This window comes from Pinus tabuliformis, chromosome 9 (genome assembly GCF_031772625.1).
Source record: "Pinus tabuliformis cultivar Carrire ecotype Pingquan chromosome 9, CPIR1, whole genome shotgun sequence".
Classification (NCBI taxonomy): Eukaryota; Viridiplantae; Streptophyta; class Pinopsida; order Pinales; family Pinaceae; genus Pinus; species Pinus tabuliformis.
The window spans coordinates 396,411,466-396,483,554 of NC_142307.1; positions in this window are offsets into that span (position 1 = coordinate 396,411,466).

Below are 72,089 nucleotides of genomic sequence, written 5' to 3' on the forward strand. Positions count from 1 at the left end.
TCATGCATTCCTTAAACAAATTCAGACATTATATCACAGGCTATCAAACCTTTGTGCACACTGATCATGCTACCATTAGATATTTAATGAACAAACCATATGTGAATGCTCACATTATTAGATGTTTTCTTTTGCTACAGCAGTTTGATTTCACCATCATTGATAAGCCTTGTAAAGAAAATGTTGTTGTTGACTTTTTGTCTAGAGTAAATTTGCCTGCAGGTGAAGAAGGAATGGTGGATGACCAAATGTCGAATGAACACCTGTTTTCTATCTCAGTACTCTCTCCATGGTTTTCTGATATAACAAACTACTTGTTTTCAGCACAGTTTCCACCACATCTGTCCTCAAAAGAGAAGAGCAAGATAGTGAGGAAAAGTGCCCCTTTCACCTGGATTGGGAGCAATCTCTTCAAACTTGGCCCAGATTAGATCTTGAGAATATGTGTCAGGGAGGAGGAAGTCTTTGACATCCTCCTGACTTGTCATGATGGGCATTGTGGAGGTCAATGTATAGGAAAAAGAACTACCTTCAAGATACTGCAAGCAGGCTACTACTGGCCCACTCTTGATCAAGATGTGAGGAGATATACCAGCCAGTGTTATCGATGTCAGAGGATGGGGAAACCTACTCCAAAGGATGAAATGCCCATGCAACCTCAAGTGACCTTTGAGCCATTTGAGAAGTAGGGCATGGACTTTGTGGGTCCTATCAGCCCTTCTTCAAAGCAAAAGCAATACGTCATTGTGTGCATCGATTACCTGACAAATTGGGCAGAGACAAAAGCAATCAAAGCAGCGATAAAGGAAAAAGTAGCTGAATTTTTGAGAGAGAACATATTCTATAAGTTCGGGTATCCAAGAGAATTGGTCACAGATTAAGGTAGTCAATTTACTTCCAATTTGATTGAAGACCTGATCACACATCATAGAATCAAGCACAGAACTTCCACCCCTTACCATCCACAAGCCAATGAGTAGGTGGAGGTCACTAACAGAGCATTGGAAGGGATCCTGACAAAGGTAGCGAGTAGCAGCAGAAAATACTGGGCTAACAGATTAGTTGAGGCCACTTGGGCCTACAACACAACATGGAAGACCACTACAAGGTTCACACCCTATGATGTGGTCTATGGGAAGAAGGATTTACTGTCAAAATAATTTGAATTCAATACCCTGAGCATGGCAGCCTAGTTGGACCTAGACCTCAACCATGCACAGAAAGAAAGATTACTCCAGCTCAATGGATTGGATGAACATAGAATGCATGCCCTTCTCCATACAGAGGTATTTCAGATTCAAAGAAAGACATGGAATGACAAAAACATCAAGGAGAAGAAATTCCAAGAGGGAGATTGGGCACTACTCTATGGTTCAAGATACAAAGATTTCAAGGGCATGCTAAGGACAAGATGGCTGGGACCCTACATTGTGGAGAAATGCAATGACAATGGTTCAGTTTTGATCAGAACCATTGATAACAAAGCCATCCCCATGCTTGTCAATGGACACCGCTTGAAAGTCTACAAGAAACCCCTCTCCAAGCGAGATTTCATTGAAGGTTTGAATAAAACAGTGATGGTAGTGGAGCATGTCTTAGCCTCCACTTCACCCACTCACTGAAGAAAAAGAAAAAACAATAAAAAAATAAGGACTCAAATGGAAACCTCCATGAGGCGCTTGAGTCCCATCATCGGGTTGAAAACCTCCCCTAAGGCGGCCCAGTGATGTTAAAAAAAAAAGAGAAGAAAGAAAATAAGATCTCTGGGTGAAAACCTCCCTTGGAGGCGCCTAGGATAGGCAACTAGGGTGAAAACCTCCCTGAGGCGCCCTGGTTGTTTTCAAAAAAATAAAAAAAGAAGGAAAAAGAAAAAGAAAAAGAAAAAGAAAAATGAATTTCCAGTCGCATTACAGGTTTGCAGGAGGACTACAGGAAGCAGTAGAAGGTGCAAAGGGAGCTCTGAAATCAATACCAGCACCTATCCTACCTTCCCACACCTTTCTCCATCATTCTTGGCTTCTTTTCACCTCACTATGCTTCTTTTCCAGAAACTGTGTTTTCTACGGGAGGCTTTGTGTTTTCAATAGGAGGCTCCTGTAGGAATTACAGAGAGCCAGAAATGAATATAAAATGCAGTTTGAGGGGCAGGGAAGCTTCATAAAAGATCTATAAACCCTACTTCAGTCTTCAAACCTCATTGCCATAACTTCTAAACCTGAATCACATCCCAAACATCATTCTTCTTCCTACCCAAGAAAAAACAAAAGAAAAAACAGTTTTTTAGAAAAAAGAAAAAAAACAAAAAAATAAGAGAGGAAACAACACTATCCACCTCACCTGAAGCCTACCTATTACCTCTTCATCACTATTTTCATTTTTGGCATCATCCTCACAGCTCCAAGCATAAAAAATACCTGAGGTTTCAAAGGGAGAAGCAGCTACAGGAGCTCCTGTAGGAATTCCTGTAGCAGCTGATCCCATTAAAATCTAGCCGCAACAACAAAAGGGTGCAAATATGAAGGTTGAAGTAGACACCTGAAGATCAGATCCAGCCAAAGAGGAACTTGCACAAAGCACAACCACACATCAGCAAGCAGACAAGCATACATAAAAAAGAAATAAAGGCATGTAGCAAAGGGAGAGATCCATAACACCTCACAGCAAATGCATTCGGATCTCAGGTAAGTAACTAACCTGCTCCTTTGTTTGAATTTGTATAATTAGAAGGCATGCAACAACAACAAGATGTTTGAGGTTGAATGAGGGAAAGGTGGCATGTTAACTTGGCCACCTTCATCTAGTTGACTTCACTCATCCGAAGATATCAGCCACACATGCGCACAATCAACTCAAGAGAGATGTCAAGGACAGGTAGTGGAGGCGGTGTGAACTCCGATGCAATCATAAGGGATGATTATGAGGAAAGGGCCATGATGGCAAGGCAGGTGGGGACCAACAGTCCAAATATGGCCAACGTACACTTGGCCAGCTCACCCTCCATCACCAAAAATATCCATAAAAAGCATTAAGTACTCCTCCCCGAGCACTCTCACCACCTTTTCCTTCATTCTCTCCTCGAAAATTTGCTCCTGCAATCTCCTCGTGCCCCCATAGCCTCGTAACCATCATTCTCCATTGATATCTCCCATATTCCTGCTCTCAGTGTTTTCTACAGGAGCACTTACAAGTTCTACAGGAGAACCTACAAGAATTGTACAGGAGGGCCAATAGTCTTCTACAAGAAGGCTAGTGAGTTGTTTTGAAGGGAGAAAACACGGGTTTTAGCACAATTCTTGGGTTGAGGAGGTAGGTTCTATGCATACCCCCATTTAATATCAAAATGTGCAAGAAGTGGTTTAATTTTGAGGAGGAAATAAAGCCCTTAGGTGGAGGAAATACATAACATAATTTCTGCTTATTTTTTAAAAGAAAAACACTGTCTCCCTGTTTCTCTGTTTTTCTTCAAAAGTTGTTGTCTCCTTCTCCACAATTGGATTCCCAAAGAAGCATAAACAAAATGATAGGAGGTTTTATGAGGAAGGATCCCACCAACTCCTCCAGGCTCCATGCACATCCCCAAGTAGTGGACATATTCACAAGAGCCAATTGGATGAATGTTTTTGAGAAATTTCAAGGGTTTGATGAGGAAATTGCTCAAGAATTTTCCCACTCTTTGGTCCCTCACACCAGAAGAAATGCCACTGTCACCTTTAGAGGTCTTTCCATGGAGATAACCACTGATTTTATCAGTAGGGCCACTACCCTTACTCCTGGATTGCCTTGGAGTAAGGATGAAAAACCAATTGTCTAGACTACTAAGAAAAACTTCTTCCAAAACAATGAAACCCTTGTAGAGGAAAAAAATGGCATTAGAAGGGCTAGCATACCATATCCTTGGGATGAGGTCAACTACCAAATAATCAAATATATTTCCTGTGAGGGGAGGTACAACATTGTCTATGGTTACCATTTTAGAATCCTTCATGAATTAAGATATGGCATGGACACTCTAGCCCCTTAGAAGCTCAGCATCCCCTACTTCCTCCTGCAGTCTCTCATTGACTCTAGCATTAAAGTTCAAGCAGGGAATTCAGAGTAGCTCGCTCACCATGGGTTAATCAAAATTTTAGTGGAAGAAGCCCTCCATACATTTACACTCCCTATAGCATGGGAAATATTCCGAAACATGACAGCAAAAGATGACATAAAAGCCATAACCTATGATATCAGTCCCACTGGCAGTGAGGAGGAAGAGTAGTAAGGGGGAGAAGGTGAGGCAACTGGTGACTTAGCAAAACAAAAAGGTAAGGAGGAAGAAACTAAGATAGAGGAGGAGAAAGCTGAAGAAACAAAGCAAACATAGACAGAAAGAGAAACAGAAGGAGGAGAAAAAGGGGCAGAAAAGACAGAAGTGTTCCCTGAGACTCTAGAAAGAGAGGAAACAACTACTCTCACTACCCTAAGCACACCAATTAAGCCAAAACAAAAGAGGAAGAGGCAGAACTCAATGTATTTTAGGGCTAGGAAGAGCACAAGAATCAAAACAGGGAAACCCCAACCTTCTTCTAAAGTGCCAATTATTATTGAAGATTCACCCTTTGCCCAAGGAAAAGAATCCCCTTCCAAGGCACCTATCACTTATGAAATTGGGATTCCTAGATCACCCACATGGAAAGAAAAAGTAGAACTACAAGACTAAAAAACAATCCTACAAGAGGCACAGAATGTTCTATAGGAGACCCTGTTGAAACTATAGGAGACCCAAAAACTTGAGAAAAGGGTAGAAGAACAACCATAGCGAAAGGAGGAAGAAACAAAGGCATAAGAACCTGATCCCCAGCCTAGTCTTGGCTCCTACTACAGTCTTCTTGAGGGGGGAAGAATAATTCCACAAAAAATTGTAATTCCACTATTCTTTGAATTGGAGAAAGAAAGAATAAGGTCCCATAGGTGGATGCAAATAGCCAAATCCAAAGGAGTTGAGGATATTAGCCATATGGAGAGCAAACTCAGAGAAATGGGCAAAGAGTTAAGTGCTGTCAGACACATGGAAGCAATCACAAGAAGTCACCTTGAAACTGAAAATGAATTGCTAAGAAGACAACTGCAAGAGAAAGAGACCCAACTGGCATGCATGGTGAGCTGGTCCATGGAGGCATTGCAATGTAGGACACCAGCAAAATCCTATGGCCTGTATCTCAAGGACCAATGGATGCAATTTCAGATAAAGGCTTTGGCACAAAGAGGCACAATTCCTTTCGAAGATTATAGGCAGTTTATGGTCCTGTGTGACCAAAGAACATCAGAAGATAAGGAAAAGATGGCAGATTTCTTTCTGCATAACATGACCCTCACATACATGAATGTGTGGGACCCTAATTCTAGGCTAGGGGACCTACAACTAATGGCCATGGACTCATGGATGAACCATGAAGAGTTAAGGGCAACAGAAATACAAAGGTTGATGATAAAGGAACAAAATGAGCCCTTAATGATCAGAGCTGAGCCATCAAACCCCATGGCACTCATCAGCACACATAACCTGCTTGCCAATAATCCTCAGATTTCCCCTAGATATATCAATGATCAGGCATAAGCCATTGCACATTTTGAGGATATGGAAAGGTTACTTGGGGATGACTGTGTGCATGCATGTATGAGGAGATGGAACACCTTACCACACAGTCTACAGATCAGGGAATATCATTTGCCAATGAGGATAAATGAGGCATTAGGGAGAGTGCCAATGTACAAGCGCTCCATGAAGAGGCCAAAGGTCAATTGGATTGGCCTCAAATTGAGTCCCCCATTGTTGCTAGGCATGCCGGAAGGTAGAAGAGAAGAAGAAGAGCAAGAGCAGTGGGAAGAAATAGACAGGAAGGCAAGATTCTATGACAAGGAAGAGGAGACCACATCAGAGGCATGGGATGCTAGGGAGGCCACCAGGGGCATAAAAGATGAGGAGATGGACTAAGTTGCTCAGGGGATGAGCAACACTTTCAGTAGCGGGGTGATGATGAGCCTCATAAATGGGTAATTATATGGGCTCATTTTACCTCCTAACCTAGTCAAATCAACCATTCTCTTAGCTTATTGTATGATTTTCTAATTATATTTATGCTTACAGAGTGAGTTGAGTTAGTTATGATGCCATGTGGTCTAATATGTGTTTAATGCAGATTATTGATGAATTTTGTGGTCAAAGTCAAGGATCCAGTGGACAAAGGAGAGGACTTATAGGAGGGATTCCCCCTCATTTATTACTCCTCACTTCGAATTCCCCTTCATTCAACTCAGAGTACAAGTAGCCAAGTCATGCATTAGCAGGCAACCAAGCAAGTGGAGGATAACGGATGACTATCTCGAGTTTTGGAAGCCAAGCCTCCCTGATTTTAAGGAAGTTGTTGTTAGCTTCATTTGTATAAGTAGAGAGGCCTAGGGCCTCACTAGGGTCAGATTTTTTTTGGATTTTTTCTGCAATATTGCTTATGTAAACTCTGCTCAACTTCGAGCTTATTATCTTAACAGTTCATGTAATCTTGTTATTGTTTTGAGAATAAATATGGAATCCTTTTTGAATTAGCACTGAGTACCTCAGAGGGCTGAAGCTCTTGGATTAGGGCCCAATCCAAGAAACCAAGCTCCTCTTTACTTTTATTTGTATGTTTCATTTCAGTTTGTAGAATAGGTTGCTGTTAGATGTATTTCTTTTATGGTTAAGAATAGGTTTCTTTTGATGATTCAGTAGTTTGCGTCCATTTGTGCTTTCTATAGTAGGTTAATCAGTGATAAAAACAAGATTCAAAAGGCTAGAAACAGTGCCTTGGCCTCTCTTCCTCCCTTTGGGACCATGATTTGAGGCAAAGACCCTCTTGCTGCCCCAAAAACACAGATTTTCCTCATTCATAGGATCTCTAGTGTTTGCAGCTTCTTAGTTGGTTCATAGTCTAGTTTAGCTTTGCTTCATAACTTCTTCATCATGCTCATTTCCTTATTTTCAACATTCTTCTTTCATGCTTTATTTTCCTACAATGGTTATCAACATTTCCTTTCATAGATCATAGTTTACTTGATGCAAAAACTCTGTTTTTTTAGATACACTTATTTCCTTGCTTGCTTAATCTCATTGGTTGACTGTCAGTTGTTTATGCAGCAGATATCTTCTAGCATTAGGATATAATTTCAGCCATTCCATTCTCCATTTGATCCTTGCCCTACAGGTCACCCAAGGCTCCCCTCAATTCTGCCTTAGTTTCCTGCATTTTCCATAGAATTCCTTCCTCTCTCCTTGAACAAATCCAATCATATTTCTCTCTCATAATGATTCTTGGTAGACCCTAGGCACCCTAACACCTCATTCCAACCTTCATCCACCTCTTCCGACCACTCTCACACCTTCAAAACTATGAAAACTGCTCTCGGCCTCCTCCTATAGGCCTCCTGTAGAACAGTGTTTTTCCTCCTGTACATTTCCTGTGTCCTCTTGTAGTTTTTCCTGTAGGCTTTATTTTGAAGGTTGAGTGTGGGAAAAGCCTCCAGAAAGCCACCTGAGACCTCCTAGGATCCATCCACACCATCCTACATCCTCTCAAGTTCCAAAACCGCCCTACATCGCCACCTATTCACTGCCACATTCACAAACAAATAAATTACATTCATGACACATTCACATAAAAATACATAAAAATCCAAAAAGATGTTTTTTTCTCATTTACTTCCAAAAATAGCTTAGGTAGATGTTGTTCACTTCTTTGAGTAGGTAATGGCATTCTTTTCATGGTTTTCATAGTGCTTTTTGCAAAAGTAGGATTAGCGGTTAACTAGGATTTCCTTGGTTTGCTTTACATTTCAGTCTTCCTTTCTGCAAGTAGAATATCATTAGTAGAGTAATCTCTTTTTTTCCTTTCATCACATATAGAGCTTCTTCTGGAATCCATAGAAGTTGGCTTGAACTCCTAGTGATCTTGCGCCAGCTGACCAAGTGACAACCTGCAGTAAGAACTAGTACTTGTGCATATAGCACCGTCGCTTCCAAGTTTGTTACGAACTACCGGGTTGATAAGAGTAAAGTAGGCAGCCCAGGAGTTGCAGCATTATTGCTGCAATACTGGCGCTCACCAGGAACCTGAGAAGATAGAGTTTGAGTTGAAGGAGGAAGAATCATACTCTACAAAAGAACAAAAATCAGAAGAGGAAGCATCTCACTCTCCAATTTTGAGGAGATTAGTTCAAGAGAGAAGGAAGCTAGAGTGGTATACTCCATCTAATTTCTGTTCAAAATTTTCTTTATCTATTACTGATGATGATCCCAAAACTGTCAAGGAGGCAATGGATTCAAAGGATGAAAAACTATGGAAGGAGGCCATGGTTGAAGAAATGACATCTTTGGACAAAAATGAGGCTTGGGATTTGGTGGAGTTGCCAGCTGGAAGGAAACCCATTGGAAACAAATAGATGTTTAAAAAGAATATGAGTTCAAAAGGCAAGGTGGAGAAATATAAAGCTCTATTGGTAGTAAAAAGTTATTTCCAAGTGTTGGGAATTGATTTTGGTGATATATTTTCTCTTGTTGCTAAGTTAGATTCTATTAGATTACTTTTATGTGTTGCATCTAATTTTGATTTTGAGGTAGAACAGATGGATGTGAAGAGAACATTTCTTCATGGGGATCTAGAAGAAGAGATCTATATGAATCAACTAGAAGGATTTTCAGTGAGGGGTAAGAACGAACTAGTTTGCAGGTTGAAAAAGTATTTGTATGGGTTAAATTAGTCACCAAGGATGTGGTATCAAAAATTTGATACATATATAGGGACTTGGCTTCACAAGGAGAGAAACATATCACTGTATGTATTTTAAATTAATCAATGACCATGTTATTTATTTTTTTCTTGTATGTGGATGATATGTTGTTGATTGGAAAGGACGATGAAATTGTCCAAGATTTGAAGACCCAATTGTCCTCCAAATTCGACATGAAGGATCTTGGTGTTGCAAACTGTATTTTGGGCATGGAAATTAAACAAGATTGGGTAAAGAGGAATCTTTGGTTAAACTAGAGGAAGTATGTCGAGGAAATATACTAGAGATTTAATATGTAGGATAGTAAACCGGTCAAGGTTCATATTCCTGTAGGTGTAAAGTTATCTATTGAACAATGTCCCAAGGCACAAGAAGAGGAAGAGGACATGTCCCGTGTTTCATATGTGAGTGCAATTGGTAGCTTGATGTATGAAATGGTTTGCACCAGACCAAAATTTTTACATGCAGTGGGAGCATTGAACAGGTTTATGTCAAAACCAAGGAAGTAAAAATGGACAGGAGCGAAGAAGGTTTTCAGGTATTTGCATGACACTAGTGATTATGGTATGTGCTACCCTGACCATGATTGCACATAGTTTCGGACATTTGTAGCTTTTTGATTTAGATTGGGTAGGAGATCTAGATCATAGAAGATCTACAAGTGGGTATGTGTTTAACCTATTTGGAGGAGCAATCAATTGGATGAGCAAGAGACAGTATACAATGGCACTTCCAACTACAAAGGGTGAATACATGGTAGCCACTCATGCAAGCAAGGAAGTAGTTTGGTTGCAAAGATTGTGTTCAAGTATGGGTTTGGTACAACGAGCTATAAGGATAGATTTTGATAGACAAAGTGCAATTTTCTTGAAAAAATATCCTTCTTATCATTTGAAGACCAAGCAAATTGTCATTTAGTATCATTTTGTGAGGGATATGGTTGAAGAAAAAAATGTGTTGCTAGTAAAGGTGGACACTTTGAAGAATGTTGCAGAAGCATTGACAAAGTCAGTGAGCAATGAGGAGTTTTCTTAGTGTAGAGAAACAATGGGAATTACAACCCTGGACCAATGACTAAGATTTCTTGCGACCCCCTGTGAGAAAAGAAAAAATCAAGTGGGAGAATGTTGGGTGTGTGTTATATTCTTTCCACACGTCATGGGGTTCGGGGCAACACCCCAATTTTTATTCTATTTCATGCATACCCAATAATAGTTGGGAAGACCCAAGGATGGGGTGTAGACCCAAATATGGTGGGCATACCTACCCATGGTTTTTTGCATGAGGTTTGCACATGGTTTTTGGCATGATGGTTTTCTTCCCACGGTATTTTGTAGATCTGATTAAGGGAACTATGATTATGTTCTAGTCTAGGGTTAATTGATTGGGGGTTTATGAATGCTTCAACATGTATATATATGTATTGTAACATTGAAAGGAATACAATGAAAAATAAATATGAGCTATTCCCAATTTTTTTGGGATTCAAGGGAAAATCTCTGTGTATGTTTTTTTTATGTTTTTGCCGTTGTATGCTTTTTTGTTTTAATAATTCGTTTGCAGGTAACTTTTGTGCAAGGTCAAAACCTATATATTATTATTATAGATTCACATTAAAATGTGGATTGCCTGATTCTATCAGAAATTAGATGCTACATAATTTCAAATTATTTGGTGATGCTAATGATACAAAAAATCCATTAATTAATTAAGCATTGCTTCAAATATTTTGGGCAACATTGTTAACACAAGAATCATAGATATTATGAAAATAGATTCTGATCAGTATTCAAAGACACTACAAATTATATTAATTCTCAACTTTTCCAACTCGGGCTCAACTATGGGATGACATAATCCAACAAAGAGGTTTTAAAAATAGTTTTAAGTCTTATGAGAAAGCGTTAGTGTAATTGTTGTTCCAAAATTTGAAAATTTTAAATATTTATTGTATTAAGCGATATAAAATAGAAGTATAAGTTAACACTCATTTCAATGTTTTGTTGGCCCTTTTAATGGGTTGTAAAGAGCTTCATGTTTCATATTAAAAGTAGAACTCACTGTGTTAACATAAGTTTCTATTTACAATTTGCCTATGGTGCGTGTAACGTGAAAAAAAGAAGAAAAAAAAGCTCAAAGGTTAATATTTTAATCTTAAAAGAGACATTTGAATCAAAATTTCTAAATAATTAGTTTATTCCCATCGCTGAGAAGAGGAGAACACAATTCCCAAGAAAATTAATTGGGCGAAAGTTTTTAAATAATTAGTTTATTCCCATCGCTGAGAAGAGGAGAACACAATTCACAAGAAAAGTAATTGGGCACATTCACCTTTTCGTTAAGGAGTAGTCTAACTAGGTGGAGGAATTGCTCAGATTCTGTTCCTGCCCAGAAAAAATTCCAGCTCCAGAAATCAACAATTCCACCACCTTCAACATTAATTCATTTGTATCACCTGATAGATTCAAGATTCTAGTAGATTCAATGTTGCATCTCGCCACTCTGATGTAGCTGTCTGAGTTAATGGAGGGAGGGAGTTGGTGCGTGTTCCTCCTTTTCGAATTTGGACAAAACTGCGTGCAGAAATTCCATCCCATTGCTCTTTAATTCACCAAGCTCCTTATCACCAGGTGACATCATGTCAAGCGATAGGAAACATGCTCTACATGAGGCTCGAGCTCACCAGGAATAGGCTCTACATCTCACCATCCCATTGCTCTGCATCCTATAATTTCTGTGGATTTAAAACCGAAGCAGAACCAGGTACCAATTCATCTTTACATTTAGCCTACCAATTCATCTTCAACCCATCATTGGCTGCTATGACAGTCAACATTTTTTGCTGATAATGACATCTTTTCTAAAGTGACCTTCAGAACATGGAATGTTTTTTTTTTCATGTCAAATATTCTTCATCAACCAAACCTGCTCCAAATTTCTTCCCATAATTTTTTCCCTGGCCATAATTTGAATACATTAGAAACAATTGTCTCCAGAAAATTCAACCTTATCATAAAAAGATGACAACATGAATTTCACAATGTAGACAAAGATGTGTATGCATCTCGGTGCTGAAGTGATCTATGAGAAAACAAACACTTGTAGCAGCTCCAAACCCTCTGCATGAAAAGTACCCCATATTTGACAGATAATTGCATAGGCGAACAAAATTCAAATGATGCAAGTGTATATATTGTCCTCAAAATAGGTGGTAAAAGAAAATTCATTGCATATTTTCATATTTTATAATATGAGAATTGTGAAAGCGTATCCAATGTTGTGTCCAAGATATCTAAAACCATCTGCCTAGAAAGTTTTCTTGCAAATCAGTTAACCCTCATACAAATCCTTTAGTGATTCCAACCTCATTCGAACTCAATACCTTTAAAGCTGCCAACAATAATGTTGTGAGTAGCTAGCATGCCACAGGCCATGGTAAGGACCCCATTTACAAGTTTGAAATGTTCCTACTTAATGTCTAAGTATCTCAAAGAGGTTATGTTTCCCAAACTCTAGGGGTGGACAAATTGTCTCCCACCATAGCCACAAAGTCATTCAATGAACCTAGAATTTATATCAGTTTCCTGGGCAATGTTGTAGTGGTTGTACTGGGAAATACACATAAGCTCATTTGTAATGGAGAAAATAAGATTCATGGGACCAAAAAGAAAGGGATTAAGCTGGCTTCCTAGCTTTTTCTTTGGAGAATAAGGCCACCAAGCATGCTCTGAAACATGGGGAGAGAAATGGAACAAGATATACATTAGAATATTACAATCATGAGAAGGAAGAGGATTCAATTCAATGGACCTTGAGTGCATATGTTGGAAATACAACTACCTAAGGCCTGTAAACAACTGCAAAATATGTTGATAGCCTTCGTCGGAAGAATATGTGATGGCAGTGAGATTACTGTCTATGAGTGAAAGAAATAGGGAAATCAGGATTAGAAGCTTCAACCTGTTCATTCAAACTGTGTAGAGTGGCTAGCTTAAGTGAACATTAAATAAAAAACTGTTGTAATGGAAATGAAAATTTAGATACCACTTTAAAGCATCATTTCCATAGCTATCAGCAAGTCGAATGCTATTAATTTAACATTTATGTGATGGCAGTGAGATTATTGTCTATGAGTGAGAGAAACAGGGCAATCAGGAATGGAAGCTTCAACCTGTTCATTCAAAAATTACAATTGGCTTGATGGGACCATAGAGCAAGAGATGAAGCTGGCTTTCTAGCTTTTTCCCAAAGTACGGCCACCAAGCATGCTATGAAACATTAGAAGGAATGGAACCAAATATATGTTTGCAGATTACTTTGCTTTGGAAAGTAAGGCCACCAAGCATGCTCTGAAACACGAGAAGGAATGGAATCAGATATATGTTTGCAGATTACAATCAAGACAAGGTAGACGTGTCAACTCTATGGATCTTGAGTGTAGTAGTTGGAAATAGGTATAAATTCTTAGGGCTTGTGAACACTTGCAAAAACTATTGATGGCCAGGTAGGAGGAATATGATATGGTAGCAAGCTTACTATCTCTCTATGAAAGTGATCAGATTTTGATCCAGGACTTCAATGATAGCTCAAATTTCAAAGTGTGTCAAACCTAAAAAAATGGATAGATCTCGTCTTCCTAATTCCGGCACCATGAACGGTTCGAAAAAACGACACCGTATGAAGGAGCTATCGCATTTTGAAAAATGTCCAGTAAACTGCAATTTTTGATTTGTGGAAAAATTAAAAAAGAATATTTTGAGGAATATTCCTTAGAATATTCCCTAGAATATTCTCCAAAATATTCGCTGGAATATTCCTTCTAGAGGGACCAATCAGGATCTGACACGTGGCAAGCCTAGAGGTCGCCACGTGGCCCTGGAATGGTCATGTAAAATTATGTTGGGGTCTGCGGGGATCGAACCCGTGACCTGCGACGAGCTTGCCCATCATGCTACCGTCTCCACTACAGGTGGTTCTTAACCAACTATGGTCACTGTTTATATTTATGTTTAAATGGTCAGAGGTTTGGGCATTAGGACCACCAACGGTCTTACCCGCCAGCAGTCCCCATAACTTCGATCACATATCTGCGGTTAGTGCTAGCAGTTACGGTTAACTACCAACTCGCCAGCATAAAACTTATCCGCCAATAAAACATGATCACATGCAAATTTTCTGCCAGCAGTCATGGTCAGTTAGCCTGGTGGGGACCTCCAAAATTGGTGGAATTTCCCAATTTTAACTGTAGTTTACTCTAGTTAGCCAGTTTTGGTGGAGGATTCCTAGGAGAGGCTGAGTAAATGCATTGAAGATGTAATTTTCGACCTAAGAGGGTGAAAGAGGAGTCTACCTAGACTAATTTTGGCTTTCTGAAGCCATTGAAATAGTCTAGAGAAGCTGAAGAAGCCATATTCAAGGAGATTTTCATCCACAGAGATCTTGGAGCTCAGGGCCACCAGAGGTTGGAGGCTGTTGCAGGAGCTACCAATATCCATTCTCAACATACAATCAGTTTTTCTTGACTGTAATGAACCTTCTGAATACAATGAAGGTTTTTTTAGAAGCATTTGGAGACTTCTAAAGGCCGAGATGCTGAAGGGAAGTTTCAAGCAGCCCAGAGCCAACTGTGGAGGAAGGCCTAGATCGGGGATTCAGTGGTCGTTTTGAGCAAATGAACAGTCATTTTTTGATGTTAGATATGTGCTGGAGATAGTAGCAAAGGTTTTAGAGACATTTGAAGCATTATAAAGGATTTTGTGCCATTAAGAAGCTCAGGGAAGCTTAGTGCACCTATTGAAGGAATCAAGTCCAAGGGAGCCTAGATCTGCTTGCACAAAGAGGACATCCCTATCAGGGATGTATAAGGTTTATTCTAAGCCCATAGGTTTAGTCAGAAACCTTCTGGAGTTGAGTGTGGAACTTGTAAAAGAATTCAAGACATAACCCGAAAGAGCCAAGTCAAGTTGACAAGAGCTCACAGAGACGTAGCCCACTAGATCGGGGTGAAATCCTTATTAAATTTGCTGTTATGTGTGATGTTTATTTGCCGCATTATATGTCTAATATATATTTTTAATATCAGATGAAAGAAATCTAGTTAAAGAACTTAAACAGATGAAAACAAACAAACACAGACACCTGTTTCAAGTACATAATTCCGCTATTGTCAACATAAGCTAGATCACTTTTGTTTAAGCTCTGGAGTGCGAGGTTCTTGTAAGCATGACAAGATGTTCAAACCATCATTTCAGATCAGATGGCATCAGAGCAGGTTTCTTGATTGACAGAGCAATCTATTTGCTTGTTTGACTTGAAAGGTGTTTAAATAGTACAAAGGATTTCTACTGTTTGATTATTTGTAAACTAACTATTGTTTGAGTTTGCAAAGGTGAAGGGAAAGCTATTGTTAGCTAAGTTTGGGAGAGGACAAGAAGGAAGAAGGGTTGAAGGCATTCTCCTTACCCCAAGGACCTCAAGGCAATCCTTGAAGCACAAGAGGTTTGATGCAAAACAGGTTGTTTGAATAAGGGATTGACTTTGCAATCATTTGATTCAGGAATTTGTTAATAGATTATGAATTCTGTTGAAGTTCTTTTGTTCATTTTTATAATGAAAACTTCCACAAGTGAGTTTTCAAAATCATCCTCCTTCACAAGATTCTTTGATGAAGGCTTGAAGCAAGAATTTTTCATCATGATGAATATGGTGAGAGAAATGTATGAGGATGAAAGGAAGAGCACTAAACTTCGAGAGCAGTTGAATTCCATGAAGGAAGAGAAGAAGTTGCTTTCTGACCAACTGCAGTAAATGGAAAGCCAACTTCATATTGCAAACATGAATCTGGAAAGGATGCACGAGTTGGAGACACAACTCCTTGTTGCTAAAGAAGCCTTAGCCAAGTATCAGCCTGAAGAAGAGGTAAACAATTCTAGTTTGTCTTTAAATTCTTCTAAGAATGTTTATGTTGGTTCTTTTGAGAAATATACTAGAGGCATAGGGTCCAATTTGATGTTCAAAATGGGATATGAAGGAAAAGGATTGGGCAAACATGCACAGGGTATTGTTGAGCCAATGATGGTTGAGGAAAGGCCTAAGTATTTGGGTCTTGGCTATGGACAATCTTATGGAGAAAGTTCTAAAGAAACCATGAAGGAAATTGAAACAGTTCCTAGAAGGAGTTTCATTTCAAGTTCCCTACCTCAAGTTGGTAAATATTGTATTCTTGGGGAATGCAATAGTTTGAAACATACCTTGCAAGAAGAAGGTGTGCATAAGCATGCACTTGAACAAGACAGTTCTGAAATCTCTAAAACCATTGAAGGGATTGATGTCGTTCCAAAGGGAGCTTCTTCTTCATTCGATTCACCTCCTCATGAAGGTAATAAAGGTGAAAGAGAAAGGTATAAATCTGATTTTAATCATATTTCCTTTGATCATGTAAAGCATGGTGGATTTCCACGTAAGCATGGGAAAATAATTGCATGTTCTTTTTGTGGTTCGTTTAACCATAGTGTTTCTAGATGTTGGAAAATAATGGCAACATACAAGAAAATTTTGAAGGAAAGAAGGCAAGAAGCCAAAGGTCCATTGAATAATGCAAATCATGTTGTCAAGAAGATGCACGTGTGTTGTACTTATTTCCATAAGCAAGGACATATTGCTGAAAGGTGTTGGACTTTAAATCCAACAATGCTTCCACGAAATTTGCAGAAAGTGGAGAAAGAGTATGACAAGAATGGAAAGGAATTTTCCGTCATTGATATGTGTCAGGATTATTCACATGTTGATGTTAATGTGCAGTTAAAGGAAGTGCATTTGATGTGTATTGGTAAGAAGTGGTTAGAATTCTTATCCAATTAAAGTTGCATGTCTTTTGATTATATGCATTTCTTTGCTAAATGGAATGCAAGTTGCAGGATGGAAAAGTAGAGTATGAGACTCACTTTATTGCAGTGAAAGTATATTCATTTCAGGTTTGAAAGTACATGTACATGTGATCAAGGATCTTGTACTTATGATTGTACTTAAGAGAAAGTTGAAGGATGAAATGCATGCATGAGAATGATATGCATGCGCACAGGGATGATGATTTCCTAGTATTTTGAACATGTATGTGTGATTAACTTGAAGGGTTGACTACTTTGTTTTAAACATGCATGTAATGTAATATTGACTGGGAAAATTTGATTTTATCTCCAAGATTGAAAAGGGAGATAATGATGAAGTGTTTCATGTTTGTGAAAGCATCGTTTAAATTCTTTTTGTACATGCTTGACTTGAAGGATAAAATGTTTGAAAGGCATGATTTTTGTTGACTTTTGATATAGTCGATCATTTGTAAACATGATGTAAAGACCCTACGATGATTCATAGGATGTGAAAGTTGTTTCTTTTGTTGAAATACGAATTTATTCATCAAGTTATTTTCTTCTTTCGACATAGTCTACAGAAGAAGATTTGCAGCAACGAAAGTTGCCATGGTTACCTTTGTGACTTTTTCATGGAAGTGGCTTGGAAGCGATGATCAGCTACCTTCTGTAAATTCTGAATGAGTTCAAGGAAGACAGTTCTTGACAAGAGGACAAGCGCATCTAGGAAGGGAAGTGTCAACTACCTTCGAGTTTTGGTTCAAAGTCATCTGCCATGCAGGGAAGTGTATGAAGGCTGAAAGAAGAGGGTGATGTACTCTCATCTACTGTTCATATTAGTATATCAGTCTTTTGGGGTCCAAAAGATTCCTAATGGGGAGGAGTGTTCAAATTTTGATCCAGGATTTCGGTGATAGCTGAAATTTCAAAGTGTGTCAAACCTAAATGACCGGATATATCTTGTCTTCCAGATTCTGGCGCCATGAACAATTCGAAAAATTGACACCGTATGAAGGAGTTATCGCATTTTGAAAAATGTCCAATAAACTGCCATTTTTGATTTGTGGAAAAATTAAAAAAAAAGAATATTTCAAGGAATATTCTCAAGAATATTCGCTAGAATATTCCTTCTGGAGGGAGCAATCAGGATCCAACACATGGCAAGCCCCGGAGACTGCCACGTGGACCTGGAATGGTCATGTAAAATTATGTTGGGGTCTACGGGGATTGAACCCATGACCTCCAATGAGCTAGCCCAGCGTGCTACCGTCTCCGCTACAGGTGGTTTTTAACCAACTATGGTCGCTGTTTATAATTATGTTTAAATGGTCGAAGGTTTGGGGGTTAGGACCGCCATCGGTCCCCATAACTTCGGTCACATATTCGCGGTTAGCACTGCAGTTACGGTTAACTGCCAACTCGCCAGTAGAGAAATTATCCACTGATCAAACGTGGTCACATGCGAATTTTTTGCCGGTGGTCACGGTCAGTTAGCCTAGCGGTTTTGCTAGCGGACCTCCAAAATTGGCTGAATTTGCCAATTTTAACTGCAGTTAACTCTAGTTAGCCAGTTTTGGTGGAGGATTCTTAGGAGAGGTTGAGTAAATGCACTGAAGATGCAATTTTCAACCTAAAAGGGTGAAAGAAGAGTCTACCTACACTAATTTGGGCTTTCTGAATCGATTGGAATAATCTAGAGAAGTTGAAGAAGCCATCTTCAAGGAGATTTTCATCCAGGGAGATCTTAGAGCTCAGGGTCACCAGGGGTTGGAGGCTATTGTAGGAGCTACTAGTATCCATTCTCAGCAAACAAACAATCGTTCCTAACTGTAATGAACCTTTTGAATCCAATGAATGTGTTTTTAGAAGCATTTGGAGACTTCTAAAGGTTGAGATGCTGAAGGGAAGTTTCGAGTAGCCCAGAGCCAACTGTGGAGGAAGGCCTGATCGGGGATGCAGTGCTCGTTTTGAGCAAATGAATAGTCATTTGTTGATGTCAGATATGTGCTGGAGATAGTAGCAAAGGTTGTAGAAACATTTGAAGCATTCTAAAGGATTTTGTGCCATTAAGAAGTTCAGGGAAGCTTAGTGCACCTATTGAAGGAATCAAGTCCAAGGGAGCCTAGATCTGCTTGCACAAAGAGGACAACCCTGTCAGGGATGTATAAGGTTTTTTCTAAGCCCATATGTTCAGTCAGAAACCTTCTGGAGTTGAGTGTGTAACTTGTAAAAGAATTCAAGACATAATCCCAAAGAGCCAAGTCAAGTTGACAAGAGCTCACGGAGACGTAGCCCACTACATCGGGGTGAACTCCTTATTAAATTTGCTATTATGTGTGATGTTTATTTGCTGCATTATATGTGTAATATATATTTTTAATATAAGATGAAACAAATCTAATTAAAGCACTTAAACAGATGAAAAAAAAAAAACACAGACACCTGTTTCAAGTACATAATTCTGCTATTGTCAACATAAGCTAGATCATTTTTGTTTAAGCTCTGGAGTGGGAGGTTCTTGTAAGCATGACAAGATGTTCAAACCCTCATTTCAAATCTGAAAGAAACAAAGTAACCGGAAATGGAAGACTCGTTGAATGATTCTGTGGCTATAAATCCTTGTGTTCATGAATGCTAAGTTAATATCTTTTTTATCAATGATGATTACTAGTGGCCAAACTTTGTAAATCTTTCAGTTGCTTATGAAGCTACTCCTTTGATTGCTAGACTTCCTTCAATTGATTCTCTAATAGTCTATTATTCTCTTTTGGAATTTCATATTGTAGTTCTGATTTTCATTTTGTAGCTCCTCCTAAAGGTCGACTTTTCTTTTTCTAACTATTTTTTGTCTTTTTGAATGCTTTGTTTTTCCTTCTGAAGAATTTCTTTTTCTTGTTAATTTCATATTTTCTTAACTTCATTTATTCTTTTTCTACTTATAAATGTTCTATTTCTACTATACCTTTTGAATTTCATATCGCAGTTCTGATTTTTTTTTCTAGCTCCTCCTGAAGGATGACTTTTCTTTTTCTTTTAAAATATTTTCCTTTTCCTGCTGCATACTTTCTTTTTCCTTTTCATCCATTTGGTGAACTAAAGACATTGCAATAGATCTAATTTGTGTAATGGGCCAATTTCTTTCATCTCGATATGGTTTTCCTTGAATTCTTTTATCTTTTCTTTCAATTTCAACAACATTTGTTGTTGCTAGGACATGGAGTGTTCATGCTCTGAAGCAACTTGAGAGTGCCTCCTATGTTCATGCTATGAAGTAACTGTAGACCACCTCTCATCAGCCTTATAAATCATATCATTTCTTAAAGTAACTACATCTCTATCTGCTAATATTTGGCAAAGATGCCATAGACAGTCTTACCTGTTGTAGTCTCAGGCTCAAAAATACCCTTAGAAAGTGTTATAATGTTACTGGCTGGTCTTGGAAATAATTCTTTCACTACTGCTATTGAAGATGAAGTCTATGTGTTCAACTGTATAAGAGGTTCAATCTCTTTTGTTACTGATGAAGTGGTCAACTAAATATGTTATTCGGTGTCTAAGAACATTGCCATGTTGTGCACTACTAAATGGGTCTTTACAAGGAAAACATTTGTGTCCACTGTCTTGTCATTGTAAATATTGTTGGTGCTGATGTGGATATAATTTTTCTGTTCTTTCTATTCTTCAGGTGTAGATTTTTGCTGTTGTGGTTCTGAAGATTGTGATCATGTTGGTTAAATGCTATAGATTGTTTTTGTAGAGGCTCTAAAGTCTGCTAGTGTTATTGATATCCTGTTAAGGTATGCTGATATTTGTCTTGATTTTGATGAAAATGTTGATTTGATGATGTTATTGAAGATGGTGGAGTTAGTTGGTGTGATGGAATGGTAGATACTAGAGACTGCTTCTTTTTCTTTCTTTATCTTCATTCAATTTTCTTGCAACTGCGTCGATTTATTTTTTCTCCTCTGCTCTTCTTCTGCTGCTAACATTTCAAACTCTTGCTTTTTCCTATTTTCATTCCTTTCTCTATCTCCTCCTCCTATTTTCATTCTTATCAATTCTTCTTCCTCTCTTTTAGTCCTGATTAGCTCTTCTTCTTTCATCATGTCTTCTGCTTCCTTTAGTTTATGTTTCCTTTCTTCTTCCTCCATCCCCATTTTCCATTCTTCCTCAATTTTGTTTCTTTTTTCTACCACTCTTCATGAATTAACTTTTGTCTTGCCTCTCTAGCTTATCTATCTTTTCCCAGCCTTTTTTTGTCTAAGTTCCAATTTTTTTTCTCAGTTCTGTTCTTCTTGCTCAATGATGATTTTTCTTTGCTCTTCCAACTTTTGTTTTATTTGTTCTTCTTGTAATCTTTTCATGTCTTTTTTTGGCCATCTTTGTATTTTGGCTGTTATTTCTCTTTTTCTTTATGGTCCTGAAATTTGTTTCTTTCTCAATGCCTAATCTCTCTTTTTCTTTCTGTGCATGCTGTAATTCTATCTATTGCCTTAAGTTTTCCATCTTTGTTTTGTGTATGGAGTCCAAAAATGACCAGCCTATAGTCAATTCATCCACCAGGATTGTGTAGGGTATCCCAATGTCCATTTCATTTGCTACTTACTCCCTTTTGCTAGTTTCGTCTTATCTTCTTTTGTTCCCTCTTCTTCTTTTTCTACCTCTCCATGCCCATTGGTACCCCTGTCAGGACATAAGTTTTCTTCAAGACCTACACCTCTTCCAAGTCAACCTCATCTGGAGGCTTTTGTTTCTTCCCTCCACTAAGTGCTTTCAACTTTTTCCCTTTCCTTTTTGTTGGTGAACCCTGTGTGGTAAAGGCCAGTGTACATAAACATGCCTTTGATGCATCTTCTTCCTGCCCTTCATCTCCTTTTGAGCCTATGTCAATTTCCATTGTGGAAGGAATGCCACATTTACAATCCATCTGTCTGGACAAATTTATAAATTGCTAAATACTTCTTCCTTTATAATGTAGTACTCAAATTTAGTGGATTCACTAGCTCCACCTTATAACTACTAGTAGGAAATATGACATTGTAATAGTCATAGGGATACTTATATCTAACAATATCAAAAGCATTCAATTTGGTTATGATACTCCAACAGAATTTGTCAGTGAGTCTTGCATTGAATTTGTGAAAAAAATTATCTTCCTTTTTCAATTATATATCACTCAAAAACATATTGAGTATTAAGAAATAGATAACTATTTACTTGTTTAACATGAATTTATTGTTATCTTATTTTCAGGTTTTTGAAGTGTAAAAAATGGTGCAAAAGTGGTGTTTATGCATTGAAGTGTCGTGCTTTCCAAATCCAGGTTGAGTAGTTGTTAAATTTGTCCTTTACAATATGGCAACAAATCATTTATTTCATGGAAAGAGTGAAGTGCCTGGAATGAAGAAAAACAATGAGGCATATTGCATTGCCCTTGTTGAAGGGCTAAAAGAGGCAAAACAACATGATGTCAATGATATTGAATGTTGGGTTGTGTTATATTCTTTCCACGACTAGCCCATGTAGTTAACCGAGGGGGCTAGAGGGGGGGAGGAGCCCCCCCTTCGTTGCGCTGATTGCGTAGCGGGGGTGTCACAGGGGGTTTGAGAGGTGCGGGTAACCCCACTCTATGGGGTATAGGGCAGCGCCCTGGACAATTTTGGTTTTGGAACCTATGTTAGGTTGGGCGGACCCACCTATGGTTTTGTGCATGATTTTCGCACATGTTTTTTGGACACGATGTTTTTTGGTCCATGGTTTTGGACGCGATGGTTTTCGGTCCATGGTATTAGATGCTTCGACATGTATAAATATGTATTATAACATTGAAAGGAACATAATGAAAAATCAAGCTGGTAGTCCCAGTTTGGGATCCAGGGGAAAATCTCTGTGTATATGTGTTATGCTCTTGCATTGTTTATTGTATGTGTTTAAGAATTCGTATGCAGGTAATTTCTGTACGGGGTTAAAACCTACATTCAGTATCAGAGTTGTTTTGGCTTCAAGGGGACACCTTTGTTGTTGAGGGGTTTCTCTCGGGCCTGTGGTAGACCTTGTTTAGTGGGAGATCTACGAGATCGATTCTGGTAGTGAAAGAAGATGGCGAGCAGTGGAAAGATAGAGATCGAGAAATTTAATGGTCAGAGTTTTGAGTTGTGGAAACTTAATATGGAGGATCTGTTGGTGGATAAAGATTAGTGGATCGCGGTAGATCCAGGTACTAAACCAATGGGAGTGTTCGAGGAAGAATGGAAGAAGTTGGATCGGAAGGCAAAGAGCACAATACAATTGTGTGTCTCAGATTCAATATTTTTGAATGTACTAGTGGAAGTTATGGCGAAGGCTTTGTGGGACAAGTTAGGGACTTTGTACCAATCTAAGCATCTGGTGAATAAAATATTCCTGCGGAAAAAGTTGTATAACCTGAGGATGAAAGATGGAGACTCGGTGACAGAGCATTTGAACGCATTTAATACTGTGGTAAGTGAGTTAGGATTTGTTGATATTAAAATTTCAGATGAAGATAAGTGCATTAGTTTGTTGTGTTCTCTACCAGATTCATGGGATAGTCTGGTTATTGCAATAGGTAGCAATACAGTTACCTTGCAGTTTGATGAAATAGTCTCATCCTTGCTGACGGAGGAGATGAGACGGAAAAATATGGAGATCCAGAATGGTGATGCTTTTTTTGTACAAGGACAGTCCCATAATATAAACAAAAATAAGTCATCGAGTGGGAGACCTAAATCTAGAGGGATATCTAAATCTCCAGGAAAACCTATAAAGGTCGTGTGCTGGAAATGTGAAAAGGAAGGGCACTACAAAAGGGTCTGTAAATCTAAAGCTCCTGATAAAGGAAAGGGATCTGATGATGCTCCTTCTAAAGAGGCAAAAACCACCTCAGCTGAAGGTGGGGATGTGTACTTGGCTTCTTCAAGTACACATGTAGATCATGAGGCATGGTTGATTGACTCAGGTGCATCCTTTCACTTCACTCTCCATAGAGAGTGGTTCTGTGAGTATGAGAAATACGATGGTGGTGATGTCTTCTTAGGGGATGATAGGAAGGCTAGAATTGTTGGTTGCAGAAAAGTAAAGTTGAAGTTGCAAGGTGGAAGGGTTAGAAAACTTCCGGGTGTTCTGCATATTCCTGCATTAGCTAGAAATTGATTTCTGTAAGCAAGTTAGATGGTGCAAGTGTAAAAACAATGTTTGAGAAGGATACCTGCAAGATGGTTCGGGGAGCACTGGTATTGATGCAGGGAGTTTGGATTGGAACTCTGTACAAGCTGCAAGGTAGCACGGTTGTTGATGGTTGCAATAGTTCTATGGTTCCTTAAAGTGGAGTAGAAAGTCTAGTGGTCTCTGGAGAGAACACCATGATGTGGCATCAAAGGCTTGGACATATTGGAGAGAAGGGCCTTTGAATACTTCATGGTAAAGGTATGGTAGAAGGTATAAGTAATAACTATCTGGATTTTGAGTTCTGTGAAAATTGTGTATATGGGAAGCAGAATCGGGTGAGTTTCCCCTCTGGTGGTAAGAAGGCGAAACATATATTAGAGCTTGTGCATAGTGATTTATTTTGACCTGTGAAGGTTCCGTCACTGGGTAAGTCTGTGTACTATGTATCACTTATAGATGACTTCTCAAGGAATACATGGATATATTTCCTTAGGAAGAAATCTGAAGTCTTTGACAGGTTTAAAGAATTTAAAGCTCTGGTGGAAAACTAGATAGAGAAGAAGATAAAGGTGCTGAGGACAGATAACGATGGAGAGTTTTATAGTAAGGAATTTGAAGAATTTTGTAAGAAGTGTGGTATAGCACGGCAAAAGACTACTCCATATACACCTTAGCAAAATGGAATTACAAAAAGAATGAACAAGACATTAATGTAAAGGGCAAGAAGCATGCTCAGTGGTGCCGGGTTAGGACAAGAATTATGGGGAGAGGTAGTGGAGACAACATCTTACCTGGTCAACAGATCACCTTCATCAGCGTTGGAAGATAAAACTCCACAAGAGGTATGGACTGGTAAGAAACTCTCTCTTTCACATCTGAGGGTATTTGGATGTGATGCATATGTACATGTTCCAAAGGAGAAATGAGCCAAGTTGGATAGTAAGTCTGAAAAGTGCATCTTTATTGAGTATAAGGATTGTTTAAAGGGCTATAAGCTTTGGAACCCAGTAACAAGGAAGGTTGTGTATAGCCGAGATGTGGTGTTCAGAGAGGTGAAAGATGTTATTAAACATGAAGTCCAACCAAAGGAACTTGAGAAGATAGATTTTGAGCTAAAGGAGGAAGAATCAGACTCTACAACAGAGGAGGAATCAGAAGATGAAGAGCCACAAACTCTAGGTGTGAGAAGATCAGTTCGAGAAAGAAGGAAGCCATAAAGGTATAGTCCATCGCTTTTTGTTCAAATTTTGATTTATCTATTACTGATGATGATCCCAAAAATGTGAAGGAAGAAGTAGATTCAGAGGATGGAAAAATATGGAAAGAGGCCATGGTTGATGAAATGACATCTTTGCACAAAAATGAGGCTTGGGATCTAGTGGAGTTGTCGGCTGGAAGGAAACCCATTGGCAGAAAATGGGTGTTTAAGAAGAAGACAAATGCAGAAGGAAAGGTGGAGAAACACAAAGCTCGGTTGGTAGCAAAAGGTTATTCCCAGGTGCCGGGAATTGATTTTGGTGCTATTTTTTCTCTTGATGCCAAGGTAACTTCTATCTATTGTTGCTGCTTTTGATTTTGAGGTAGAATAGATGGATGTGAAGACAACATTTCTTCATGGGGATCTGGAAGAGGAAATCTACATGAAGCAACCTGAAGGCTTTGCGGTGAAGGGTAAGAAAGAACTGGTATGCAAGTTAAAGAAGTCTCTGTATGGGTTAAAACAGTCACCAAGGATGTGGTATCATAAATTTGATACATTTATACGGGAACTTGGCTTCACCAGAAGCAAAGAAAATCACTGTGTGTATTTTAAATTAATTGGTGACCATGTTATTTATTTGGTCTTGTATGTGGATGATATGTTGCTGGTTGGAAATGAAAAAGAAATTATCCAGGATTTGAAGACCCAATTTTCCTCCAAATTCGACATGAAAGATCTTGGTGTCGCAAAACTATATTTTGGGCATGGAAATTAAAAGAGATCGGGCAAAGAGGAAGCTCTGGTTAAACTAGAGGAAGTATGTTGAGACAATATTGTAGATATTTAATATGCAGGACAGTAAATTGATGAAGGTTCCTATTCATGTAGGTGTAAATTTATCTACTGAACAATGTCCCAAGGCACAAGAAGAGGAAGAGGACATGTCCCGTGTTCCATATGTAAGTGCAGTCGGTAGCTTGATGTATGCAATGGTCTGTACTAGACCAGACATTGCACATGCAGTGGGAGTATTGAGCAGGTTTATGTCAAAAATAGGAAAGGAGCATTGGACAACAGTGAAGCGGGATTTCAGGTATTTGTGTGGCACTAGTAATTATGGTTTTTGCTACCAAGGAAGATCAGGATTGGACAAAGTGTTGGATATTAGTGGCTTTGTTGATGCAGACTGGTCTGGAGATCTCGATCAGAGAAGATCTACAAGTGGGTATATGTTTAACCTATTTGGAGGTGAATTCAGTTGGATGAGTAAGAAACAATCTATAGTGGCACTATCAACTACAGAGGCAGAATACATGGCAGCTACTCATGCAATCATGGAAGTAGTTTGGTTGCAGAAATTGTGTTCAAGTATGGGGTTAGTACAGGGAGCTATAAGGATAGACTGTGATAGCCAAAGTGAAATTTCCTTGGCAAAGAACCCTGCATATCATTCAAAGACAAAGCACATTGATGTTCAGTATCACTTTGTGAGGGACATGATAGAAGACAAAAAGGTGTTGCTGGTAAAGGTGGACACTTTGGAGAATACTGCAGATGCATTGACAAAATTTGTGAGCTTTGAGAAGTTCTCTTGGTGTAGAGAAACAATGGGCATTGTAGGTCTGGATAAATGACTAAGCTCTCTTGTGGCCCCCTATGGAAAGAAAACAACAAGTGGGAGAATGTTGGGTTGTGTTATATTCTTTCCACGACTAGCCCACGTAATTAAACGGGGGGTTAGAGGGGGGGCGGAGCCCCCCCTTTGTTGCGCCGATTGCGTAGTGGGGGTATCACAGGGGGTTTGAGGGGTGAAGGTAACCCCACTCTATGGGGTTCAGGGTAGTGCCCCATAAAATTTTGGTTTTGGAACCTATGTTAGGTTGGGCGAACCCACCTATGGTTTTGTGCATGATTTTTGCACATGTTTTTTGGACGTGATGGTTTTCGGTCCATGGTTTTGAATGCGATGGTTTTCGGTCCATGGTATTGGATGCTCCGGCATGTATAAATATGTATTATAACATTGAAAGGAACATAATGAAAAATCAAGTTGGTAATCCCAGTTTTGGGATCTAGGGGAAATATTTGTGTATATGTGTTTTATGTGTTATGCTCTCGCATTGTTTATTTTATGTGTTTTAGAATTCATATGCAGGTCATTTCTATATGGGGTTAAAATATACATTGAGTCTTCACCAACTCGGAGTTGATATGTAATCAGATGAAAGGCATCTATTGGGTTCAAAAGGATAATTTAAAACTCCTTTAGAAGGAAAGCAATAAATTGGAGTTGTCAATTTCAATATTTTACCATCAACCGCTCTGCAGACATTGAAAAGATGTCTAGTGATATAATGTCTAGAGAATTTTTAAGCACATATGTAGATGTCAAATGTTATGAAACCAGCTCAAGAAAAAGATAGAAAAGATAGATCAACGCCTTAGAATTCAGCCTCTTCAAGGGGGCAACCTCCTTTACATTACATAAATGAACAATTCTTGGATGATTCAAATGACAAAACCTCCTTTCTTTATATAGGAGTCTAAGGAGTCACAGTATAACCTAGCCGACCTAACAATAATAATATAAAGCCACAAAAATAACAATAGAGGGATTCTATGGGGCATAGTAATAACAATATGGGGACAATAGGGGCACAACAATATTAATAAGGGATACAACTACAATAGTAATGGGGTAATCACTAGTATTATAGGGACCCCACATGCCCCTCTCCTTCAAAAAAGTGTTGTCCTCAACGCTTGAGTAGTTCTGGATGCTTCTGTATAAAATTCTCATCCTCCCATGTGGAATCTTCAGTGGATAAGTTCTTCCACTTGATAAGATACTCCGAAATTGATCGATTTAGTAGCTGTCGAGTTCTTGTTTTTGTGATTTCTTCCGGTTCTAATATAATTTTTCCTTCCTCGTCAATTTCTAGCAATGTTGTTTGAACTGGGAGCTTGTCACCTATAACCTTCTTTAAACATGAAACATGGAAAACTGGGTGCAATCGAGAAGCTACAGGAAGCTCCAATTTGTATGCCATAGTACCAATCTTTTGCAACACCTTGTATGGACCATAATACTTTGGTGATAATTTATTATCCTTCTTAGCTTGCTTGAGGGACATTTGCTTATATGGTTGTAGCCGTAGGAATACCCAATCACCTACATCAAAACTTCTTTCGCTGCGATGTTGATCTTCCTGTTGTTTCATTCTATTCTGTGCCAACACGAGGTTATCCTTTAAGAGTTGGAGGACTTGTTGTTGATGTTCGATGTGATGTTCCACTGCTTGAACTTTAGAATTTTCTCTTAAATATGATGTGATGGATGGTGGCTGATATCTATAAAGTGCCATAAATGGGGTCATTTTTGTTGCTGTATGGAGGGAAGTGTTATACCACCATTCAGCCAGAGGCAACCATTTGACCCATTGTGTCTGTTTATCAGATACAAAGCAACGAAGATATCCTTCCAAACATTTGTTTACTATCTCAGTTTGCCCATCAGATTGAGGATGATAAGATGAGCTATGAGCTAACTGAGTACCAAGACAAGAAAATAATTTTGTCCAAAAATTTCTAGTGAAAACGGGATCTCTGTCACTTACAATAATCTTTGGGTTTCCATGTAGCTTTTGAATTGTTTCCATAAATGCAGTAGAAACTGTACTGGCTTTAAATGGATGTGATAATGCACAAAAGTGTGCCTACTTGGTAAGTCTATCAACTACCACCATGATGACACTCTTTCCCTTAGACTTGGGTAAACTTGTGATAAAATCCATTGAAACCTCCTCCCAATGTTGGCTTGGAATGGATAAAGGTTGTAATAGACTCGGTGTCTTAATTGTTTCAACTTTATTTTGTTGGAAAACCAAACATTCCGCCACAAACTTTTGAATATCTGATTTAAGGCCATCTCAAAAAAAATCCTTCTTAACCCTGTGGTAAGTTTTTTAAAATCCTGAGTGCCCTCCTAAGGGAGAAGCGTGCAATTCCATAAGAATCTTTTGTTTTAGCTGGGAATTCTTACAGAGGTATAAGCGATCTTTGTACCATAACGAATCATTTTTCCAGCTAAATGTATCAGACATGCTGGAATATTGTTGTAACTTTTGAATAAGTGCCCACACTTCTTCATCATTCTTCCATTCCTCCCTTGCTTCATTTATCCAATCTGGTTGGATAATAGAGATGGCGCACAACAATGCTTCCACATCCTCACTTGAGAGTGCATCTACCACCACATTTTGCTTCCCTTTTTCTAGATGATTTGAAAGTCATAACCCAACATCTTTGTGACCCACTTTTGTTGCTCTTTAGAGGATAATCTTTGTTCTAAAAAGTATTTAAGGCTACATGATCCGTTTTTACCTTGAAGTGTCTTCCCATTAGGTAGGGTCGCCATTTCTTAAGTGCATGGAGTATTGCCGACATTTCCTTCTCATAAATAGCTTTGTGTAAAAACTTTCCCTTGATTGGACGACTTTCAAAAGCAATGGGTCTTTCATCTTGCATTAAAACAACACCAATTCCATTTCCTGAAGCATCACATTCCACAATAAAGGTTTTTGTGAAGTTCGGTGTAGCTAAGAGCAGTGCTTGGCACATTGCCTCTTTAAGATGTTCGAAGGCTTTTGTTGCTTCTGGAGTCCATGAAAATGCATCTTTCTTCAATAATGTTGTTAGAGGTGCTGCTATTCTCCCATAATTCTTAACAAACTTGCGATAATACCTTGTCAACCTGAGAAATCCTTGCAGATGCTTTATGGATGTGGGGATCTTCCATTCCTTAATGGCTTTAATTTTGCTAGGGTCTACCTTAACTCCTTCATGAGATACAATATGACCCAGATATTCCACCTCTTGTACTCCAAAGAAACATTTGGATATTTTTGCATATAATTGTTTCTCCTCGAATAGTTGTAGCACCTTTTCAACATGTTCAACATGATCCTTCCAAGACTTGCTGTAATTAGTATATCATCAAAAAATACTAACACAAATTTTCTAAGGAATGGTTTGAAAATGGAATTCATCAAACCTTGAAATGTTGAAGGTGCATTGGTAAGGCCAAAAGGCATGACCAAAAATTCATAATGACCCTCATGAGTTCTAAATGTTGTTTTCAGAATGTCTTCAGTCTTCATTATGATTTGATGATATCCTGAACGAAGATCCAACTTGGTGAAGTAAATTGATCCATGCAATTCATCCAGTAATTGATCAATGACAAGAATGGGAAACTTATCTTTAATAGTGAGCTTGTTGAGCTCCCTATAATCCGGACACATGCGCCATGATCCATCCTTGTTGTGCACCAATACTACTGGAGCAGAGAAAGAACTTTGACTCGGTTGAATTATACCAGCCTCTATCATTTCTGCAACCATACGTTCAATTTCACTCTGATATCTGTACATCCTGATGTTTGGAGGAACACTTCCTGGAATCAGATGAATAGCATGATCATGATCACGAATAGGTGGGAGACCTTTTGGAGTCTCAAATACCTTGGAATGATTGTCTAAGACTTTTTGGAGATCTGGAGAAATAGATGATTCCAATGTGAAAACATCTAGCGAACCTAATTGTGCAATTACACCTCTTTGTTCCTTTTTTAGAAGCTTTGTCATACCGTTAGAGCTGATTATATTTCTCAGTTTCCCTACAATACCCCTTAATTCAACTTCCTTTCCTTCCATGTAAAATTTCATGAAAAGTTCTTGAAAATTAAAAGCTATTGTACCCAAGGATTGTAGCCATTAGACTCCTAGTACAACATCAACACCTCCCATTGGAATGGAAAGCATTGGGCTAGTCAATACATATTCTCCCATGGATAGCTTGATATTATGGCACTTTCCAGAGCAATTTATTTTTCCTCCATTTGCAACCATCACTTGACACTTTGGTGCTGGATATAAGAAGCAATTCAATTCTTTTGCTACCTTACAATGAATAAAATTGTGGGTACTTCTTGAATCAATCAACACTATTACCTTTTTCTTCTTGATTTGTCCTTCTATCTTGATGGTCTGAGGAGTGGTAATTCCTGCCAATGCATTACAAGATATGGTCAGATTCATTTCTTCTTTATCTAGGCTTTGTTCCTGGAGTATATCCTCTTATTTTGACCTTTCTTGCTCCTTTTCTTCTTCCTCTTCACAATCTATGTAGAATAATTTCTTCTCAGCACACTTATGACCTTTAGTGTATTTGCTATCACAACTGTAACAAAACCCTTTTGCTCTTTTTTCTTCCAATTGTTGTGGTGTCAACCTTATAGGTTGTGGAAGACTAGGGGCAACAACACTTCCATCTTTATAGTTGTGAGTGGTATGCTTCCTGGTTGCCATAATTTTTCTTTCCATTTTTCTTGCTAACCTGAATGCCTTCTCTAATGAATCAGGTTCCCAAAGGCGAACATCATGTTGGATATTATCCTTTAAAGTCCCTATGAACACATCAATCCTATGCTCCTTTGGAATATCTTTTACCCTTATGTTCAATTTTTGGAACTTCTCAATGTGCTCCATAATTGAACCCTTTTGTTTGAGACTTATCAATTGGCTAAAAAAAGTGTTGCTTTTTGTATCCTCATAATGTGCTGTCAATTATTCCGTAAAAATTGCCCTAGTGATAATTTGTTTACGAGAGCAAAGCCATTGATACCATACAAACTGATTTGGTTCCAAATATAAAGTTGCAATACGTACCTTTTGTGTGTTTTGCACATTATTGAGATTGAAAAATTGCTCCATCTGTAATATCCATGTTGCGGGATCCTTGCCATCAAAATTCCTCATATCAATTTTTGGAATATGGTGGGTCTTCGATCCCACATTAGAGTCTATGAAATCATGATTAACATTTCTTTTGCTTGCATCATGAGTTTCCTTTACTACCTTTTCACCATTAGTAAGTATTTCTTGTAGAAAATTTGTCAAATCTGTCTTCAAATCTGCCATGTCTCTCTTCAAATCTGTCTTCAAATCTATCTTCAAATCATCCATCTTAGCTTCCACTCCCTTTATCTTAGCTTTTATTATCTTTTGTGAGAGTGACATTTTCTGCACTTGTTCTTGTAATTTTGATATATCATGTAGCATTTCTTCCTCTTCTTCATGAGTCATGCTAGAGATTTCAAGTTGCTTACTAGGTGTTTGCATTTTCTTTCCTTGGGGCATCTGTTACTGATAATAATGCTCTACTATGCCCTTTTAATTCCTTCAAAATAAATTTTCAAACCAAGATTAAGCAAAAATTTTAAAATATCTACACACATTTTTTCACTTTGTAGGAGCTCGATATTGCCTCTGATGTATCTCTGTACTTTCGGATCATCCAGTTCTGAAATTGCGATCTTCAGTAGCCCTCTGTGCCCTATTTCCAATTCCACTAGTGTGATCCAAATTGGATTCTCCAAGGAAGAGTTATGCGAAATCTCCCACAATGACCTGATTATAGACTAGTTCAGTAGAATGAACTTGTATGACGTGCCACGAGTCACTGTTTCGACCTTTGGCTTTGAAAAGTATATACAAGAAACTACATTCCGTCCTCTTTCTATACCTTCTTATGAAATTTCAATTCGATGCTCATAGAGAAAGTTATGATGATTTTCCCCAGGTCACCTGTTTGGAATGTAATTCGGGAGTTTGCAAAAAGACCAACTTCCTCAGATCATATCTCCACAAATATAGTGCGAAAAGCTTCGAAATTTGAACCTGAGATTCAACGCAATTTCTTCGCAAATGGGTTTTTTTTTAGCTTCTGAAATGTTTCAAAGAAAAAATTATAGTGAAAATGCCACGATGACCTGTTTGGAGCAGCGAAACCTTAGAATCCAAAGCTCTGATACCAAATGTTATGAAACCAGCTCAAGAAAAAGATAGAAAAGATAGATCAACGCCTTAGAATTCAGCCTCTTCGAGGGGGCAACCTCCTTTACATTACATAAATGAAAAATTCTTGGATGATTCAAATGACAAAACCTCCTTTCTATATATAGGAGTCTAAGGAGTCACAATATAACCCAGCCGACCTAACAATAATAATATAAAGCGACAAAAATAACAATAGAGGGATTCTAAGGGACACAGTAATAAAAATATGGGGACAATAGGGGCACAACAATATTAATAAGGGATACAACTACAATAGTAATGGGGTAATCACTAGTATTATAGGGACCCCACATCAAATATGACATAGGATCACCATCCAGTGCAACAGAAATCATTGATCACCATCAATATATATCCCCAATATGCGAATGGGTTGTTGTTATCATTTTTCTTGGGTCTATCATAGCATGGTTCTTTCACTAAAGAAGAACCTGTTAATGTTTTATTTTTCCCCAACATGCAATGATTATGGTTTTTTGTATGGGAGACAAATTTATGGACGAATGTAATATATTCCATGTATATGGACAAAGGTATTTTGAGAAAAGTAACTGGTTGATGGTTTTGTGATTATCATTAATACATTATGGTGTTGTCTAATTGAATTTTATCTTTTTCTATTGAAAATGCCTCAGATAGGCGTACATATCATGCACAATTATTAACTTACATCCATAAGCTACATAAATTACAAATCTACTACACTCCCAATTGGTATATATAGTAGCTAAAAGCATTTGTGAACTTCTACATATGGAAGAATATGCACACTGATATAAACTCTATAGTGGATGTGAACATATGTCGAAGGTACACTGTAAACATTGAAATATCTGGTAATTTAGTCACAGTTGCAGTGGCTCTCTGTGAGAGGGTAGTCATCGGGTATATCAAGCAAAATCTTATGGTGAAGACTTCATGGTATTGCTGAAATTTATGGCACCCAAAAATTTAAATATTTAGCAACAAAGTCTTCAATAAGTGGTATTGCTAAAATCTTTGTCTCGCATAATCAATATAATCGAAGTCTATATTGTTCACTGATCCTGCATATAAACATAGCAGTAGTAAGAAGACTGTATTTCATGTGATGATGAAAAAGATGAGAAGGATAAAATATGTGATATTCCAAAAGAATGGGTTTCCAAGCATTATTTCATCAAAAAACTTATAACTACAGTAAATAATATGAATAAAATTTTAAACAGGTAGCAGAGAAACATCAAAAACATCCCCATTGTTCACTATTTATAGAAATGAGGAGGTAACAAATAAGAACTTACAGAAATAACACCCCATAGACCCCAAAGGAGATGGCTTGCAAGAGCATATTTCTCAATATCTTCTAAAAATTGTCTAACTTTGTCACTCTCCATTTCACCTGAGTTCCATACGAGGTTAGCAACTTAACATAATGAAAACTAGAATATCCTCAAGGTGGCTCGCCAAGGGTTAGATGCATCTTTAATTAACCTACATTTAAAAATTCCAAGAACATGACATTTTATATCTTGATCAAATGCAAACAACTAAGGGTAACTAGTCATCTGCACCAATATAGATTGATCAAACCAAAACATCATATATGTTGTATTCTATAAAGTTTAAAAGAATATGTCAGAAGGATTAAACACTGACATTTGGAATAAGGGGAATCGATTCTTGAAGACGTTATAATAAGATGAGTTATAAAATACAAAATAAAAAAAGATATGAATGAAGGCAACTTCAACTATGAAGGATTTAACATGTAAGAAGCTACAATTTGATCTCTCTGCAATGTGCAAATCAATAAGAAAACCCTCAATGCAAATTTGTATTTATGTTTGTGTAGCTCTCAAAGAGGTGATCTAGAGTTAAATAATCTCATGGAGGTATGCTGCCTAGATTTGGAAATGTTTTGATATCATCTTGATTCTATTGGGTAACAATCATTCCATAGTGATATGATAGTCTGTTGTAATTTGGGAAGAGTATGCACTTCTTTCCTCAATGAGACCATGAATGAATTCAAAACTATTTTTTGTTTGGAGAGTTCTACAATATGCTACTTTAGGGTGTCTTTGGTGGGCTTATTAGTGAACACATTGAAATGAATTTCCCTAGCATTCAACATCTCATCTAGTTCTCTTTCAACTTCCTCATCTCATATCATATCTCCCTGTGCTCCAATGGAGGAAAATATATTCATTCTGGTCAACCTTCTAGCTAAGGAGTAGTTCTGGTGGTACTGGGCCATTGATTTGGAGATATCCTTTTCCAATTTCCTTTGAATTTTTAAGGCTTTGTTAACAACAACATATTCCTAAACTAGTTCTTCCTCATTCTAGGTTACACTTTCTGTGGTGCATTAGGATAGTATTTGGGCCATTGTGCCAATTGATTTATATCATTCAACATTCCTTTGAGGTGAATACCATTTTCTTTGGTTGATTCCTAGAGTGGTAACAACTTGGTAGAAATATTTTGTAGCTATAGGATATGTGGGTAGACTTGTTTGACCATATTTGTATATGACTTCTATACTTTATAGGCACATGTGTGATAATCGGCCATTTTCGTACCTGCTTTCTTTAAGTTTATATTTTTAGCCCTTAGAAATATGTTATGTTGCTCCAAATCAATTGTGAGTTCATCCCTTTACTTCATAACTTCCAAGACACATTTTACATTTCTTTCTGTAACTTGTGAAAAACACGTGATTGTTGAGGCCATTGTCATTGGGTCTTCACTAGTGTCAGGTATTATGGCTCTTTCTACGGTGATCGAAATTGAAAGCAAGTGGAGAGTTGATCATATGGGGGAGAAGGGTCTTGAGTCATTTTTCAAAAATTTTGGCCAAGATTTTTAAAGAAGAATTACATAAATAGATAGGCTAGAAGTTGTCAAAGGATGAAGGTCTGTTTTTTTTTTTGAATTAATGCAAGAATGGTTGAATTGGTGTTGCCTCCAACTTTGAATTTCTGATGTGCCTAATGGATTATTTTGAGGAGATATTTTTTGACAAGCTCCCAATAAGTTTGGTAGAAGGATATGGTGAATTTGTTTGGTCCTAGTGCTTTGTCAGTATGTAGATTTCATACTACACATTGTATTTCTCTTTTGTCCACTAACTTAGTTATGGTAGCATTGTTTTTCTCTGTTACCTTTTTTGGACTAAGACTTTGAATTTCCTTTTAATTAGTTGGTTTGGGGTTTGCTGTCAAACTGCTGAAGTGTTGATATGCTTCATGTTTCACTACTTCTATCCCTTCAATTAATAAATTCCCTTCAATATTGTAGATTCAGTTGACAATGTTTTTATTTCTTCGGGCCTTCACTTGATTGTGAAATAATGCAATGTTCTTATGTCCTTCTTGAATCCATAAGTCTCTATATTTAATTCTCCATTCCTATTCCTCTTTTCTATTTATGTGATATGTTTTCCAATATAGACCCTTCTCTTTTTCTTGGAGCTATGTTGTCTCCTCCTACTTCTCCAAGCTTTTATGGACTTCTACCATCTCCATTTGGAGGTATCACTTTTCCTATGTTGGATCTTTGTAAATCATTTTTTCCTAACTATTCAGAGTGGATTTAACAAGATCTAATTTTGACTTTGAGAAAAATCTTGGAGAACTATCTACTCTCCACTTGCTTTCGGTTTCGGTTGCTCCAAATATCATTAAGAATGTTCCATCCTTATCCACAAACTAGTCCCCAACTGTTACCACTACTTCTCTAGCTTTTTCTAACATGCATACTGGGTAGGTGCATTGAATAAGACTTTATAGATGGGGATTAGGAAGTCTTGGAAGTTTTTTCCATAAGATGGGATTTAGTTGGATTCCCAACAAACCTTGCAATATATGTGAAGTGATTCTTCCTAAATCGTTCATTGCTAGACAATGACAGTAATGCATGCTTTATACAGAAAAATATAAGAGGAAGGATGAAATGAAGAATTGAGGTTGTTGACACTGCTATTGGTTCTATTATTGCTTGATATTATCTTTTAAAGAGAGAGAGATGGTGTCAGCCCAATTGAATTTTTTTATTGCAACTATAATGGATTGCATTAGAGGTACCCATCCTTCATTGAATGTCTTTGCATTTAGTCAACTGTATAGTCTACACATTATAGTGGGTATTAACTAGAAGGGGGTCCTCAACATATAAGTTGGGTATTCCTTGTTGGGCCATAACCTAAAACATCCCTCATTAATCCACCATGTTTTCATTAATTCCTTAGGCATGATATTGAAATATTTTAGCCAATCTTCTTCTAGAGTTATTTCTTCAGTAGGGAGCTTATAATATACATCAATGTCGGAAGACTTGAAGGAGGCAATGGGTATCCCATGATTATATTTGATCATGTTAGATGATCCAAAATAAATAAAATATAGTTTAATTATTTAGAGTATATTTCAGTGCTTATACACACGATAGGACAAGAGGATGTTCAACCACCTTATGTAACCAATACCATTAGACACAACTATAAACATTGGAATATAGGTAATCATTTGTTATATTTTACCTCTGGAAAAATCTGCATACTTCTTCCCATGTGTAATTTATGTTTTGGACCTCATGGATAAGCGCTTGAAAGATCTTTACAACAGGGATCGGGCAAGTCTTTGTATTACTGTGGCTCTACTATGCTTGGAGAGGATCCCAGAAATGAGCCCTGATATATCAAAGATTGTTAAAATTTTAAAAGGAAAGATGGATGCTCCAAGTCTGCCACTAGGATTCTCACCTTCTCCTCCATGCAGAGTCTTGAGTAAATCTAGGCAAAAACTAAATGTAAATGTTGCAGTTTCGATTGATTTTCTATAGTTTCTCAGTTCTCTGTTTGCTATTCTGCAATTTATTTTCGAGTTGGTTACATGAATTCAATACATTTATAGGTTACATGGGTAACTACCTCTTGGGACTTATTAACTCCCTCAAGGGCAGTGACAAATTTTTAAATTCTCATTTTTCCTTTTCAAACGTGATAATGAAAGTAATTACAAATTTTCAAAACGTAAGGCTAAAAACTGTTATAAGATAATTGGGTCTTTCACTTGGACTCCCATGATCTCATGGAGGTATGCTGCCTAGATTTAGAAATATTCTGATATCATCTTGATTCTATTGGGTAACAATAATTCCACAGTGATATGATAGTCTGTTGTAATTTGGGAAGAGTATGCACTTCTTTCCTCAATGAGACCATGAATGAATTCAAAACTATTTGTTGTTTAGAGAATTCTACAATATGCTACTGTAGGGTGTCTTTGGTGGGCTTATTAGTGAAGACATTGAAAGGAATTTCCCTAGAATTCAACATCTCATCTAGTTCTCTTTCAACTCCCTCATCTCATATCATATCTCCTTGTGCTCCAATGGAGGAAAATATTTTCATTCTAGTCAACCTTTTAGCTAAGGAGTAGTTTTGGTGGTACTGGGCCACTGATTTGGAGATATCCTTTTCCAATTTCCTTTGAATTTTCAAGGCTTTGTTAAGAACAACATAGTCATAAACTAGTTCTTCCTCACTTATTCTATAATACACTTTTTGTGGTACATTAGGATAATATTTGGGCCATTGTGCCAATTGATTTATAACGTTCAACATTCCTTTGAGTTGAATACCCTTTTCTTTGGTTGATTCCTAGAGTGGTAATAGCTTGGTAGAAATATTTTGTAGCTATTGGATATGTGGGTAGACTTGTTTGACCATATTTGTATATGACTTATGTACTTTATAGGTGCATGCATGATAATTTTCCATTTTGGTACCTGCTTTCTTTAAGTTTATATTTTTAGCCATTAGAAATCTGTTATGTTTCTCCAACTCAATTATGCGTTCATCCCTTTACTTCATAACTTCCAAGACACATTTTACATTTCTTTCTGTAACTTGTGAAAAACATGTGCTTGTTGAGGCCATTGTTATTGGGTCTTCACTAGTGTCAGGTATTATGGCTCTTTCTATGGTGATTGACACTGAAAGCAAGTGGAGAGTTGATAGGGTCTTTTCCTTCTGCTCTAATATATGTTTAGTATAGGATCATACACAAATATACCCAAGTTAATGATTTTCCTTGCCTTGGTTGGAGTGATGCAAAGATGAAATAGAATGTAAAGTTGGCTGGATTGTCCTTATCAACTTTCTTTTTTATCATTTATGTAGGAACTAAGCAAAAAAAAGGTGTATATTAGAGATAAAAAAAACACTTTTATAGAAGGGGTATGAAGTTGTCTTTTTTATCATTGAGGGATATAAATGCTGGACGTAGAAACATAGAAACCCTTACAGTTATCCTTTAGCTAAATGGGCCCAAGTTTGGAAATCATTAGCACCTACAAAAGTTAAATTTTCCATTTGTCCTTGAAGGGAAAATTCCTACTGCAGAAAACAGTAAAGAAGAGGTTTCCAAGGGCCTTGTATGTGTGTGCATTGCAGAAATCAAATAAAACTCTCTCCCATTTTTTGATCACTTGCTACTTTGTTATCTCCAAAATCTTGTCTATTGGGGATGGGGAGATGAGAAATCTCTAGACCCCATTGGTTATGGGCCACATTCCATGTTAGAGATTTACCAAAAATTACTTCCTTAGCAAATTGGTTCAAAAGCGGAAATATGGTGAAGGGAGCAGATTTCAAAGAATGAATCAGTGTTTTCATTGGCATGTCTGAGGAACATAGATGGAATAGAGTGGACACTTGGAAGGATCTTCCTTATTATCTTAAATTGGTTAATTAATAATTTCTAAGAGAACTAAGTAATCCCCCCGTTTGTTGATCACTTGCCACTTCATTAAGGAAGTGTGGAGTTTAATCCTTAGTCCGAGATTTAGTTAAAACCTTAGTCAGGTATCAGTTACCAATTTTGTTGAAAATTTCCTTAAAATTTACAAGAATGGATTGAAAGGTAATAATTGTGTCATGGAGTGTGTGTCTAAATATGTGTCACACAGAAAGAGTCGTTAGTGCGGACACAACCGACCTCCCTAGAAGCCTAAGACTTTCTAATGACAAACAAGACAAATAAGAGCAATCCTTCACTAAATATGCCTTTACAATATGAGAAATCAAGTGTTTAGATCCTACCTGTAATCCAACGTTGTTGTAGTAGTCCAGCTTCGTTGATCCGGATGAGCTCCTCCTTCCCTTCGAAACCTGCATTCACTAACAATCAAACGATTAAATAGCACCTGAATATCACATAAAATAAAACATATTTAACATATAGACCAAGGAGTATATGAAACAACTCATAAATAACAAATTGTTGAGAAGAATGGACTAATTTGTATTAAAAGGTAGCAAAAGGAACCATTACAACCCGAGCCTTGGTGTTGTGCAAGTCCCTCCTAGGGTCCACAAGGGTTCTCCTTTACTCTGATCAGCTCACCCACTTCCAAATAGAACAAGCAAAGATGGTAATCTCTCCTCACAAGCTTCTACAAGGAAGTCCTAATTCCAGCAGCATCTACCCTTAGGAATGTTCAGCTTTCAACCTCCCCTCCCTTTGGCCCAATGCCTGTATTTATAGTGCTCTAGAGGAAGTTATTCAGGTCCACCATCAATGGGATAAGCCCCTCTTTGGATGGGATAGCTCCCCTCTTGATGGGATAAGTTCCTCTTTGGTAGGGATACATGAACCATCTGGAGGCGCTTCATACACGTCAAACAAGCTTCTAGAAGACTCTAGAAATGACCACAAGTAACTTTTTTGGAGTGAAACTTGCGCCTTTTGACCTTTACAGGAGTACGCACCCATTGCTTTACATACAGAGTGTACAAGTACGCAGGTATTATGAACTTGGGTTGCGTACACGCAGGTAAGGCTAAGAGAAACTGCGTACCAGAGATAATTGACTTTTAATGACTTTTCTCTCTTTCTTGGAGTTTGACATGAAGAGCAGAGGTATGAGACTTGCCAAGGAGGATAGTATGACAGTGGATGGAGCCATACTAACTGCAAATAGTCATGGTGACATTTTTTAGTGTAACAATAGGAACAAGTCAATCTTCGAGGGAGTGAAAAAGAAGGCCATTGGAGAGCAGCAGTGAACATATTCCATTGGATAGCAGCAATGAACATATTCCATTGACTGAAAATAATAGTAGTACAATACAAATCCCTTGAAGCTCAACTTCAAGATGAGAGTTAGGAATTAGAGTGATAGTCTTTGTAGCCTTGTAGGCCTTGATTAATTTTAAGTTGAACATGTCGCAGGAGTTATTTTCTCAGAGGCCTTCTGACTAAGATAAGTCCATGTTACTCATGGCGCCTCAAAATGAAAACTGGATAATATCATACAGATTTTATAATGTGCTTGGGATTTTCAATGAGACATGTATACAACCTGTTAATTTATTTGACTAAAATTTTCCCTCGCCTATCAAATTGACAAGTTCTGATGCTGACTGTATAAGTAAAAATGTGACAAGCTTCATGCAAGAATCCTTTCTTAGGGCATATCTATCTCAAAAGTTAATTTGAATGAGATCAACGAAAAATGGGATCTTTCAATCCTCCTATCTTCGTCTTCAGTAATGTACACAAGAGATGCAGATTCTTAGGAAATACAATGATGTCTCAAACTGAAATTCTAGAAGGCTAGTACTTTCTTAGATTTGATACTACTTAGTTCAAGGAAAGAAAAACATTGAGGTTACTAGGCAATGTATCATAATGTTTATGCTTAAATAGTCTTTATGGTGACAATGGCCTTCTTATGAAAGGTTTCATGCTATTTCTTGAGTTTGCTGTGGGAGGCCTCTTAATGCCATTTGTAGATTTGCTTGAAAAATAGCTTATCATTGTGTCATTTTTCATAGCGTGGTTCTCTTTCTTCAGGCTTAGGTCTATAGCAACTGTGCATAGTATTCTGCAATCTCTATGCAATAAAATGCCTTGGGAATAGAAGGTAGTTCTACCTTTTCAAATGGCAAAGGAAAAAAATAAATTAATTTCCTTAATAGTAACATTGATTTATTCATTTCCTGTGCTGAAAATTATGATATTTTTGTGCTCCTATTTTTTTTAAGATAGGCCCTTTTTTGCAACTGTGATTACTCTTCCGGTAGAGCATAAAAGCTATATCTTGAAAACAAGCAAAGGCACCGTTAGACATAATTCAACATTCATGAGATATGGTGGTGCACCAAGAAACTAAACATTGTCTCAATTCACAAGTATTATCCATGAGAAAATTTGCTAGAGTGCAAGTAGAAAAATTGCTAGAGTGTGATGCCAGGGTTACCCTAGATTACACCCACAATATGCATATAAATGCATAAGCACATTTGTCCAGGAATATAACTCACCAAGGAGTCACACTCTTCAACCATTAATGGTTAAGGCCCTCTTCTTAATCTCCGTGGAATAAATTACAGACTAACCAACATAGTCTAACCCTTAGGTAATGTCCACTTATCGGGACTTAAATCAACCCTCAAGCCTTCATTATGACTTTATTTTTTTATCGGGACTTTAAACCTTTTCATAACCATTATAAATCCTTAAGCCTGTACATTAAACCTTAGTAATGTTGGACTTATACATGAAACCCTTTATCGGTGCTATATTTCTATTATAACCCTTTTATAACATAAATGCACTTAAAACATACCTTTCTGCCTTAATATGGCCTTTGCACAGATATCAATGCTTTACCTTTATTGCAATTGGGGTATCACTCTTCCACGGGTCACATTACACACTCCTTCCACTTTCCCAATATTCGATCACACTGTCGGAATACATTATTGGCGCTTTTACATTAAAAACCCAAACAACTCATTCTATCGGAATATATGGGAAACACGAGAATACAAAGGAAAACCCACTCCAAACCATAAATCCAGACTTCAAACATTATAAACCACGTTCATAATTGCCTTTCCATTGCACTCTCCATTCAAACCCCAATCAATGATCAACAACTTGCGTTATAACTTTCGTCGTTGATCTACCCTTAATAGATCCGATGGTTCACCCCAATTTTGGGTATATAATAAGCATGGGGTTTAACCACCCGATAAAGCAGTTTCCCCTCTCCACCACTCTGCTACGTGTCACGTTATGAATGGAATTGGAGTCAAACGGAAGAATACCACTTACAGTCTTTCTCCCACCCGAAATCCACTTTCCCACCTTTGTAAACTGCTCCTCACTGATTATCCTCCATGCTCCTTCAGCATTTGATGACTGTCGATCTATGAGATTAATGGTTCTTATTCCTTGTCGCTTGCGCTGTTGATCTATAACATCCAACGGTACTTATGCTTTGATGACTCACTTCTTCCTTTGTCCTTTCCTTTATGGTTTTCGTTGTTTCTTCAGCGTTTCCTATGTGGTTCAGGTTTCTTCAAAGGGTTTCATTCTTTCGCTTCCACTGATCAACTCACTCCTCTACGAATTCTCACATCGCAGTCTCTCTCCAGAGCTTCACTCTGATCTTCCAATTAGATTCAAAGACCCGTGATGATTCCTCTGAATTATTCTCTCCTTTGCGTATTCTACAGAATTCTGCCTGCAACCCCAATTATAGAACCTACGAATTCACATATAATTCAATAATTCAATATACGTTCCACACACTTACACAGCTATGGAATAAATATCTATATATATAATTATGAACAATTGATTACATATCGAAACCCTCTGTCTCTCACAGACCTAATCTTCAATATCAGTGGCCTCCTCTTTCACTTTGCTTGTAGGCTTACATTTATACTAGAAAGGTTCTTTTGAACTAATTTTGGTTCAAATCCTAAATCTACTGAACTGACTCCTAAATCCTCTATGTCCACTTCTAACTTCATTTAATTCCTAAGAACTCTCTCTAGTTCCTCGAATAATGAAACTACCTAGAGAGTTATAATTGACTTCAAACACTCTCATCATTATTAACAACTTAGGTTCTCCTTTATTCGAGAGCATTTAAAAACAACCTCACACATATAATTAATTCCTATTATACCCACTCAAAAGCCTAAATATCACATTAATTCAAGACTTAGTACACTAACTTCTCTAAAACACATGACCCCCTATGTCTACTAAAGTACAATGATTTTCGTTGGGTTGAACTCTCTTGCATCAGACTCCCAAAGTAGAAAATATTCGCGATCTCCTGATCACGTGTTTTCATGTGTTGATAGAAACCTCCAGGGTCCCAAAATTTAGTTTGTAACTATCTGAAAGCTCTGCACCTTTTTTTTTGTTGTATGTCTGCTATTTTTTCTCCATCTTCTTCTCCTTGTCAATCAGGTTCATACTATGATTGATTATCCTTCCTGTTATCATCAAATTTCTCCCTATGGCCCGTTTCATCATCAGCTGCCATAAATCTTCAATTTCTTTTTCCAGCACATCTTTGAGCTGGTCCATACTCTGCCACTTACCTTTTCGTCTTTCTCTTTGTTTTAGGTTGTTGATGTTGTCCACCAACTCTTCAAACTGCTATTGGTTACTTTTACTTACTGCCTCCCTTTAATCCTTTCCCTCTTTCATGATTATTTATGTCTGCACTGAATCATGATTTTCCGGCATTCTCTCCAACAATTTACCATCTTTGTTCCATGGATTAAATTCTTCCATAGAATCTTCTTCTTCCATTTTTATTTGGCTGCTCATCTGTGCCAGATTTCCTCTAGCATCTGCAACTAAACCTGCATTCACAAAACACTTTTTAAAATAAAAACACAAGGCTTCTGTGCCTTATCTTCCTTTGGCAACAATTTAGTTTGTTGCTCTGTTTCTTTCTCCTCTGCCAGCACATCGGTATGTTGTTTTGAATTCTCAAAAGAACTCATGAGACTGTCAACTAGTCTCTCTTCCACACCATCTGTTCTAATGATGTCTTTCTATCCTTGTTCACTTGTAGTGAACTCCTTCTTTTTCAGTGTCAATTTGTTGAACTTTCATTATCATCTCCTTTTTCTTATGATTGTCATTCATGACAATATTTTTGTCTTCCTTTTTCAGCAATCTATCTTGAACATCTATCCTCTGTTTTTCCAACTCCCTTCTTTGAAAGTCTAATTTTCTATATAACTCAATAATTTCAATTGGAGTAGAATTTGGAAATTTTACACAATTTTCCATACCTTCCTTTGTTATTGATAAATCATCAGATATCCTTTTTCCCTTTGCTAAGTTTTTTGCATAGACTTCTTCTTCCTTAACATCTATCAATAGATGTCCTTCTTCTTCAGTACATTCTACCTTGCTGTCCCTCTATAACTCTTCTCCTAGAGTTATCCTTGTCTCATCATCTTCATTAATATTCTCCTACATTTTTTTTTCATCAATAACATTAATCAAACTCATTTGCTTACCTTTCTGAGACAATATTCCTTCATTCTTTATTAGAATAAGATCCTGATTCCTCATCTCTATGACAACTTCTATAGACTCATCCATAGACTTTTCCTTCTGTATGTAGTCAAATTATTCTTCTTCTGAGAAGTTTTCTTTGTCACCTTTTACTTCTAGATCTTCATCTACTCTGAAGATATCTTCAAAAGGTTTCCGTTCTCCTGCAATACCTTCCATCATAAACAAACTATCAGTTTTAAAAACATAAGAAGTTGTGGTCTCACTTGATGCTTCAGTCATAATACTCCTTGTTGTTCCAAGTTCTCTTTATGACTCAGAAATTCTTCGATGGTCTCCTCTTCAATCTCCTCAAACCCTTCACTTGGTTGCTTGATATCTTTTCCCAATTGTACATGAGACCTGTCTATCTCATCTTATTCCAGAACAGAATTTGGATTCTGCTTGTCTTCTTCCTCCTTTATGAAAATATCAGTAAATTGTCCTTCTTTACATGTTTCACCTACAAACATACACAAATTGGCAGATTTAAAACCATGTGACCCTTTGGCCTCATTTGAGGTTTCAGTCTTCAAGTCTTCATCTTCACTTTCTCCCAGAATTTCTCCCTGTTCTGGTTCAAATGGACTCTTCCATTTCCAACTCAGCTTCTTTGAGTTTTTCCATTAGCCACCTTACTTGCCTCTATTTTCGCTTCCTCTGTAACTTATGCCACTTCACTGGCTTCTTCCTCAAGACCCAACCTAGTCTTTGGCATTCCTCAAGTATTCTCCTTAATGCATCGAGCTGTTATTTTAACTCTGCAATCTCTTTGTCAATTTCCTCTTGACTCATCCTCTTGCCATTTGCCTTGGCATCCTCTTTCTTCATCTTTCTTCTGCTGTGGTCTTCCTCAAAACCTCTGTTATGCCTATCAGTAGCCATCTTCTTCTTCTCTATCTTCATGATCTCCTCACTCATTATGAGTTGTATTAAAGCCTCTACAACAACAAGTCCTCCTTGTTGCAACTTACCTCACAAAGCTTCCCTCCGCACTTGGTATTTTGGCAAGCCCTTTGTTCTATACCTCTGGAACCTCCTTTGAGTAACTCTCTCTGCTCCTTCTAGGCTTAAACTCATCTGCATCTTCTCAAGAACACAATTGTCCTCTTGTATTTCAATCACAATGAAATACTTGGTTATGACCACCTCTTCTTTCACTTAGAGAGTCTTACTAGCTTCCTTCATTACCTTAGCAATTCTACCCACATCCTCTATGGAATTTTCCCTGTGATTCGCAACAATTCCTCTGCAGTAACAAGTTTCCTTCTTGCTACATATGCCTTACTAAGCTTCTCTCCTTTGAGCTCAGTCTTTTAGCATCTCTCTGGCTCTTTCCTTTGGAGAGCACTCCTTGCTTTAGATTTCTACAACGTTCACACCTTCTTATGATGTCACCTACATATCAATGTATAAACACACATTCTCAAATCAAAATAGAACATATCACCTCACCTTCAATATCTCAATATGATCTTGTTTCACCATTCCACTTGTACCTTGAATGGATTGTCCTTTGTTTCTTGCATCTGCAAGTTCTGCTACACATCCCCTATGTGTGCCTTCTTTCTGTGAGATTAGAATCTGATCCTTCCTTGCCTGCATAAACATCTTAACACATAACTTCTTCTCAATTCTTTCACATAGAATTCCTTTGTTATGTTTTAACACCAATTGTTTCAATTACAATTCTTCTCTGATACCAAATGATGCCAAGGTTACCCCCACATACACCCACAGTATGCATATAAATGCATAAGCACATTTTTCCAAGAATCTAACTCACCAAGGAGTCAAACTCTTCAACCATTAATGGTTAAGTCCATCTTCTTAATCTACGTGGAATAGATTACAGACTAACCAACATAGTCTAACCCTTAGGTAATGTCGACTTATCGGGACTTAAATCAACCCTCAAGCCTTCATTATGACTTTATTTTCTTATCGGGACTTTAAACCTTTTCATAACCATTATAAATCCTTAAGCCCACACATTAAACCTAAGTAATGTTGGACTTATACATGAAACCCTTACGGTGCTATATTTCTATTATAACCCTTTTATAACAGAAATGCACTTAAAACATACCTTTCCGCCTTAATACGGCCTTTGCATAGATATCAATGCTTTACCTTTATCACAATGGGGGTATCGCTCTTCCATGGGTCACATTACACACTCTTCCACGGGTCACATTAAACACTCCTTCCACTTTCTCGATATACGATCACACTGTCGGAATACATTATTGGTGCTTTTACATTAAAAACCCAGACCATTCATTCTATTGAAAAATATGGGAAACACGGGAATACAAAGGAAAACCCACTCCAAACCATAAAGGTAGACTTCAAACATTATAAACCCGCATTCATAATTGTCTTCGGGTCCACACTCATTCATCGCCTTTCCATTGCGCTCTCCATTCAAACCCTGATCAACAATCAACAACTTGCATTATAACCTCCACCGTTGATCTACCCTTAATAGATCCAACGGTTCACCCCAATTTCGGGTAGATAATAAGCATGGGGTTTAACCTACTGATAAAGCGGTTTCCCCTCTCCACTACTCTGCTACATGTCGTGTTATGAATGGAATTAGAGTCAAATGGAAGAATAGAGCTTACGGTCTTTCTTCTGCCCGAAATCCACTTTCCTACCTTTGCAAACCGCTCCTCGCCGATTATCCTCTACGCTCCTTCAACATTCGATGACTGTCGATCTATGAAATTGATGGTTCTTGTTCCTTGTCACTTGCACCGTTGATTTTTAAGATCCAACGGTACTTATGCTTCAACGATTCGCTTCTTCCTTTGTCCTTTCCTTTATGGTTTTCACTGTTTCTTCAGTGTTTCCTTTGTGGTTCAGGTTTCTTCAAAGGGTTTCATTCTTCTGCATCCAATGCTCAACTCACTCCTCTACATATTCTCACATCGTAGTCTCTCTCCAGAGCTTCACTCTGATCTTCCAATTGGATTCAAAGACCTGTGGTGATTCCTCTGAATCATTTTCTCCTCTGTGTATTCTACAGAATTCTGCCCGCAACCCCTGTTACAGAACCTACGAATTCACATATAATTCAATCACTCAATATACATTCCACACACTTACACAACTATGGAATAAACCTCTGTATATATAATTATGAACAATTGATTACATATCGAGACCCTCTGTCTCTCACAGGCCTGATCTTCAGTATCAGTGGCCTCCTCTTTCACTCTGCCCGTAGGCTTACATTTATACCAGAAAGGTTCTTTTGAACTAATTCTGGTTCAAATCCTAAATCTACTAAACTGACTCCTAAATCCTCTATGTCCACTTCTAACTTCATTTAATTCCTAAGAACTCTCTCTAGTTCCTCGAATCATGAAACTACCTAGAGAGTTATAATTGACTTCAAACACTCTCATCATTATTAACCACTCATGTTCTCCTTTATTCGAGAGCATTTACAAACAACCTCACACATCTAATTAATTCCTATTCTACCCACTCAAAAGCCTAAATATTACATTAATTCAACACTTAGTACACTAACTTCTCTAAAACACATGACCCCCTATGTCTACTAAAGTACAATGATTTTCCTTGGGTTGAACGCTACTGCAACAGAGTGCAATTATCCTCCAAGGTAGAAAGCATTCGAAGACTTTAAATAAATGGGCTTCCATTGGAATGATAAGTACACTGATTGCAATGTATTTTCTTTACTGACATAAAAAAGGAAGATATAAAAATGGAGTGGAGTTGGACATCAAAATTTTGGAAATATAACATATTGCTAGCAATAAATTTACTGCAATGGATTTCATTATATTCAATTTATTACAAAATGCTAGAAATGTTTCCTCAAGATCGTGGAAACTGCCACATTATTGAATAATACCTCCCTGGTGCTTCTAGAGCATCATTTCATGTAATGATGCTTATACAAAAGGTAAATTAATCTATCACATCTTCTTTACTTACTGTACAATTGGAAGTTGGAAAACCATGGACTAAATAAAATACAAGCCTTCAACCATGACCATCACTTCCATGATGCGTTTTACAACATAAAATATTTGTATAGCAGACCAATTTCCAATGAACCAAACACACTAGTTACCACCCCTCCCAACAAGCCTGAACTATAAAAATTTAGTCAACTAGATTAGAAATTATCTGAGGATCCTAGATAAATATTGTGTGCTTGGCTGAGAATTGTGTGCTTCACAAAAGACCACGTTGTGTTCTTGGCTGAGACTTTATGTCTTCCACATTGAGGTTCAATGCATGGACAATCCTAGTTGGAAGCAGACAGGGAAAATTTTAAGAACCCCCCCTAAATTTATAAATATAATAAATGGGCGAATCTCCATGGTATATAGGAAAAATGGAAGGCGATTTTATCAATAATATAATATGTATATATAATTTTTTGGCGAATAGGCACGGCGAATATTTTACTCAATTATAAAATATTGTAAGATCTTGGCGAGTCTTTCACTAAATAATAAAAATTTGCAAAGTCCTAGTGAATCTTAGCATAGGCTACATGCTGGTTTAATTCCCCATTTAAATAGGCTACTTTCCAAGTGAATACCATGGGTCAATACCATGTGCCATTTTGGTGAATACCATGGGTCAATACCATGTGCCATTTTTATTTTTATTAATTCTAATATTAAGGTTAATAATGGTTTTTTGCATGGTATTAATAACAATCTAGTCCATGGTATTTGTCCCATAGTATTTTGGCCATAGGTTTCACCTAAATATAACCCATTTTTTGAGTGTTCGTAAATATAAGGTGACTTATGGAGTAAATATAAAAAAATGTTTTATTTGTTTACCATACCTCTCGTTTATTTATATTTTTATTAATTTACCATACCTCTTTTACAAATATGGTATTTGGCCCATAGGATTCACTTAAATAAAACCTCTTTCTTGAGCCTTCATAAATAGAATGAGGGTTATGGACTAAATATAAAAAGAGGTTTTATTTATTTACGATACGTCTAGTTTATTTATATTTTTATTTATTTACCATACCTTATGAGTAAGTATAAAAAGACGTTTTATTTATTTACCATACCTCCACTTTACTTATATTTTTATTTTTTTACACCCTTACATGTATGTAAGGTGACTTATGAAGTAAATATAAAAAATGTTTTATTTATTTACCATACCTCTCATTTATTTATATTTTTATTAATTTACCATACCTCTTTTATAAATATGGTATTTGGCCCATAGGATTCACTTAAATAAAACCTATTCTTGAAAATGGGCCAATGGAAGGTTGTAAGTCCTAATTTCAAGGGCTAAATTTACCTTTTTTACCCTCTCCCTTAAAATAAGGTGGGCTATTTGAGGTGATTTGTAAAAATGTACTATGATACAAAATATTCGCCCACTAAAAATTTAAAACCCCTTAATTTTGCCAAAGGGCGAACATTCGCCCCTAAAATTATCCTTGGAAGCAGAACTATAGAACAACTTGAAAAAAGAGTGTCGATGTTAAAATTTTGAAAATTAATCAACGCCTGTATTATCCTAGTAGACCAAAAACTATATGTGACCAAGAAATTCAACACGCATATATACACGAGCACATAAGATCAAAATAAACACTTTCACCAAACACACAACTTAAAGATAACAACCAACCTTGATTTGGGCAATAGGACAATTGACATATTATGACAGGCATAAAAGGGCAGAACATCGTTCAGTGAACATCAAAAAATCATGAAGAGGGCATGTTCAAAATAACATAACAATATAATACGCTATCATATACTATTCCATGAAGGAAAAATCAGCTTGATAAGGTCACAAAAATCCAACGAGATCTCTTACTAGAGGCAAGGAATAAAAAATCCAACAACAAAAAACGCAATAATAAGGTTCAAATCTCATTGGCCTTTGACCATCTAACCATAACTTTATAAAGATGTAAAATATAAAGATATATAAATCTAATAAACATTGAACCATGAACATGGTATGAGAACATCAAAACTACAAGTTTGAGTATAAAAATCAAACATGTTGCATGAACATAAATAAGTAAAGAGATTCTATTTGACAGCCAACATGATGGATAGGGAAAAAATACAAGCATGGGCAATGAACCCATATGATGGTCCTAATATTTACAAAATAATCACCTTCTCCTCAACCATGAACAAGCATAAAAAGGCACGTAAAGCCCATGAATTTGGCATAGAAAATATAGTTAACACCTTAGTGGGGGAAAGGCATTGAGGACTGAACTTTGTTTAAGTGAGAAATACATGGGAAGAAACATAAGCACTGACAATGATCACATTTGGAAATCCTAATCTTCGAGTGAAAAATCCCTTTTGACCTAAACCATGAAAAAGCATTGAAGATCATGTAAGGACCATCAACTGGGCATGCATATAGAAAATATAGTTACACCTTAGTGATAGAAAGGCGTAGAAGAGGATTTATAAATTTTTCAGTGACCATGAAAAGATTATGAAAAGGGTATGTTCAGAACAACATAACAATAGGACAACATATATAGACTTATCGTATGAAAAAGGGCAACCCACCCAATGAGGCCATGAAAGCCTAGCTTATATATTCTTTGTGCATGCCTCATTGATTGCCACTAGAGTTGAAGCCCTTCCATGGATGATTAGTCATGGTAGAATATGATGCTTCTCCACTTGTTCTATAGTTACCTAGCAAAGTCTCAAATGTTATCACAAAGAAATTTACTAGAGAATCAAGGTATATGTGCGCACATAATAAAATAGAGTGTCAAATGTTCCTGGCATGGCAAGTAAGGTTGGATGGTCTTGCATCTCCCTTTGGTCTTGGGTTATCACCATGGTTGGGGATTGTTTTATTGCTATAAAAATAAACATAACACATGTTAAATAATGGTGATGATTAAGTACTTTAATCTAAAACCATGACTCCATTAAACACATGAAACTAACCTCGAACCTTAGACATGGCATTATTTGATCGATGACTCCTCGCTTATTGAGGTATCGAAACTCAAATGGTTCATATTCTGATGGATCAACATTTAAATCATTTTCCAAACCATTGTTCTTTCTGTTGCTTCTTATTTTCTTTGTAGGGCTAAGGAAACTCTTCTTTCTCTTGAAAGATGGATCAAGAGAACCAAACCCAAGTGTGAAGTCAAAATCAATAACGTGCAAATTATTGGCTTCATCCAACATTTTTTTAAGCATACCAGTCAACTTGTTTGTCTTCGTCAAAGTAGTGGGAGGGTTATCTAAAATGAGATGTGCATAGCTAAACAAATCCTCCCTTGCCAAATGAAGTGCCTTGACATATGCATCAACAATATTTGTGGCCATAAGAGTAGCATCGACATCTACATCAAGGTTTTTAGGCTCTAATTGATCTCAGGTGGGTCATTTCATATGTTATCCTCTGCATGCTGATGAAGCAATGGATTTGAATTATCCGAGTGGAAATACAACCAATTAACCTTTATGGCATGCTTGCAAATGTTTCCATGGATAGACCATGGACATTCACACATTATAAAATCCGTACGATATTAGGTGACAAGTTATTTTTTACCTCAATCTGTTTGACTTCTCACCTAGTAAGCATGGGTTATGCTCTCATGAGGACAACAATCAGTATCCAAAATTTTTCTTGCTCATTCCATTGATGATTCTAGTTGCTTTTCTCTCTTGTAGTTGTTTAGAAGTCCTTATTTTAAGATTTCCTTGAATCCATAACAAGGTTCAACTGTTGTTAGTAGAATATGCAATACCCAAGCCATTGTCTAGGCACATTGTTTCCTTCTATCAGATAGAAATGTTGTTTTTAGGTAACAATGTTATGACTCAACAACATTATTGGTCTCATGATTTACATGAGGACATTCCCAACAACCTTTCACCCACATACCTAATTGCAAATAGAACCATGTCAATCTCACTATATCACCTTTATAGAAGAAAAAATGCATATAATACAAAAAAATTGTTTACTTATGAATCTTATTTCCAGTGACCAAATTTTTATGGAAATAGTCTAAGAACTTCTCTTCATTTGCAAATTTGATAAAAAATTGATTGATTGCATCTTCCACTTCATAATTGAGAGTGTGTTTCGTGATGAAACCTAACTCTCTAAACATCTCATTGGCTTTTATGGAACTAGTGGCCAACCGATTGACATTATTTAACTAAGCCCTTCGTACATGCCAAACGCATAAGATCACATCACATCATGTGATCCTCCTGCCATATTCAATGCATTTTAGTGTGCTATTTTTAGAGAAAATGCAAGTTTGTTTATATCATGACAATGTTAAAGTAACCTCAAGGAAATGATTTCAGCCAGTGCATCATCAACCATGAAAGCATTGACTTTCCAATCAGGACGAGTTTAGAAACACTTGCGCATGAGTTGCTTCAACCACATTGCAATATCATCTAGTGTGTTTCGTGATGCCACAACCCATGCAACTGGCACCCCGCTTTTTTGTTCATCAAATACCATAACTGTATACAACTGATACTGTCATATTCAACATTACATAAAGTCAAATACAAGTTATTAATCATTCTGAATGTATACAACTTAAATAAATATATTCAATCAATCATTGGCATCTGACTTACCTCGTATTTATTTGTATTAAATGTTTAATCCATGGCTATTAGGCTATTGTGCGATAGCTTTACCCTTGTCTCCAACATCCACTTTGTTTGAATCCCTATTATAAAAGCAACCTCCACACCATTGGGCTTTTGGTAAAAGAAAAAATATTCTCGATGCTTTTGATACCAAATGTTTACACTCATTTCATCCTTTTTTTTGAAGTGGATAATTTCCTTCGCCAACCTATTATAGATATTTACAATATCTTTCCTTAATAAGAATAAATCTCTATCTCGAGCTGCCACATCCATGTCAACATGTCTTTTAATGTCGGTTCTATACACTATATCAAAAGGCACTCCCAAAAAGAAACAACTCTCTACATATGCAACAACGTCCCTTGAAATATTTGGCCTATGCAAGGTCCTGGTCTCACCTGAGGTGTCACATTGACCATGACAAGCCCAACCTTCCCCATCTTGATGTTCATACATATTGAAAGTTAGTATTTATCTATCAGGAATTTCATGCATAACTTTCACAATAAAATGGCATTGGCAACCCCTCTTCTGCACAAATGAGGTCCTTTGTTTAGCTGGAGGATCTTCTCTTTTGTCCTCTGGGCCAAATGAACAATGATAACTACACCAAAAATTTAAAATGTTAGTACATACAAAGAAAGATAAACGTGGTTTCAAAAGATCTAAACAATACAATTTTTAAATACTCACATCTCATATTTCAATGCAACGATAGCTCTTTGTTTTGGTTCTTTGTCTTTTTTTTCGTATGAATTTACATGGAGAAATAGGATTTTCTTCCTCTCCTTTGATAAAGTTAGCAACTCATTCTAATGGGATTACAAAAACTCGATCAATACTATTGTTTTTTTGAATTATTTCGTCCAAACCAAGTCTTTACTAGAGAATGTCATTTTTCCTTTGAGGTCTTGCACCTCAAGATCCATGATATTTTTCCATTTGCTTCACTTTCCCATTTTGAACTGATCTGGTCAAACAATATGCAAGGACATCAGAATTGAAATTTTAAGCTTAACAAGTTATCCAACATATATATAAATATAAAACCTCTTTTATGCTTTTTTGAGGTCTGAAATATCAATCACTCTTAGTTCAATATTAGAAAATTTTGAATGTCTTCAAATCTGTATTCTACAAAACTTTCATTCTTGCAGATAGTTTTTTTCACAACATTGGATACCCTTTCACAATGTTTAGATTATAGAATATGAAAATGTGCAATGAATGTTCTTTTACCACCTATTTTGAGGACACTATATACACTTGCATCATTTGAATTTTATTTGCCTATGCAATTATCTGTCAAATATGGGGTACTTGTCATGCAAAAGGTTTGGAGCTACTGCAAGTGTTTGTTTTCTCAGGGATCACTTCAGCATTGAGATGCATACACAACTTTGTCTGCATTTGTGGAATTCATGTTGTCATTTTCTTATGATAAGATTGAATTTTCTGGAGACAATTGTTTCTAATGTATTCGAATTATGGTTAGGAAAAAAATTATGGGAAGCACTTTGGAGTAGGTTTGGTTGATGAAGAATATTTGACATGAAAAAAAAATAAAAAACATTCCATGTTTCGAAGGTTTCTTTAGAAAAGATGCCATTATCAACAAGCAATGTGGATTGTCATAGCAACGAGGATGGGTTGAAGAAAAAGAATATGCAAACAAATGGAAACAAGGAGAATGAAAAGAAAGTGGTTGATCTTCATAAAACAAAGAGGGATAGATGGGCTAACATGTAGGCAAGGTCCTTAGGTGTAGGGGTGGTTAATAAAGGACAAGATAAGACCATTGACTGTTGGAAACATTGGGATAATTTCATTCTTTTGTATTAAATGCATGAAGAGTGTGGTACTCACTTAGTTCAGGCATCTTAGACGCACCAGGGCATGTGAAAATTTAGCAGTTTTTCCACAAGCAATGGAGGTTCATGCCTTTATAATTACAAATGGATGTGAACTAAATGATACTATGAGCAATGCTCTCATAAACATGTATGCCAAATTTGGGAGCATAGATGATGCTTGCCAACAGTTTAATAAAATGCATGTACAAAGTAGGATTTATTAAATACATTCTTAGATTTATAGGATCAGAAAGCCTAGGAAAAAATAATTTCCAAAAGAATAATTCATCCCTTTCTTTGTGGTCCCATGAATCTACTTTGCTCCATTACTAACAAGCTTATGTGGATTTCCCAGTACAATCACTGCAACATTTCCCAGGGAAACTAATATAAATTCTAGGTTCCTTGAATGACTTTATGGCTATGGTGGGAGACAGTTTGTCTACCCCTTGAGTTTGGGAAACACAACCTCTTTGAGATCGTTAGACATTAAGGAGGAAAATTTCAAACTTGTAAATGGGTCTTTACCATGGCCTGTGGCATGCCAACTATTCATAACATTATTGTTGGTAGCTTTAAAGGTATTGAGTTCGAATGAGGTTGGAATGCCACTAAAGGATTTGTATGAGGGTTAACTGATTTGCAAGAAAATTTGCTAGGAGGATGGTTTTAGATCTCTTGGACACAACATTAGATACGCTTTCACAATGTTCAAATGATAAAATATGAAAATGTGCAATGAATGTTCTTTTACCACCTATTTCGAGGGCAATATATACACTTGCATCATTTGAATTTTGTTTGCCTATGTAATTATCTATCATATATGGGGTACCTGTCATGCAGAAGGTTTGGAGCTGCTGCAAGTTTTTTTTTGTCAGTGATCACTTCAGCATCGAGATGCATACACAACTTTGCATGCATTTGTGGAATTCATGTTGTCATGTTTTTATGATAAGATTGAATTTTCTGGAGACAATTGTTTCTAATGTATTTGGATTATGGTCAGGAAAAAAATTATGGGAAGAACTTTGGAGAAGGTTTGGTTGATGAAGAATATTTGACATGCAAAGAAAAGAAAAACATTCCATGTTCTGAAGGTCGCTTTAGAAAAGATGTCATTATCAGTGAGCAATTTTGGCTGTCATAGCAGCGAATGATGGGTTGAAGATGAATTAGTAGGCTAAACGTAAATATGAATTGGTACTTGGTTCTGCTTCGATTTTAAATCCACAGAAATTACAGGATGTAGAGCAATGGGATGGTGATATGCTTGGTGAGATACAGAGCTTATTCCTGGTGAGTTCGAGCCTCATGCAGAGCTTGTCACCTATCTCTAAACATGTTGTCGCTTGGTGATGAGGATCTTGGTGAGCTGCAGAGCAATGGGATGGCGTTTTTGCTTGTGGTTTTGCCAAAATTTGAAAAGGGGGAACACACACCAACTCCCTCCCTCCATTAATTCGGACAGATGCATCGGAGTGGCGATATGCGACATCAAATCTGCCGGAATCCTGAATCTATCAGATGATACAGAGGAATTAATGTTGAAGGTCGTAGAATTGTCGATTGCCAGAGCCAGAAGTTTTTTTGGGCGGGAACAATATCCGGGCAATTCCTCTGCCTAGTTAGACTACTCCTTTAGTTAGAACCATAGTAACACATATCCAAAAAAAGCCAGAAAGGAAGAAAAAGGCTTTGCCCCAACTCCTTAGGTAATTAAAAACTGCGGCTCAACTATGCGATGACATAATCCAACACATGGGTTTTAGAAATATTTTTAAGTATTATGAGCAACTTTTAATGTAATTGTTGTTCCAAAATTTGAAAACTTTGAATTATATATTGTATTTAGTGTAATTGTTGCTCCAAAATTTGAAAATTTTAAATTATTTATTGTATGAAGAAATATAAAATACAAGTTAACACTCATTGAAATGTTTTGTTGGCCTTTTTAATGGGTTGTAAAGAGCTTCATATTTCAAATTAAAAGTAGAGCTCATTGCGTTAACACAACTTCCTCTCTCCATGTTGTCTTTGGTGTGTGTATTGTCAAAAAAAAAAACCTAAAACGTAAGCTCAAATGTTAATATTTTAATCCTAAAAGAGTTATTTTAATTAGAGTTTTCAAATGATTGGCTTATGCTAGTCACCGAGAAGAGGAGAAAATGATGCCCAAGAAAAGTAATTGGGCACATCTGCCTTTTCGCTAAAGCCATAGTAACACGCACCCAAAAAAAGCTAGAAAGGAAGAAAAAGGCTTTTCCCCAACTCCTTAGTTAATTAAGAGAAGACCGTCTTTACTCAAAAACCATCTCATTCTAAACAATAACATTAATCATTTGGGTAGTTTATTTAAACAACGTTGATATGAAGCAATAAATTATGTCATTCAGGACAACAATAATAGTCATTTGGGTAGTTTAATTAGACAACGTTGATATGAAACAATAATTATGTGGTAGATGAGGCACATCAAGTAGTTGGCAGAGAATTAATACATGCAAATTTGGCTTTCCATTTGAAGGGTGTAATTGACCACAAAATGTCATGAGATTGATATGGATCATTTGATCTAGGACAATCACCCTTCAATTTTCTCATAATTTCTAGCATCTCTACACTTGTACGCACTAGCACTATTCTCCATTCATGCTACCCTTGCTTCTTTTTCCCAACCGCCTTTACTTTTCTTGAATCTCTCCACCTTTGACGAGTCTAATTCCATAGGTTGAAATATTGTAATGTAAGGAGGCAAAGTAAATTTCGTGTTGTACTAATTCTTATGAAACTAGCCAAACCACCATCAACAAAATCAAGGTGTATAATAACCTTAACAAAGTTAAAATTAACAAAATGCCAAAAACTAAAATTTTGAAATGAAATTAAAAAATTTACAAACAAAATGAAAAAAATTATAAAATAGATTCTTTGTTTGCAACGCCAACGAAACTAAAAACCATGACCAAGAAAAGAAAAGTAAAATCCAGAAAACAAAGACACCTTTATTCATACTTGGATCCGAAAAAAACATTCTCTTGCTTTAAAAATTTAGAAAGGGAAACAATTTCTTGCCCATGCCTAGGAACTTCCTCTTGGTTTTTAACTTGTATGCGGCATGCTCTTCGGATCAGCGACCTGCTAGTATTTTCCATTTACATTTTTTACACTAGCTCGATGGTCTAGTAACCATAGATCAATTCAATGCTTTTCTCAATGCGCTTGACACATAATCTCTAGATAAACCTCTTACTGCACAAGGAATCAGGAAAAGTAGCAAAGGTTAAAGATTATAAAATACAAGGATAAAATTGTATAACAGATTTGGTTACTCACAAGGTCGAGCGTTAAAATAGGCAATAATAACAAAATTTTAAATAGAGCGTAGATTCTTGAATTACCAGTAAATTGTAATTATTGTAATTATTCCTTTCAAGTAGTTGTGTAAAGATCAATCACATTATTCCAAATGAGGAGTCATATTATTCCAAACGAGCAGTCGTGATAACTGTTACACAATATTGGGTGCAAAGAATGACTAGGAGATAATGATGGAAGCTGCACAAATTTGAGTGGTAGCATAGAATCTCGCTAAAAGATTGACTATTTCATTATGCTCCAATGCAGTGTCATGAAGCTGGAAATAAGACCTCCATTATAATATGAACCAATTATTTTGTGACTGTAAGTCTACTCCTAGCATAATAGCTCTTTTCCTAAAATCTTGAGTATACTCTTTCACATTTTGAACTTTTAATTGTCTGAAATTTTTCTAATTCATGATAGATTTTTGCATATTAGTTAAAGGGTATAACTATATTTTTTATAGTAGCAACGAAATCATTCCAAGAAATAGAGATCTTACCTTGTTTTTTGATCTCATCTTGAGTCCTTGATTCCCACCATAAAAGTGTTGCTCCCTCAATTCTCAATCAATCCAACTGGTTTTTGATATCATCCTCTTGATGGTTCTGAATTCTACAATACACCTCCAACTAACGAATCCAGTTATCCAACTTCTCTGCATTCACTTCACCATTGTACATAGGCAACTCGAATTTAACATCAAGCTTTAGAAAAGGTGATTTACCAGTTCCTTTCGAATAATGATGACGAGTTTGAGTAGCAGTGGTATAAGTGGAAGTGGGTGAAGATGCTCTCGAAGAAGAAGATGAAGAAGATGGTGGACGTTTGCCTCCATCCCCATTACCTCCTTTTCCTTTATCTTCTTTTCCATTACCTCCTCCTGAAGAGCCTTTTCCACTGGGAGGCCTGGAACTTTCTCCTTGCAACTTGTTATTCCTCTCTTCATATAGGACCTTAACCATCTCTGTCATATCAAGGAAATCCTTTCTGAAGGTCTTCTCATCTTCTGTCATGATAGGTTCTCCTTCATGAGACACGATCTTAGGAGAATCATCTGCAACTTCTACAACTTAAGGATGTACTGGTGTAGAAGACTTTAGCAACCTTGCTCTTCTTCCCCTTGAGCCAACTATAGGGCTTTCAACTAGCTTCCCTTCTCCTCTTTTGAGTTTTAACCTTGTAAGCATGACATAAACTTGCAAACAATTAAATGCTTCTTTCACAAAGAAAATATAGTAAGCAAAAACCTCCCTTTGATACCAACTTGATATGAAATGGATCAGATTAGTAATGCTGTGCTAATTCCCCATTCATAATAAAACCCAAGATGCTTATCATTTTCTTATCAAGTGCTTAAGGATTCAATAATTTTGCTTAATTAATTGATTCCCATGAGAGTTTCTTATATAAATGTTATAAACAATTTAACATAAAAATATATGATGAACAACAACAAAATAACAAAAAATAACATCAAAATACAATACACAACAAGCACATGATAAAGGAGTTCACCCCTCCTGGGATACATCTCCTTGGTCCATCTTCCAATGGCTTGGGCCTCTCTATTATGCTCAAATCACAACAAAAGTGTGTTTTCAATGCTCAAATGCCTCTAAAATCTCTCTCAATGAGTTCAGAATACTCAAAAATGGCTATCTAGCCTCTTTTTGTATCCAATTTGGATAAGAACTTAAGAAGTTATGAGTTCTCCCAGTTCTTCCACTATTTGTTCCACAAAATGCTCTAAAACTGACCAAAAACACCATTTTCGCTCCAGAATATGCTAATAGAGCGAGGAATCCGCCATTCGGTGGGCTATATTATGTCGTCCTTATCGCAATCGCAATCGGCAAGTCTTGTGGGCTCTTAACACAACCAAATGTTGCAATGCAATATTGTGGACCCGACAGGATAATTAACTACAACATATAAAATTCCTGCGTATGGAACCTCACACTCATCGCAATTGGCAAAGTTCAATGGCTGAAGGTCTTGTTAACATGGGAACACTATGATTGCGGTATTGCAGACCCACCAGGGTATTAAACTGCGATATATAAAATTCCTGCGTCTAGGGTGCTCATCGCAATCAACAATCAGCTGCAGGGACATAACCAGTGTGATATGACGAACCCACCGAGACACTAAAATGCAACACGTAAAATCCACATCCAGTAGTCTATCGCAATAAACACTTTATTAGTGGTAACAAATAATAATAGCGGAGTTTCGATGCATTTTTCGGGGGCCGATTCTTAACCTGTGCCTCCCTTTTTTTCTGATATGTGATATGCGGGAACCAGTGGCAACTTGCCACTTGGCGCTTCCCCATTCACTGGGATCCTTGCAATGTCATCTAATCATGCCACATAGATAATTCAAACTTGAACTTTGGCTTTCTCTATCTTCTACATATGACCTCGGATTTGAGTGTCATTCACACCATTGGATTTAGAATGACGAGCTCTTCAATATAAAGCTGAGTTTGACAAGATTCTGACACTTCGATTTTTTAGCATAATTCTGAGCACCTAATCAAAGACTAGTCATGAAAAATATATGAGTTCAATATCATGTGGTTATGAGTTGATATTATGTGATTATGTTATGTCTATGTTATGGACATACAGTACTAAGGGATACATTAGCGAAATAAAAGTAGTTGTGTCTGTAATTTGCTAGGAGAGGCATGCATAAGATACTAGAAGCAAGGTTGCTTGGTAGATACAGTGTGGTTTTGGATGTGTGGTACTACTGTTGTGGATATGTTGTATATGTTGTACACATTTCATATTTGATGTTGTGCGCATGTTTTGTATATATAGTTTGTGTACATGTTGTTTATGCAATGTTATGTACAAGGTGTTACATATAGTGTTATGTGAATACTGCATATGCAGTGTTGGGTATAGATGATGATATGTACGTGTTGGATATGAAATTTTGTGTGCAGATGATGCTATGTACATGTTGGATATGTAGTGATATGTACATGTGGTGTTATGTACATATGGTGTTGTGTGCATGATTGTACAAGTGGTTTTATGTGCATGTGGTGTTGTGTACATGTTCTACAAGTGGCATTTTGTGCAGGTAGTTCTATGTGCATGCCATGCATGTGGCATTGTGTGCATATGGTGTCATGTACATGTCGTGCATATGGTACTGTGTACATCTGGTATTGTTTACACATTGTACATGTGGTGTCGTGTACATGTGGCATTGTGTACACATTGTGTAGGTGGTGTTGTGTACATGTGATGTTGTGCACATGTCATGTAGGTGGTGTTGTGTATAGGTGGTACTGTATACATGCTATACCTATGGTATTAGTGTACATGTGGTATTATGTGCATGTTGTACATGTTATGTTGCGGGCATGCGGTACTATATATGTGCATTGTGTAGTTGTGGTATCATGACATGTGTATTCATTGTGTTGTATGCTATGTACATATAGGTATTATGTTGTACATCAGTGTTAAGTGTATGTATTGTGTTGTGGTGTACATCGGATGTAGGTATATGTATTTTGTTGTGTTGTACACTGGGTGTAGGTGTATATGTTGCATGTAAGGTTTAGATGCATGTATTGCATGGTGTTGTATGTCATGTGTGGTTGTATGTGTGGAATGTACACTATGTGTATCTGTACAAGGTTGAAGATAATGAACTAGGTGTTTGTCAGGTGTGGCAACCGATTTGATGTGTGTACGGAATAAGGACAAAGGCTGAAGCTAAGGATTGACTAAAGGATAAGTATCAATATTTTATTTTAGTTTTATTATGCATGTGATCTATGATTCTAGTTTATGATGGTTACATGTGATTTATTATTTTCATCTATGATGGTTTTGTTTTAAGCTAACCTGATGTGATATGTTTATGCATAATTATTTGGTCAAAGATGCTAGTTTGACTTGTTGTGACACGAAGCGAACAAAATTGCAAGTGTACCTTATTGACAGACCACCAATGAGGTATAATTTGAAGTCGTTTTAATTTATTTTAAATCTAATGGAAGTTATGTTCTTGTTATAGGAAAGCATGGGAAATGCTTGGCTGGGTGGTTGAAACCGCCTACAAAAATTAGCAGCGTTAGTGAAAGGAATTGGAACATGCCATAGTGTGCTAGTAAAACATTCAGGAGTAGGGCCAATGTGGGACACTGCTACCCAATAGTGTCCTTTGATTTCTATGAGCATGCTATGACTACTATGATGCTTTTGAGGCAGGTATATGCCTTGGTTGTTTGATGTTCCGATGTGAGGAAGCCTTGCCAAGGGATGGATCACTTGGGATAGGGGATGTCGAGGGACTTGGAAGGTGAGTGATTGCATGGAAGGGGGTGACTGGATTTCCTGAGGGATTGTGTAGCAGAGAAGGGAAGGCTGGGGATGGATTTGTTTTGGTCATTATCAATGCCAGATGGAATCAGATGCACATTGGGTGTGCATCCTAGAACAATGAGACGATAACTATTCACTGAGAGGACAAGTGGAAAAGGATTATAGCGTTGGACATTGGATGCAGATTTGATCTTGCAATGGATTCTAGACTTCTTGGGAAGGAGGTGAATCCTAGTATTAATTTGAGAGTGGAGGTGTGAGCCTCTGAATTCCCTTGTTGCGGATGCAGGCATTGTATCATTTTATTTATGGGTTGAGGAAATGTGCATATGTGTATATAATTATAAATAGTGTATCGAGTTGGATTTATAAAACTCCATAGATAGTATGGTTATTTTTTGGTTGAAACAAATGTGTATAAGTATATGTGGTTGTTATTGTAAATATTGTAATGAAATATGTTATAAATCTCCAGTAAGCAGTATACTTGTCATGGTCATTGTAAATACTGTAACGAGCTGTGTTATAAAGCTCCATGGGTAGTATGTTTTTCTTATAGCAGTCTTGTTGGTTATAAGTGTCATTAAACACCTAGGATAGTGTTCCCCCAAGTGGGAGGGTTCTGTAACAGCCCTGGTTCACAGGCCTTGTTGATAAAAAGGATTCTGAGGATCAGTCAGCAGTGTTGGTCAGTGTAACCTTTAGTCGGTTCAGTTTTCAAGCTCTCTCATTATTCTCTCCCTCTCTCTCATTGTTGGACACTGAGAGTTTTCTTGGAGCAAGAAAAGGCAAAGAAGGCAAGAGGAAGTAAGGAAGGGGCAAGGAAGAGTAGGAAAAAGCAACTATAACAGGATTCTTTGCAGGTATCGACTTACATGTATGTTTTCCTTGCTAGATTTGGCATGCATGGTATCACATGTGGTTCTTTTCTGTTATGGCATGGGTTTTGCCAGGTGTGATAGTGTTTTCAACCTAGCCTTGTTATTTTTGGATAGCCATGGTGTGATGGAGTTCTCATGTTTTGTTTAAGTTGGATTGCTGGATGGATTCAAAGTTGAGTGAGGTGGATCTCTGAAAGAAAGAAAACATGTCCTAGTGATCCCTGAACCAGACTGTGGATTACGGTAAAGCCACTGTCCCAGTGACACTTGAATCAAACTGTGGGTTGTGGTAAAACCATGTATTGTGTGCCTTGGTGGACATAGGAATCCTCAACTGATGAATGGAGGGATATCCAATAAAACCTAGAGGTGGTGCTATCCATCAGGCCTATTAATCCCAGGAGGGGATATGCTGTAAAGACTGGAGAGTGGGTCTTGGTTTAGGGCATAGTGATTCGACATGGATTCCGGTAAAGCCTAAGAGACTAGGAGATAGGAACATTCCTCATGATGTAGGTGGATAAATCTGGTGGCATCCATGCTTGTTTTTGCCTAGTGATCTGTTGGATATCATGGTAAAGCTTGTTATTACATGTTTATTGTTTTGGCCTAGTGATCCAATGTGGATTACAGTAAAGCCTAGCTTCTATTGATGAGGGTGAGGTGGTTTAGTCTCAGGATGCCCTCGTTTGTTCTTTTGGTTTGAGTCTCACATTCATGCTTGGAATATGGCACGAGGGTGAATAGTTGAAGAGAGATTTGGCTCAACCATTCTATGGTCGAGTGGAACATGGTAGTCCCATACCGGGTTGGCTTTTGCATTCATTAATAAGAGGTTTTTTCCTTGATATCTTATGTATAAATGTACTGGTTTATATGTGGATCTTATGGCTGAATTATCCTTGATATTTCTATTGCTATTATGTTGGTTATAAGCATGTATTATGACAGTGATGACATATGGCTTTCCTCATGTTTTGATTGGTAAATGAATCAACAATGTATCTATGACCTAATAGATGATAATGCAGCTGATGATATAAGGAAACAATGCTTCTTAGTGATTCTCAAATAAGTATGAGATCCCTATGCTCATATATGTTGTTTACTCATGTAGATTACATATTTGAAATATGTTTGAATAAATGCATGTCATGTCTAGTAGGGGTTCAGTCAAGGGCTTGTTCAAGTAATTACATTTGTATCATCATTCCCTTGTTATATTTTTGTTCTGAAGGTGTCATTTAATTATGGGCAGTGACCTGGGCCTGAAAAAGTGGCTCAAATCTCGGGGACACTGAGACAACACTGAGAAAAATATTCCTTGGACACTGGCATGCCATGTTATGGGAGTGTCAAGAGCCCTCTAGATGCTAGCATGCCCATAACATAGGAGAGTTCGGGGGTTAATTGGTCTAAAAACTTAGTGGGACCCAAGGATTGATTACCAAAAAGGTTGGGATGGTTCTTAGGAGTCCTTTTGCTGAAGTGAAAGGTATGTATGTTTTGTTTCCATCGATTCCACTTCCTTAAGGTCACATAGGAGGTTAAATCCTATCATAGTACCCTGTCATCACATGTTTACCCTGATTGGTCAGTTACTTGGGTAGATGTGGGAGGAAGGTGTTATAGAGTGGTATCAGAGCATGGTTCACCCCTCGAATTGGATGGGTTGTGTGTTGGTCATGCATTCATGTCAGTTGCATACATGTTTATTGTGTTGTAAGACCACGTGCTTATTACATTTGAATTGTGTTGATCATGGTTGTAGTGATGTCATCATGTGAAGGTTGATGGTGTTGTTGTGGAATGTGTCATTATGAGTGTATGGTTTTATTCGCATTTGTTATGCATGTTGGTGATTATATGTTGTTATGAATGCATTGTCATGGTTATGTTTATGCATGTATGTTAGGTCAGACATGAATTGTGAAGCCATTATATGCAATTAGGTCATCATGATGTAGTTGTTATGTTATGATTCTAATGTGTTGGCTGAGATAGAGTAGGAGATGCAGATCATTAAAGTGAAGTTGTAGCATTGGACCTCGAGGCAAGAGCATGTCGTCCTAAAGTTTGTATGTTGGGCATTCAGGTATGTAGGTTATGGATTGTTATATGCATTATCGTTATGTGTGTGCCTTTGATTCTATTGATGTTATGGTTACATACATGATAGATGCTAGTTGATTAGTGTAGTCACAGGCACATGTGTTGGCTAGTCATGAATGATAGTAATATGTGGTCATATGCATTGTTGTTGTTGTTTTATGTTAGTTAACTTGATGATTATGTTATATGTTGTTGATGGGTATGTTATAGGTTAACTTGTTGTTGTCATATGATTGTTAGATTGATGATTAGGTTATATGTTGTTGATGAGCATGATATATAACTTGTTGTTGTTATATGCTAGTAGCTTGATGATTAGGGTTATAACCTTAAGATCTTGATGTTATATGTATCATATTAGTTTGGATTGGTCTATGCAAATGGTTAGGGTTATCACATTCAGGTATGAGATAATATAATTGTGATATTGGGTTGTACTAATCTAGACTGGTCATACATAAGCTATTGTTATGCATGAACGAAAAATGTTTATGAGCTTATGATGTGAACATATTAGTTAGTTATTGTTATGGATATCATGATATTATTTTTGTTTGAGATGATGTGTTGTGAAGTTATATTGTTCTAACTAGATTGATTGTGCAAACAAAATAGCCTCCCCTAAGATACATTAAGGTATGAGTTGCTTATGTTATATATTTGGTGCTTGACTGTGTGATTATGTTGTCTATTTGATGTTTGAGTGTTTGGTGTCTCTTATGTCATCTAGTTGATTTATTTGAAATGGTATGTTTGCAGGTTGGTTGAATGTTTGATGAATTGCATAATATGAGTATGTGTTCAAATGATCTTGTTTTAAGATGGTTGTACTAATACATATATGTTGAGACAACTAATATGTACTTGAGTGTAGGTAGGTGATAGTTGTAGAATTATGTATTTTGGCTGATGAATGTGAGTTGATCATTGAGTATGACATGTTTGTTATTATTGGTAAAGGTTGATTTCAAATTCATAGACATGATGCCTTGATTTGTGGGACATGTGACTAACATACGTAAACAATTGCAGGAAACATGATTGGCATTAGCATGACAAGGTAACGATTTCTATGTTTATATAACTAACAATTGCATGATGTGAAAGTACATAGTAAGACTCAATTGCAACAAGGTAAAAGGTAAAATAAAGGAATTAGGTCAAAATTCCTTTGGATATGTGTGGAAACCCTAATTCCAAACGAATTAGTTCTTTGCATACATGAAGTCTTCTTAACTTTTATTTTGCTTGACTTGTGTGGATATGTGCTATAGTCATGAAAATGTTTTTGACGGGTACATCAGCTAGTTTCCAGTTATGGATGGCCTTGGATTCCCTTGAGAGATGCCATGGATGTGTTTAGTTACAAGGCAAGGTGCTTGGCACAACGAGGTAAAGTAACTAGTACATGTTATTTATGCACTGATAACGATGTGTTTATGGAAATACGATGCAGGGGATTTCATGGCAAAGGGACTACCATGAAATTCTGATGAAGGCTCAGGTTGAGCTTTCATTTGGAAGCATTGGGAACCCATGGGGATTGAGACATGGTGTTTGTTTCCAGTATTGTGCTTTTGGTCTTTTATGATCTATTGCGCTTGATTTGCAGCTTTATTTATGTCCAGTGTATGGGCATACCACTTTGTTGTGGTGTCGTATTGTTGTTGGTTTTCCATTATTTTCTTCTTATTCTTTCCGTTTATGTTTTGAAAGTCTTAGGAATTGGTTAGGGAAGGAGGAAGTTAATGGAGCTCAGGGAGAGATTTGTGGTACCCGAAAGGTAGGGTAAGACCACGATGAAGCTTGATGCATGAGTAAGGGAAGTTGAAGATAAGAATATGACAATAGGTTGGAGTGGTTTATTCCATTGAGGTAAATGGATAGTGATAGGAAAATCATGAGATAGGTAACAGAAAGGGTAAAGTAAATCGATTTGAGGTTTCAAATGCCTTGGCTTTGTTGGGAATCGTTGTTCTCAAAGTTGTGCATGTTGTGAACAGATACAGGGAGTTCTTAACCTTGAATTTATGATATCTAGTAATTATGTTGTGATCATGATTATGCTGATGTTTATATATGTGTACATGTATGTATGTATGTCATCTATGATAGGGTCATCATGGATCATAATTGTTAATGCCAATATATATAAATGTGTGTGTGTGTGTGTAGTTGTATGACATATTATTTAATGCTAATATTTTTATGTATATATATGTATGTATGTATGTTGTTATCTAATAAGGTTGTTAGGAGTCATTCTTGTGGAGGAATGATTGCTTACGCATGTGAATGCCATGAAGAGGTTCCTGGTTTATGAGGAATCAAGTGGGAAGAGTAGTCATGACAAATATGTGAGGTCAATATCATGTGGTTATGAGTTGATATTATGTGATTATATTATGTCTATCTTATGGATAGGCTATACCGAGCGATACATCTGCAAAATGAAAGTAGTGTGGTATGTGACATGCTGGGACAAGCATGGATAAGCCACTAGAAGCAAGGTTGCTTGGTATAGACAGTGTGGTTTTGGATGTGTGGTACTACTGTTGTGCATATGTTGTATATGGTGTACATGTCACATCTTTGATGTTGTGTGCATGCGGTGTTGTGTATATATAGTGTTTGTACATGTTGTTTGTGCAATGTTATGTACAAGGTGGTACATATAGTGTTGTGTGAATACTATATATGCAATTTTGGGTGAAGATGGTGCTATGTACATGTTGGATATGCAGTTCTATGTGTAGATGATGCAATGTACATGTTGGACATGCAGTGCTATGTAAATGTGGTGTTTCATGCATGCTGTACATGTGCCACTATGTACATATAGTGTTGCGGGCATGATTGTACAAGTGGTGTTGTGTGCATGTGGTGATGTGTACATGTTGTACAAGTGGTGATATGTGTAGGTGGTGTTGTGTACATGTCGTGCATGTGGCATTGTGTACATGTGGTGTTGCGTACATGTTGTGCATGTGGTATTGTGCACACGTTGTACGAGTGGTGTGGTGTACATGTGGCAATGTGTACACATTGTGCAGGTGGTGTTGTGTACATGTGATGTTGTACACATGTCGTATAGGTGGTGTTATGTATGGGTTTTACTATTTACATGTTGTACCTATGGTACTGGTGTACATGTGGTATTAGTTTCATGTCATACATGTTATGTTGTAGGCATGTGGTACTATGTATATGTATTATGTAGTTGTGGTATCGTGACATGTGTATTCATTGTGTACATATATGTATTGTGTTGTAAATCGGGTGTAAGTGTATGTATTGTGTGGTCCTGTACACCGACTGTAGGCATATGTATTGTGTTGTGTCATACACTACGTGTAGGTGTATGTGTTGTATGTTAGGTGTAGGTGCATGTATTGCATGGTGATGTATGTCGTGTGTGGTTGTATGCGTGGCATGTACACTATGTGTATGTGTACATGGTTGAAGAGTAGGAAATGGGTGTTTTTTGGGTGTGGCAACCGATCTGGTGTGTGTATGGAATAAGGAAAAAGGTAGAAGCTAAGGATTGATTAAATGATAAGTAACGATATATTTTTTTCCAATTTTATTATGCATGTGATCTATGATTCTGGGTTATGATGGTTACATGTGATTTATGATTTTGATTGATTATGGTTGTGTTTTGAGCTAACCTGATGTGATATGTTTATACATGATGATTTGGTCAAAGATGTTTGTTTGACTTGTTGTGACACGAAGCAAACAAAATTGGAAGTGTACCTTGTTGACAGGCCACCAATGAGGTCTGATTTGAAGTTATTTCAATTTATTTTAAATCTAATGGAAGTCATGTGCTTGGTACAGGTAAACATGGGAAATGTCCGGCTAGGTGGTTGAAACTGACTACAAGAATTAGCATCATCAATGAAAGGAATTAGAACATGCAGCATTATGTTGGTAAAACATTCAAGAGGAGGGCCATTGTTGGACACTGGTACCCAACAATGTCCATTTATTTCCATGAGAATGCTATGATTGGTATGATGGTTTTGTGGCAAGTATATGCCTTGGTTTCTTGACCTTCTCATGCAAGGAAGCCTTGCCAAGGGATGGAGTACCGGTCTAGGGGATGTCAGGGAACTTGGAAGTTGAGTGACTACGTGAAAGGGGGTGACCAGATTGCCCAAGGGACTGTGTAATAAAGAAGGGAAGGTTAGGGATGGAATTTTTTTATCATTAGCATTGTCAGATGGAATCAGATACACATTTGGAGTGTGCCCTCGAACAATGAGCCGATAACTATTCACTGAGACGACAAGTGGCACAGGACTATATCGCTAGACATTGGATGGACATTTGACCTTGCAGTGGATTCTGGACTTCTTGGGAAGGGTGTGAATCTTGGTATTACTTTGAGAGTGGAGGTGTGAGCCTATGGATTCCCTTGTTGTGATGCAGGCATCACATTTTTTATTTGCTGGTTAATAAAATGTGCATATGTGTATATAATTTTAAATACTATATCGAGCTTGATTGATAAATATCCATAAACAGTATGGTTATATTCTGGTTGAAGCAAATGTGTATAAGTATATGTGGTTGTTATTGTAAATATTTTAATGAGCTATGTTATAAAGATCCAATAAGAAGTATGCTTGTCATGTTTCTGCAGTGGTCATTGTGAATACTATAGTTATAAAGATCCATGGGTAGTATGTTTTTCTTACATCAGTCTTGTTGGTTATAGGTGTCATTGAACACTGAGGATAGTGTTCCCCCAAGGGGGAGGGTTCTATAACAATATTGGTTAAAAATCCATGTAAATATATATAATACCATGGTTGATGGGACTTGTATTCCAAGCTGAATGGTGGGAAAAACATCCTAGTGGGTGTTCATTTCGATTATTATGGCTAAAGGAAATTGGCAAAGGCAATGGCTAAGAGTCTGGAAAGGAAAAATGACATTTTTGGCACATTTATTTATCAAAATAATGGAAATTAGGAGAAAATTAAGGTAAAAGGTCACAGGTTCCATATGAGGAGGAAAATGAAGGAAAATAATGGAAAATGAAGAAAATAAAGGTCTCATTGATAAAAAGGCTTATGAGGATCAATGGGCACTCTTGGTCAGTGTAACCGTTAGTCAATTCAATTTTGGAGCTCTCTAATTATTCTCTCTCTCACTCTTGGACACTTATATTTTTCTTGCAGCACTTTGGCATTGGAGCAAGAAAAGGACAAGAAGGCAAGAGGAAGGAAGGACCAAGCAAGGAGGAGCATGATCAAGCAACTACAATAGTATTCTTTGCAGATATCAATTTGCATGTGTGTTTTCCTTATAAGATTTGGCATGCATGGTATTGCGTGTGGTTCTTTTTTTTTATGGCGTGAGTTTTTCCAGGTGTGGAAGTGTTTTTAGCCTAGCCTTTCCATTTCCAAATAGATATGGAGTGATGGGGTTCTCATGTTTTGCTGAGATGGATTTTTGGATGGATTCAAACCTGAGTGAGGTGGCTCTCTGAAAGAAAGAACACA